General features: G+C 35.1%; 1 protein-coding gene and 1 long non-coding RNA gene across 2 annotated transcripts in view; one reads left to right on the top strand and one right to left on the bottom strand.

The window, feature by feature from the left end:
• The window catches only part of LOC114310145 (uncharacterized), a 4,883-nt gene extending 1,129 nt beyond the window's left edge, over window positions 1–3,754 (bottom strand). The window contains exon 1 of the mRNA XM_028256044.2: window positions 3,012–3,754. Coding sequence (XP_028111845.1) covers window positions 3,012–3,293 — 282 coding nt within the window. The 5' untranslated portion in view covers window positions 3,294–3,754. The remainder of the gene's footprint in view (window positions 1–3,011) is intronic.
• Window positions 3,755–48,168: 44,414 nt separating this feature from the next.
• Window positions 48,169–49,952, top strand: LOC114312179 (uncharacterized). Its single transcript, XR_014334670.1, has 2 exons — window positions 48,169–48,276; window positions 49,739–49,952. It is a non-coding gene; the product is annotated as an uncharacterized LOC114312179 (long non-coding RNA).
• The last annotated feature ends 22,137 nt before the right edge of the window (window positions 49,953–72,089 follow it).

Genomic DNA, 72,089 nt, shown 5'->3' with positions numbered 1-72,089 from the left:
TAATAGGATAAATTTATTATTTATATATATAAAATAATGTAAATAATAGCAAAAAAAATTATTGAGCTTCGACCCGAGCTTGAGCTAAATTTTCGAGCTCGATAAACAATCGAGTTGAGCTCATGCCCTGCAAAGCTCGGCTCGTTTGCAGCCCTAGTAACAAACAACAATGCTAAGTACCTAAAAAATACCAAAAAAACAATGTGTGATAGAGATTCATTTCAAGTGTAGGTCCCATTATACAAAAATTAAGGGGTTGTTTGGGATATTCTAAATAAGTGCACTTTTTGACATTTTATTAAATATGGGTTGAGTTTGAAGTGATATGGTAGAGATGTGATGTGACTTAAATAAGATGATGTGACTTAAATAAGATAGTGACTTTTTGACTTTTTTAGTATATGCCAAACAACGCCTAAATCTGAACCGCACATCACATTCACGGTACATTTCTTGGAAATTCTTTCAGGTTCCTATCTTTTCTTGGTTTAAAGTGCTCAGCTTTAATGCGATAAAAGTTTAATAAACTACAAATTATGGTTGTTTTGTTTATGTAATTTGGACAAGAACACATGGTTGGTGACCAAACATGTGACCCATTAGCCCAAACACACCATGGAAAGCAGACACACCCATTATACTAATGTCCCTCCAACTCATGTCACAGGTTGAACAAGTATATAAAAAGATTATTAAAACAATCACTAGAGCATACCATTGAAATTAATTACATATGCATTAATAGCTTATACTTTAAAAAACATTTCATTCATAAACCTTCTCAGACAACATTAAGCAAACATTACTGATATTATCCAAAATGTTCAATCTAAATAGATTGAAGTAATCCAGATGTTTATCGTGTATTTGTATCGCCACCTTGAGTTAACCCCCACTCTTATATGAACTTTGAAGAAAATGGCATAGACCTATGAATATTGTACCTTTTTTTTTTATTCTCGCTTTTTAATAAAAGTGATGCGTTGGGATTCTAGGGATTATTATTCCAAGATCTCAATCAAATAAGGTTGTGTTTTCGTGCAGTTGTAATACAATATTCAACTAAAATAATGCAGTATTTTCAAATGCATCCCACTATATATAGATATATACTCCAAAGCATCCTACTCATCCTCCATGGAGATGATGAAATTAATGGACTGTTAAAATAATCACCCTTCAATCAACAAGCTCAAATTTCGCAACGAAAACATTAATATATCTAACCATCAACAAACTGAACTTTTCTTAAAAATAAAATGGCCACATGTCATAATGGTTACCAATTGGATGAATTCAAACTTGGTGGGATGACTAAACCACTTTACCCGAAAATATTTGATGTCTAAGAAAGCTATCTTGGAAATATATTTTAGTTGCGATTGCGGAATGGAAACATCTGAGAGATGTCATTATATGTGGTTGACAATTTGGTAATTTAAACACTTTTTAATTTGTGTTCAAGCCAAATTTGGCTAGAAATTTAGCGCCTGCTTTGGCGTAGTTTCTCATAGTTCAAAGTCATATTAGTCAAGAATAGTAATCAAAAACCAAATTTGTCAAGCATGCCAACTTGGCTTGTCTAGTATGAGACCTATTAGTTGGATCATCTATGTGCAATGGAAATCAATAAATCTTCCATAATTTTTATACCATAAAAACCCATATATCATGATGTGACAATGCCAAATGATATACAAATACAATTTATTTACAAAAAAATTGTAACTTTATAACACTTCAGTTGATAATTATAAATAAAATAAAATAAAATAAAAAAATACTATCACATCATGTTCTATAGATTTTTTGTACAAAATTATGTTTGAGTAGAATTTTTATTGTCAATAATTGGATTGTATTAGTTTATATAGCTTTAGAGCATCTTCAATCTTTCACCAAATCCTTCATTAAATTTAAATTTGATAAAGTTTTTCGTGAACATAGGTTCAACCCATTCATCAAACTATGAAATCAAGTTTTCACAAAAAAATTTCATCAAATGAGGGATGAATCAAATCTTTTGTAAATTTCCAAACAACTATTTTTTCACTTAAATTCGATGAAATTGTTAAAAGATGAATGGATTTCAATATTTTAACCTAAATTGAGGTTTTTGGCATATGTTAGGTATTTTTTAGAAAAAATTGATGAAAATGTAATTCTCACCCTGGCCTGAGCTAATATATCAAATCAAATTTCCAATCTAATTTGTTGAACAAATTTAATGGAAAAAATGGTGAAGGGTGGAGAATGCTCTAACCGATATTAACCAAATCATATCATATGGGACCCTGCTAGCAACCTACTTGTCTCATTGTAGTTTTTTATTTTGACAAACAATGACATGAACAATAAAGACGAAAGTTTTTCCAACTTAAGGATCCACCAAAAGGGTAAAGCTAGCTTAAAAATGATTTTGAAAGAAAGGCAAACAATTTTCAAGTGGAAAATTATCACAAAATAACAAAAGAAGATCAATCAATGAAGGTAGTGTGTGAGGGCCAACAGGTTTACTGTGCCATTTCCTACAACCAACCAATGGTTAAAAAAAACAAACTTAAATCACCAAAACAAACTTTCCTCTAAGAGCTATAATTGTATCAAGGGCTCATCCATAATTAGCATTAATCACCAGTCAAATTTGCAAAGATTAGCCATAATTACACACAAAGAAATCAAGGGTGATTATCTATATATTGTGATTGATGAAAAAAAAGTAGGATTAGGATATTATGATTTTATATTAGGTGGTTAAAATATATGAAAACATGATGAATTATGATGATGAATCATGATTGGTAAGAGAATGATCACATACTAGTTGGGAAATGCCTAATAATTTTTCAGAAATCAAATAACTGTCACAGTAAAGTTTAGTTGGTCTACACATTGCATTTCATAAAAAACACAAAAACCCAGAAAATGCAGAGAGAGAGAACTTTGCATATCAAAGAACAAATAGCTTTATACACACGCGAACCCAGAAAATGTAGAGAGAGAGAGAGTACCTTGGGAGAAGGGTAATTGAGCTTTCCGCCAGCCATAATCTGGGCCTCGAGATCGGCAGGATTCCGGCCGCCGGCAGCGGCGGATCGGGGGCGGAGGAACCTCTCGAAGATGGCCATAACGAGGAACATTGAAATGAGAATGGCAGTGGCAACGAACCCAAACGACACCGCATCGACAGAGTTGTCGAAATGGCTCCAATGGTCTTCTCTATCTACTACACTACTACTCACCGGAGCTACACTCGGTGGCACTGTTCCCCACCCTCTATCTCCTCCTCTCATTGTCCTCCAAATTTAGCAGAAATTTTGATCTTCAATCTCTCTCGCATCAGCAATCAAACTGACGAATTGGGGTGAGAGACACACAGAGAGAGAGAGAGAGAGAGAGAGAGAGATGAAACGCAAGATGAAGAGAGAGACCCAGTTCGACTTTTCTTCATGTCATTGTAGTTCTGGCTTTGTTGATGAAAATGGCCATGGCAATGGCGAGCTAATTTCAAAAGGCTAATTAGAAGGAATTGTGAAGGGAGAGAGAGAGAGAGAGAGAGAGAGAGAGAGACTGATGGATTCGAAAGGCTAATTTCGAGGCTTTGGGGGTAATACCCAAATTGGCTAAAGCTATGGTCTGCTTTTCACGGGGAGAAGAGGAAGAGAGAGAGAGAGAGAGAGAGAGAGAGAGAGATGACCAGAGAGAGCGAGGTGTTGAAAACAGAGAGTATGCTTTGGATGGTTCGACGTGCTATAAAACGGTGGATCAAATTTTTATCAAATTTAAATAAAATTTTGAGTAAAAGTTTTATTTAGGCCTCGTGATGATTTTAGTTAAAAAAAAGTCATTAAATAAATTAAGAATAAATTATAAATATATTTATTGAGATTTACTTAAATTATAAATTACCTTTTATGGTTTGAAAAATTACAAATACCTCTTTATTAGAATTTTTTATTTAATAGAATTAATTAAAAAAGTAAAATTTCTAAATATTCACCTATATAATAATAATAAAATTATCTAAATTATTAATTGAAATAAAATTTTAACATTATTAAAAATTGTTAATTAACTTGATAATTTATTAATAAAAAAAACCTATTTGTTATGAAATTAAAAACCTTAGGGGGCATAATGTAATTTCTAGAATTACAGGGGTAATTTGTAATTTAAGAAACCTTAGGGGTGTGTTTGTAATTTACTCAAAAATCAAAAAGCCAACAAATTATACCAATAAATCAAAGATTCTATTTTCTCTCTACTTTTTGCACATCTTGTCGTAAAAAATCAAAAAGTTATCCCCAAACATATTAGTTTTTTTAATCATATTTTAGTTAAAAAGTTACTAAAAAAGCATGTTTCCAAGCGAGGCCTTAATATCAAGTGCTTTAACAGAGATTTTTGAAACTTCGTTAAAATATTGGTCAATCGAGTAGACGATCGAATAGATGTCTGGCCGGTCAACTGGTCAGTATAAATTTTTTATAAATTTTTGCCTTGACATGGTCATCCAGAGGGTCGACCGAGCAGACGACCGGAGAGTCGACCGATCAGTGTAATTTTTTCACAAATTTTTTCCTTGAGATGTTCAACCGAAGGGACATTCAAGGATATTCAGTGGTGAAAATTAAACGGCTATGAACATTGATTAGATGAAAGGCACATTGGTCCTCAATTTCCTGAAAGAAAAGTGAAATCCTGAATTTGATACCTATTTAATGAAACCGTTAGAGCAAAAAAATGAGTCATTCTTCACCAAATTCAAATATGATAATAGTTTGAGTAATCATTGAAGATGGTCTAAGTATGAGACTCACTCGCTTATTTAAATTAACTAGTTGTTGGTACGTGCGTTGCATGTGCTACATAATTTTTTACCAATTGTTAATATTGTAATTATGCGTGTCTCTTAGTTGTCCTTCAGCAATTGGCTTTTTTTTTTTTTTTTTTTGTGACTATTTTAGCTCAGGCTAAAAGGTTCATTTGGATTAGTTTTTTTTGGCTTTTTTGAGTTTTCTAAGAGAAAAAGTAAAATAATTATGTTTTAGATGTGACATTTTATCTTATTAACTTTTTAATCAATTTTGTCTTTTTATGATTAATTTTAGTCTCGGCTAAACTTGCCAAACGAAGTTGTATGTGATATGTATACAAAATATGAAAACTTGTATGAGTAAATTGATTTGTATTGAAATACAATTAAGCAAGAAATGAATACATACTTGGCTATATAATTTAAATGATAAATAAGAAATTTTACAAATATAAATATTAATTTATAATTAGATTGCTGAGATCATAATCTTATCTTAAATATAACCAATAAGTAGATACTTTAAATATATAGTATTATACAAATATTTTTTTTATCAACTTTTTCATTTCAATTTTTCATAATTCGAACATGTAATACAATTGAATGTATAAAATTAATTGCACAATTACATAATTTTGTTTAATAGTTTATCTCATAAAGCAAATTCATTGAAGTCACTATTGCATATTGTTTGCATATTATTGGTGTAAGAATGCATTAATATCAATATATAAATTATTTTTATATATCAAGAGTTGTTGAGTCTTATTTTCTGTGCCATGAATATCTTGCATGATAAAAAATATAACGTTAATTATTAGTATATTTTCATTTATGTAGAAAATGTGGAATATTTTTTTTTTAAGAAAATAGAATGATATTTCGATCGATATAGAAATTTCATAGGAGTAATTATTTTCACGATATTTATAGATTTATACTTATAAGTGTCTTCAGGGTCACTTTCATAAAACTATTAAGTTACATATAATTGTTATGGCATCTGTAAGTATCAACATATAACAAAAATTGATCAAAACTTTTTATTTGATGTAAATACTTTCTGCATCATTGAGTTGTTGTGACAATATTGTTTGGGCATCATTTGATTTTTTTTTTCTTTGTAATTTGACTAAAATGTTCGGTTGAGGTACATTATTTTTCTTAAACTTCACAACAGATAGGATAATTTATGCTTCATCTCGTCTAACTTTGCTTGGAATGCATATTGCAATAGATCTTCTGTTGTTTTTATTTCACAATCTTCTTGTTTTTCTTCTTAGAGCATCCGTATCAAACCAGCTAAAATTGTTTTTTAGCTAAATTAGTGATACTGTTCATAAAAAATGGACCTTCATCAGTCTCGCTACACCATGTCACTAATTTACGAGTGCTACAGTATCTCGCTACAACAAGCGAGGTACTGTTCATCGCTACAACATGGAGATTAATGTTACCATATGTTTGCCTAAAAGTCCGGCCTGTCAACCCACCAATGGCCATTTTTTTTTTGTTGCATTTTTTAAGAATTATTTGGCTGGTAACTCATCAATTTAATAAAAAAAGGAAAAATAATAAGAAAATAATATTTTAATAAGATTAAGTTAGAATAGATAGTTTAATACAGTAGGTATTAAAGAGGTGACTAGCTAAAATTGTAAAATAGCTTTTTCAGCTATAATTTGACTAAAATTTTGAAAAAGCTGGTGTGGATGCTCTTACTCACTATTATAACTCATTTTAATAAAAATATTTTGATGATTAAGAGTTTGAAGCGATATCACATTATTATGAATTTCAAAATCCATTTTCCTTCAATAATGTAATTTTTCTATGAGGGAAAAAAAGTATAATTATTGTCGTAACGGAGGTGTTTTGTAAAGTCTTAATTTGTTACAGAAAGTATTTTTTGTGGACACTTATTTGTATGACATGTATATATATATATATATATATTGAATATAAGTTGATAGGAGAACAATACACAATTTTACAGTTTTTTTCCTAACAAAATATAACTATATTACTAAAGCGATACATGTTAGAAACTTAAAAATATCTGATGGTAATATAACATTATATATTGACAATATATAAATACAGTAACATATTTAAATTTACATTTGTATTATATATATATATATATATTTATATATGTAGACGTTGACATATATAACATATTACAAAAGTAATATGTAAAATCTTTTGTAATAATACAATAAAGGTAACAATGAGAAATTAACTATTCATAATTAGATAGTTGGTAACAATGTAAATGTTTAGTATTACATTTTTATATGTATGCACTATTTTTTTAATTAGATTATTAAATTCACATAAAAATTGAAAGGAATTTGTGAATTATTTGTCTAAAATTAGAAATTGTGTATTTTTTTTTGGAAAAAAATATTAATAATAAAAAATCATTACATGTTTGAATTTATAAATTTTTTTACCAATAATTTTCTTTTTAATTCTATTTAGATTATTAAATATTAGATTTTCATGTAAAAGTATAATTTAAATATAAAATATGAAAAAAAATTAGTATCTTTAATCACCAAAATTGAAAAAATATGAAAAATCAAAAATTGAAAAATAGATTTAAAAAAAAAAAAACCAACAAAAGTAGTTATAATTTAGAATTTTGAGATCATACCTTGGTTATTAATATACCATATAAAATATTATAGTTCATAAAATATAATTTAAACAAAAATAAAAGTGTGTGAAGATAACCTACAAATTTTCGATGCAAAACAAATTTCTGTTTTAGAAACGCATACGCTTTCTTCTATCTAGATTCGAACAAATACATTCAACTTTAAAATTCAACCAAAATTATTCACAATGATTTGATCCATGATGGACAATTGTAAAAATTATGTATATTAGTATAGAAACAGACACAAGAAATAAGAGAAAGTATTTATTTTTAGTTTTTCAATCATCATTAATGTAAAAAATATGAAAACGATTTTTTTGTATTTTTTTTTTTATAAGAAGGGGGACAATTTATTTATATTTATATAGGACTCTTGAAAGTAGATATATCACTTTTGAATGTTCAACTCCAAAAATAAAGAGATAGTTGGTTTATATATCATGATTTTTAGAAAATATAATAAATTTGAGAGAATGAAATTGAGATATAAAAAATGTAAAATATATGATAGGCTCTTCACATTTTTATAATAGTAGTAGATAGTAGATTAATTAAGAGCAAATGTTAAGGAGAATTTTTTCGGAGCATTTTCATCCCATAAGTAAATAGTACTATAATTATAATAATTTAGGGACTATGCTTGACCTAAAAAAGCATATTTTTTTATCTTTTTATTTTATTTTGTCATATCATCTTTTTATTTTTTTATTTTACATATTATGAAAAGACATGCAAAAAATATAAATGTGTTGTGATCCAAATAAGACAAAAAGTCAATAAATTAACTTATAAGTCAGTTTCCGAAAAAAGCCTAAGGCATCGTTTGGGAACAGTTTATTTTAATAACTTTTTAATTTTTACGAAAAGATATGTAGAAAAGTAGAAAGAGTGACGTGACAACTTATAATGACTTTTTGACTTTTTAACTAAAACATGCAGTTGTCAAACAAAACCTAAGTCTAATTTTAAATTTTTTAGTCAACAACTTCAAACTCTATTCTTTTAGGAATAAAAGGTCAAAATAATTTGAAAAATTATATTTACTTTGCTTGGTTTGAGTTTTCAAAAAATACTTTTCAAAAAATTTTACTTTTTTGTTTTTCGTATTTTTTTTGTTTTTACTAATTTTTTTTAATATTTTAAGTAATTTTTAAAATTTTTAGACATACCTAACGTAAATACACTTAAAAAATATAATTTTTATGAAAAAAAATCTTTAAGAAATTCACTAAATACCAAAACTATATATAAAAAAAATTGAAAATTTAGTACATTTTTTTCCCCATATTTTTGTATATTTATTAATTTTTTAAAATATTTTTTATAAATATTTTACTTTTTAGATACATATAAGTAAGGTGCAACTAAAAATGTAAAAAAAAAAAGCTCAAAATTTTAAAAATATTCACTAAAAATAAAAAAACACAAAAAACGAAAAACAAAAAACTCAATTTTCAAAAAACTTAATTCAAAAAACTCAAACTAAATACACTGAATAATTTTACTTATCTATTTATATATTAATTGTGTTCAGCTATCTATCTATTGTCATCTCTTTGTCTATATCATCACCACTACCAATTGTCATCGCCGGTGACTTTCTAGCGATGTTTTTGGCCATTTTCGGTGTCAACAACGGTTTAGCTATGATTTAGTGACAATGGAATAAAAATAGAAAAAAATATATATTTTAAAATAATAATTTGTTATTCTCACCAACAATTTTATTAATCATATTCTTATCTCCCTAAAAGTTCTATTTTTTAATTAATGTTGTATATGTTCATAGAAATAAATTTATCACCAATAAATTTTTATTTTTATGACATTTATCAGCAAGATCTTTTATTATCTTTGACATGTGTAGGCCCATAAAGGCTACAGCCCACCATGAACAACTCAAGCCCACCACTTAGGGCCCAATACATAACCCAACTAATAAGGCCCAGCACCATCTGGAAGTCAACAGGGCATGAAGGACCAATGATATTCAGACACATGGCAGGTAAAGGGCAAGCCACATCAGTAGACAAAGATCTGCAAAGTTATTGTCATTGCACATCACAATTAATGCAGCCCCTCACTGCATTTATTATGACAACGCCTCTCCGTCGGGACAGCACACCCTCACCCTGAACAAGGTAAGCTACAGCATAGACTTTTGGCCAAGGTGACAGGTCGGAAGGGACAACGAAATGATTACCAAAGAATATAAGCAAACGTTGAAGACAAGAAGAAGGTTAAGCTTTTCTATCTCTAATCTATCTACATACTCCACTCTCTCTCTCTAACTTGTTCGTCGGAGGGTTGGCTGGGGGACTCCCCGTTCCCTGTTGAACTCTTGTGCAGGTTCTCTGGTGGGCTTGGTCATTCGGACATTAGGCTTGAAGAGCGTGGATCAGTCCAACCCGTCCTACCATCATTACTGTATCATCAGTTGGCGTCGTCTGTGGGAACGCTTTGCTCCTCGCCCCAGTTGTGTTCACTGTCGCCGGAGACCCTGTCCCAATAACCCTTTCTTGCTACCCATCAAAGTGTATGGTCACGACTAGATCCATGACTTCTCACCAAAATGCTGCCAACCACCAAGCCGACCCCCCCAATCCAAATAACCCACCACAGTATTTCATCGAGCTTACTAACAGCATCAACCGCATGGCCGAGCAAAACCAAGCCCTGATAAATGCTCTACTCCAAAGAAACCTTCCTATGCCCCCTTCACCACCCCCAGAAATTCCGCCAAACCAAGAACGAGCCCCGAGCCACACTATCCCGCAGCCCTATCCACCCAACTTGGAAGGCTTTCAACTTCCTCCTCCTAATATGAATCCACCACCCCGGCCCCCGCATCCATCGCTCCTGGCACCAGTCCCTGAAGGGGAGGCCAGTAGCGTCCAACCCCAGCTGCCTTCCGGTGGTGATAACATCTCTCTCTGGGATGCAGAACTCCGAGCCATGAAGCTCCAACTCCAAGGGGTCATGCAGAACATCCAGCATAAACCCTCTACCACAGCAAACTCACCATTTGTCGCCTCCATCCGGGACAAACCTCTACCCTCCAAGTTCAAAATGCCCACCATCGATTCTTTTGATGGTACGACGGACCCAGTCGACCATCTGGAGACCTACAGAACCCTCATGATCCTCCATGCATTCCCTGACGAGATCATGTGTCGAGCTTTCCCTGTGACACTGAAGGGGTCAGCTCGGCTGTGGTTTAGCCAGTTACTAGTAGACTCCGTCTCCACTTTCCAACATCTCAGCGACTTCTTCCTCAGCCATTTTATTGGAGCCCAACGCCAATGCCGTCCGGCAACCCAACTCCTCAACATCTGCCAGACCGAGGGGAGTCCCTGCACAGTTTCGTTACCCGCTTTAACACTGAAGCCCTGCAGGTGGCAGAAAACAATGATAAGGTCATCCTTACGGCTTTCATGGCCGGACTACGATCGCCTGATTTCCTCTTCTCCCTCTCTAAAAAGCCCCCACCTCCATGGCAGCCCTACTCTCCAAAGCCCAAAAATATATGAACGTAGAAGATTCCCTAGCCGCTCGCCAAGACCCTACAACAAAAAACCTGACCTCCGGCGAAAAGCGAAAAGACCCAGAAGCTAGAAATACCCAGTACAATAACCAAACACTGCATTATACAAACTAACCCCCCCGAGCCGACCGGTCGGCACCTGCCCGACCGCCCGGTCAGTTCGAGCGGTACACACCCCTCAACTCCCCCATGGAGCAAGTCCTCAACCAAATCCAGCGGGATTACCCCCGCAAATGGCCCCAACCATCACGAACCCCCGCCGGTCGGAAAGACTAGTTCAAATATTACCGTTTCCACCAAGACCATGGCCATAACACCGATGAGTGTGTCAACCTCAAAGATCAGGTCGAGACCTTCATACGTTAGGGACGTCTTAGCCGGTTCACGAACACCCACCCTCAGCAGAGGCAGAGGAATAAGCCCCCCAGAAATAACCACCGGCGCACCCCTCCCCGACAGCCAGCCCAACCTAATCAAGGCCACGATTGCCCCCCACAGCAACCTTGGCCACAAGGTAACCCCGCCCCACCTGTTGGAGAAATCAGAGTTATTTCTGGCAAACTTGCTTGTGGCGGACCATCTCGCTCGGCTTAACGGGCAGAACTCAGAAAAATAAGGCAAAGCTCAGATAAAGAAATTGCCACATTGGATCGAGCCCCCAAACAGCCCAGGCAGTGGACCGAGCCTATCATCTTTATAGACGCCGACTGCACAGACATTCGTTGCCCCCACGACGACCCCCTCGTCATTTCAGCCCTCCTCTCCAACTACAAGGTCAGAAGGGTTCTCATAGACAACGGTAGCTCTTCAGATATCATCTTCCTCAACTGCTTCCGTCAACTCAAGATCGGGGAAGAGAGTCTCTCCTCTCTCCAGACCCCTTTGGTCGGTTTCACTGGTGACCGGGTGACCTCCATCGACTCCATCGACCTCTCCATCACCATCGGCGAATACCCGCGGCAGACCACCAAGTTGCTCACCGTCCTTGTTGTCGATTGCCCATCTGCTTACAACATCATCCTTGGCCGAACCGCCCTCAACGCCTTCCAAGCCATCACCTCCACCTTCCATCTCGCCGTCAAGTTCCCAACCGACCTTGGGGTCGGCACAGTCAGGGGGGAACAGACCGTGGCCAGAGAATGCTATGTTGCCTCACTTAAAGAAGTTAAGCTTAAGGAGACCATGATCATTGAAGGACTTGACGTCCGAGATAAAGACGAGCTGGTCAGAGGGGAGCCTATGGAGGAGCTCATTGAGGTTCCCATCGACCCTACCAACTCGACGAAAACTGCCAAAATCGGCAGCCAACTATCCCCCAAGCAAAGGCCGACCTTACTGCCCTCTTGATCGAACACAACGATATATTCGCTTGGACCCACTCAGACATGTCGGGTATTGACCCCTCCTCAGCATTGAACCCCATTTCCGACCTTACCGCCAGAAGCAACGCATTTTTCATCCGGAGCGCAACACTCTCATTGCTGCAGAGGTCGACAAGCTCCTTGAGGCACAATTCATCAACAACGTGGACTACCCTAGATGGTTGTCAAACGTCGTCCTGGTCCGTAAGAACAATGGTAAATGGAGACTCTGTGTCGACTACTCCGACCTCAACCGAGCTTGCCCCAAAGACAGTTATCCTCTCCCCCGCATAGATTTGTTGGTTGACGCCACGGCCGATCATCAAATGCTCAGCTTTATGGATGCCTTCTCTGGGTACAACCAAATTCTGATGCACCCATCTGATTGTGAACACACCTCCTTCATTACCGACCGAGGTACTTACCATTACCGTGTGATGCCGTTTGGACTGAAAAATGCTGGGGCCACCTACCAACGTTTGGTCAATGCTGTTTTCCATCATCAGATAGGTCGGAATATGGAAGTATATGTCGACGACATGCTAGTCAAGAGCAAACTCTCCGCTGATCATCTGACCGACCTGCGAGAGACCTTCGCCACCCTGCGAAAGTACCAAATGAAGCTCAACCCGAAGAAGTGCGCCTTCGGTGTAGGATCTGGGAAGTTTTTGGGTTTCATGGTCAGTCAGCGGGGTATTGAAGCCAACCCTGAAAAGATCAAGGCCTTGGTTGAAATGCGGTCACCCCGAACGGTTAAGGAGGTTCAAAGACTCATTGGCCGAGTGGCAGCCCTCAACCGTTTCATTTCCCGCGCAACGGATAAGTGCCTCCCCTTCTTCAAAGTTCTTCGGCAAACTTTTGAATGGACGACCGAATCCAAAGAGGCTTTTCAGCAGTTGAAACAGTGCATGGCCAACTCCCCCTCCTCTCATAGGCAATCACGGGTGAACCCCTCTTCCTCTATTTAGCCGTGTCGAGCACCGCAGTCAGTGCTGCTCTTATCAGAGAAGATGGCTCTGTCCAACGGCCGGTCTACTACATCAGTCGGGCTCTCAGGGGAGCGGAGCAGAATTACCCACTGTTAGAAAAATTGTCCTTGGCCTTAGTCATCACCTCCAGACGACTCCGTCCTTACTTTCAAGCCCATTCCATAGTGGTCCTCACCGACCAACCCTTGAAGAAGGTAATGCAGCAACCAGAACTCTCCTGCAGACTCATGCAGTGGTCAGTGGAACTCAGCCAGTTTGACATCTCCTACCGACCTCGAACAGCGATTAAGGGGTAGACTGTCGCCGATTTCATTCTAGAATTCACTAATCCTACCCCAACCACGGCCCCTCCATCCCCACCAACTCCTACGGACCCAGAAGACCCTCACTCTTGGACTCTCAACGTCGACGGCTCATCCCGCAAGGAAGGCAGTGGGGCTGGTCTTATCCTCACCGCCCTTGAGGGTGGTTATTTCATATGTGCTCTCTGTTTCTTGTTCGAGGCCAGTAATAATGAGGCCGAATATGAGGCATTGATAGCAGGTCTCCGCCTAGCCCAGGATATTGGTGTCAGCCACATCCGGGTGTTCAGCGACTCCCAGCTCATTGTCGGACAAATTACAGAGAAATTCGATGCCAAGGAGGACACAATGCGGGCTTACAGGGACATAGCACTCCCCCTTGTTCGCCTTTTCAATACCTTCCACATCAAGCACATCCCTCGGGCAGAAAACTCTAAGGCGAACGAGATGGCTCAGTTGGCTTCTGCAGACCAGTCCGATCTCAGCCATGGTGTCCGCCTCGACTACCTAGCCCACCCTGCCATTTCCCCCAACCAGCCAGAAGTCCAGTTCCTCTAAAATGAACCCATCCCTTGGGCCGCAAACATCTTTCTGTATCTAACAACAGGGGCACTTCCAGACAACAAACAGCAGGCCGCCAAAATCAGAGCCCAGTCGGCTAATTACACTCTTGTCAGCGGACTCTTGTACAAAAGGGACTTCTCATGCCCATACCTGAGATGCCTCAATCCTGCTCAGGTGACCTACGTCATAAAAGAGGTCCATGAGGGTATATGTGGCAATCATTCGGGCGGCAGGTCCCTAGCCCACAAAATACTTCGCACTAGTTATTTCTGGCCCACTCTCAATCAAGACGCCACAGATTTTGTGCTCAAATGTGACAAGTGCCAACGTTTTGCCAACATCCCCCACGCCCCTCCCACAGAATTGATTACCCTCTGTAGTCCCTACCCCTTCGCCAAATGGGGGATCGACCTGGTTGGCCCACTGCCCACTAGACGAGGCCAAACCAAATTCGCCATTGTCGCCATCGATTACTTCACCAAATGGGTTGAAGCAGAACCCCTTGCCACCATTACCGAGCGGAACACAACCAGATTCATTTGGCAGTCAATCGTCTGCAGATTTGGCATCCCTCAAGCCATCGTCTCCGACAACGGCAAACAATTTGACAATGCCAAATTCAGAAAATTCTGTGCAGAGCTCCAAATCCAACCATGTGTCTCCTCCCCAGGCCATCCCCAAGCCAATGGCCAAGTTGAGGTCACCAACTGTTCTCTTCTCAAGATTATCAAAACTAAGCTGGAAACTGCTAAGGGACTCTGGGCTGAGGAGTTGCTGAATGTACTTTGGGCTTACCGCACTACTGCTCGGACTCCCACGGGGGAGACCCCTTTTCGTTTAACATACTGCGCAAAGGCGGTCATCCCAGTGGAGATCGGTCTTCCTACCTCAAGGGTTCTACATCCGAATTCAGAACTAACTGAAGAGCTGCGTTGGGTAGACCTAGACCTGATTGAAGAGCTCCGAGTAACAACTGTAGTTAGACGGGCCTCATACCAACAGAAAATGAGAACACATTACAACCGCAGAGTCCGACCGAGGGAGTTCGCCGTGGGGGACCTTGTTTTGCGAGAAGTAACTCTTGCCACCAAAAATCTAACTGAAGGCAAACTAGCAGCCAAATGGGAGGGACCTTACGTTGTGAAAGCCAGACCACGACCGGGCACTTACCGACTTCAGGACATAGAGGTCGAGACCTCCCCTACCCTTGGAACGCTGAACATTTGAAGCACTATTTTCAATAAACGTTGTATCTTTGTATTGTCCAAAATGTTGTATGTTCTTTTTGACAATCTATGTTCTCATTTTCTTCTCATATAGTGTAAATTTGTGACCCCACTGGCTACACTTTGTATAACAGCAAGCTTATATCTCAATTATCTGTGGTATTCCAATAACGCTTTGATTGCAGCCTCAGCCAGACTGGGCATGAAGAGCTCGGCCAGACCGAGTCACCTAAAGCCTCAGCCAGACTGAGCACAAGAAGCCTCAGCCAGACTGAGCATGAAGAGCTCGGTCAGACCGAGTCACCTAAAGCTTCAGCCAGACTGAGCACAAGAAGCCTCAGCCAAACTGAGCATGAAGAGCTCGGTCAGACCGAGTCACCTAAAGCCTCAGCTAGACTGAGCACAAAAAGCATCAGCTAGACTGAGCATGAAGAGCTCGGCCAGACCGAGTCACTTAAAGCCCCAGCCAGGCCGAAGCCACCATTGCGACTTCACGATCATAAGCACAGTGGCCATATTTTCTCACATTCACTCTGCATTGGATTTTTCTTACAAGTTAAAATTCACTCGGCATTGAGTTTTTCTAACACTCACTCTGTATTGAATTTTTCTTACAAGTTAAAATTCACTTTGCATTAAATTTTTCTCACGCTCACTCTGCATTGAATTTTTCTTACAAGTTAAAATTCACTCGGCATTGAGTTTTTCTCACACTCACTCTGCATTGAATTTTTCTTATAAGTTAAAATTCACTCTGCATTGAATTTTTCTCACGCTCACTCTGCATTGAATTTTTCTTACAAGTTAAAATTCACTCTGCATTGAGTTTTCCTCACACTCACTCTGCATTGAATTTTTTTTACAAGTTAAAATTCACTCTGCATTGAGTTAAACCTTTTTCTTACAAGTTAAACTTCACTTTACATTGAGTTTCCTTACATTCTACACTTCACAATAATTTATACATAAGCCTTATACAAGTCGCCATTCTCATTCATTTCAGATGCACAAGCAAAAACAATGGAATGAAAACACAACTCAAACTTTATTTATTCACAAACTTGTACATACGTTCTTTACAGCAATCCAAAAAAAAAAAAAAAAACAAAAAACTTGTGCAACTCACAACAATCACTCTTCCTCACTTGACACGAGGTCTTCTTCTTCAACACCCTCATCTACGGGGGTCTGGGCCACGTCATCTTCATCAATCCGTACCCCACTCAGGTCCAAGTTTGGGAACAAATCTTCTGCTTTCCGCTTGAACATCTTCCAGCCACTGTCCCAGAACTCAGCCATTCTGTGTTTGTAGAAGTTCGACCGCTGGAAGCTCTCAATAACTTTTGCTTCAGTCCTGCCCCCAGCGGTCGTTCCCGACTGGCCCGCCCCCTAGACACCTCCCTTGCCAAGTTGCTGGCGACCGCGACATCGACCGCCATCTAAAATTCAGCAGACCCTTTGAATTGCTCCGCTGCTGCAACATACAGATCGGGGTATGCTGCCCTTTCAGAGGTGGCCTTGGTTTTTTCCTCCTCTAACTCCTTCTCCAATCTCGCCTTCTCCTCCATGGCCTTGGCGCGTTCATCCTCCAACTCCTTCTGCAGCCTAGCAACCTTCACGTCTGCTTCATCCTTCTCTTTGATCTGTTGGGCGTGCAGTTCTTCATTGTTGATCATTGCCTCTTCAAACCGCTCGGTGGCGACCATGCAGGCATTTTGAGAATCCCCCAGCTTCTTCTGCTTGCCAGCCAGCTGGAACTCGAGCGACACTACCTTGCGGCGTTCGTCCTCTAGCTCCAATCCGACCACCAGCAACTCAACATGGGAATGATCGACAACATTGCCCTGCACGATCGCCAATACTTCCATCTTTTTTGCCTTTTCAGGCTCCTGCCAACCCCTGGCACACGCGCTTCGCGCAGCCTTCTTCCAGCATGCACTCTCCTTCTTGAAACTTGCAAGTTGGGCCTTAGCATCCTCCAACTTGACCTTCGTAGCCGTCGCCTTTCTCAGCAGAGCCCTTGCTAAGGTCGTTACCTCCATTTGGGCAAAGCACAACCCCCTTAGCAGCTCAGCCTCATTGAACCTGGCCACCAAGCGCACGGCTGCGTCATCCACAATCCCCACAAGGCGATCTGCAGCCGCCCTGGCTGGGTCTTCTTCTCCCTCCAGCCGTCCAGCCACTGCACGAGCGTGGTAGATAGCAGTCGTCAGCCTGGCCCCTTCTCCTTGGGGCGCAGGGCCCCCCTTTGGCTGCTGCTCCATCACTTCCTTAAGACCAACTGACCCACTCTCCACTGGCACTTTAGGCATGGCACTCAGGTGCTCTTCTTCCTCTTGGCCTCTTTGGTTTGGGACAACCACACTTTCTGGGGTCGCCTCCACTCCTTTCTCCCTTATTGCGGTCGACTCCTCCACCATGGGGGTAATCTCCTCTCCAACCCTCACCCTCTTCAACCCAGGCTCACCTGAGGCCCCCTCAGGGCAAACCCTCATTTTCTTCTTCTTCTTTTTCGAAGTCTCCGCCTCCCTGCTTGCCCTTTCCTTCACCGGATCCAAGAGGGGCGGTCTTGGCTCAAAACTACCAAAGTCTTTTTCCCCCAGTGGCTTGGGGCGCAGTCGGATTCTCTCCCTCGCGACCGGTTTTGGTGGTGGGCCTAACTGCACCTCCTTGAATTTTTGGGCTCTGGCAAAAATTGTCCGATCTTCCGCCTCCTGCGTCTTTCTTCTTGCCTTTAGTTCTTCCAGTGCCAGATCTTCACCGGTCGGCTGAGGGTCCAATCCTACGGCAAACAAAACGAACGGCTGGACGAGATCATCCCACTTGACGCCCTCTTTCTCCCTCCAGGCCTTCACATTTTTCACCCTCTCCTCCACTGCGGCCCCCAACTTTGGCTCCACAGACTTGGTAGGCATTCTCCACACCGTGCACACCCCCCCTCCCCCGTTCGTAGACACTTAGAACCACCGCGGCCTCCATCCTTTAATTGATGACGGCAACTCGCCACCAGACACCTCCCTGCCGCCGCCTGCAAAGTGACCCAAGTTTCTTGCTGGCCTGAGGCCTTGTAGCACGCAAAAAACTCGTCTACCGTCATAGCCGCCCCCTCGTTCACTTTCGGCCACGCACTTACACAGGCCAGTACAATCTTCTACGCATTGGGCATTAGTTGACCTGGCGCCACTTCCAATCTGTTTAAGACATCCACCACTACCTGCGGAAGCAGCAACCTCAACCCACCCTTCAACGCCTCCTCGTAGAGGGCAAACTCCCTCGGCCAGGCATCGGACGGCCTCTCCGTTGGTGTTGGTAGCATCAATTCTATTTCTGCGGGAACCTGGTATTTTTTGCGCATACCCTCCAACTCCTCCGCAGTAACAGTCGACCTATCGACCTTCGTATGCCAGTGATCTAGCTCAGCCTGGTTGATTGGCTTCGAAGCCGCCATCAATGTCAACGAACGCGGCGGTCCCGCCGGCCCCCCTGCTCTCTCCACTTGCCTCTCCATCCTATACTGTTTCGCCAACTCCACCCCATCATCGTCCCCTAGTGGATCAACCCTGGCAGTTCTAGCTTCTTCTAGGGCCATTTTTGTCGTGTGTCTGCGAATGGCTTCGGATACGGGCGCAAGAAAGTTCAAAAAATGTCGCAAGGGTGTATCACTTGCAACAAAGTAGTCCACACTTGGAATGTTTTGATTTTTTGAAAAAAGGTAGGTAAAACGTATAATCCCAAAAGCCCAAGGCTTGCCTGTATTCCAGGGGTCACAATTAATTGCTGCCAGTTTGAAAAATTTTCAACCATCCGCTAAAATTGTCTTTTCAACACCCATTATGACTTATCGTTTCACCTCTGGCCCAACGCCTAACCTCCCCCACCACAAGATAATGCCACGTGTACGACCACGATTCACTGCACCCTTCCCCTACCTTGTCTTTTCCACTTCAAGTCACCACGTGACCCGCCACCTCTCGAGCCCCGTCCCTGCCACTTCCCTCCTATCGGTCGGCCCTCCTCATGGTCGGCCACTCCACTCAGTTACCCTTCGCGGTTGGCCTTACTCAGGGTCGGCCACTCCACTCGGTTACCCTTCGCGGTCGGCCCTCCTCATGGTCGGCCACTCCACTCGGCTACCCTTCGTGATCGGCCCCCCTCGCGGTCGGTCACCCCATTCGGCTACCCTTCGCGGTCGGCCCCCCCTCATGGTCGATCTCTCCACTCGGCTACCCTTCGCCGTTGGCCCTCCTCGTGGTCAGTCCCTCCACTCGGCGACCCCCCGCGGTCGGCTCTCTTCCTGATCGGCCCCTACGCTCAATTCACTCCTATCGGTCGGCCCCCCTCCTGCAGATCTCTAACCACCCTCATTTTCTTCATTATTCTCTTCGTTGGACTAAAGCTGCACTCGGGAATGGGGGACTACTGACATGGGTAGGCCCATAAAGGCTACAGCCCACCACTTAGGGCCCAATACATAACCCAACTGATAAGGCCCAGCACCATCTAGAAGTCAACAGGGTATGAAGGACCAATGATATTCAGACACATAGCAGGTAAAGGGCAAGCCACATCAGCAGACAAAGATCTGCAAAGTTATTGCCATTGCACATCGCCATTAATGCAGCCCCTCACTGCATTTATTACGACAACGCCTCTCCGTTGGGACAGCACGCCCTCACCCTGAACAAGGTAAGCTACATCATAGACTTTTGGCCAATGTGATAGGTCGAAAGGGACAACGAAATGATTATCAAAGGATATAAGCAAACGTTAAAGACAATAAGAAGGTTAAGCTTTTCTATCTCTAATCTATCTACATACTCCACACTCTCTCTCTAACTTGTTCGTCGAAGGGTTGGCTGGGGGACTCCCCGTTCCCCGTTGAACTCTTGTACAGGTTCTCTGGTGGGCTTGGTCATTCGGACATTAGGCTTGAAGAGCGTGGATCAGTCCAACCCGTCCTACCATCATTACTATATCATCAATCTTGTTTAATTGAACATTGTCAATCATCCGTAGCAACTTCAAAGTTTTATACCTTCCGCATGTGGAAATCTAGAGATTTAGCAGTGAGAGAGCTGGACTTGAGTTTTGGGTCATATAATGGATTGGTTTATATTAGGGAAATGATTACCAAAGGATATAAGCAAACGTTGAAGACAAGAAGAAGGTTAAACTTTTCTATCTCTAATCTATCTACATATTCCACTCTCTCTCTAACTTGTTCGTCGGAGGGTTCGCTGGGGACTCCCCGTTCCCGTTAAACTCTTATGCAGGTTCTCTGGTGGGCTTGGTCATTCAGACATTAGGCTTGAAGAGCGTGGATCAGTCCAACTCGTCCTACCATCATTACTATATCATCAATCTTGTTTGATTGAACATTGTCAATCATCCGTAGCAACTTCAGAGTTTTATACCTTCCGCATGTGGAAATCTAGAGATTTAGCAGTGAGAGAGCTGGACTTGAGTTTTGGGTCATATAATGGATTGGTTTATATTAGGGGTAACTACTACACAGAAACCTAGGGGTGGGTGGCAACCTAGTAAGGGCCTGGGGTTTAAGCCCCTAGGTCCTGGGTTCGATTCCCCTCTGGGCCAATCTCCTGGGCGTAGCACAGTTGGTTAGGAGGTTGACCTCAGGATACCTAATCAGCAGCTTGGTGTGGGTTTAATGCTCCCCCGCTGTGCGAGTCTTGCCTTAAGCGGAACTTGTCTTGGGAGGTCGGGACAAGTTTCCAGATCATAGTCTCTTACTCGGAACGGACAACAGGACACCCTGGTGATCTCCTCAAGGGGCGCTGCCTTGGACCTGCGGGAGAGTGGGGGGATTTTCCTGTAACCAAAAAAAAATACCGCACAGTAATTTTTTTAAAAAATTAATTATTAATAAATTAAAAATTTATCACTTCACACTTTAATATTAATAAAATTTATTAGTAATTTATAATTTTTTTGAAATATACACTGCCATGGAATTTTTCCTTTATGTTATGTTAATTTTCGTTGTGTCTAAAAAAAAATCAAATGAATTGAATTTCTTAAATTAAAAAAAGAAAAAAAATTAGGACATCTCAACTATTTATCTGAGGGTAGTAAATAACTTTCCCACTTACGGATCCTCATTAGATAAACAATATAAATTATAAACTTTCGTGTAAAATAAATGGTAATATAATTTTTTTATTCATATGACTAACAAATAATTGATAAAAAATAAATTAAATATTATATGACTTAAAATCTTAAAAGAATTCATCAATTAATTTTACACTTGTGAGGTTTACTACAATTTATCTAAAATGTTTATATTATCTCAAATTAGTCACCTCAACTTAAGAGAACATTTAGACTTAATAAACTCATTTTGAGGTCGGCCTTAATAATTCGAACCATTCACTTTGTAAGATTCATTAAATAAAATATTCATGAAGAAAAATAAAATGATTAGACATCAATAGTTATATGTTTAAATCATATTTATGTTACAAAAAAATGAAGGGTGGTTTGTATTTATCATTTATTTTGTAAAAAAAATGTGATTAAAATATATAACTATTGATATTCGATAATCTTAAAATTTTACATGAATATTTTACTTAACGAGTCTTAAAAAAAACGATTTGAATCACCGAGATCGGCCTCAAAATGACCAAACCTGAACACTCTTTTAAGTTGGTCATCAAATTGAGAGAATCCAACTAATTTCAAAATATCAAGAAGGATTAATGTAATTTATTCAAAAAATAATTAAAAAGTGAATAATCAAACAATAATTACAAGTACATAAAAAAATGAAAATAATTACAAAAATGGATAATCAAACAATAATTCTTTATCTCTCATATCTTCTACTTCATCTCTTCTTTCTTTCCTCTCCCATGCAAAATCCTAACTACTATCACTCTGTTTGGTATGGGCTCTTTTAACTAATTTTTTTGTATTAAGACTTTTTTATCCTAACTTTTTTAATCTCGTTTGGTTTAGTTTGTTTTGCCTTTTTTAATTTTTATAAAAAAAATATATAATAATTATACTTTAAATGTGACATTTTACCTTATTAATTTATATAATTAATTTTATCTTTTTATACTTCTTTAGCCTCCGTTTGGGAAGTGGGTTGGCTTTTTGGCTTTTTGGCTATTTTAGCCTGGGCTATTTTAGCCTGGTTTGGGAAGGGCTTTTTGGCTTTCTGACTTTTTTGGCTTTTTTTGTGAGAGAAGATTGTAATGATTATGGGTTGGATTTGATGTTTTATTTTTTGTGGCTAAAATAGCCTATTTTATTTTTTGTGACTATTTTAGCCCCAAACCAAGTTCCCAAACAAAGGCTTAACCAAAAATCCAAAACCAAAGGAAGCTCAGTCAACCCTCCTTACCTTTTCCAGTGATGGCTAGTTCTTCTTGGTATTCGTTTCTCACATAGTCTCATTCCCACCATTCACTCTTCTTTTCTTGTTTTTTTATTAATAAATAAATTAAATTAAATTAACATATTTCTGTACAAAAATAATTAATATTTTTATAAATAAAAATAATAAATTATGAACGTCATTAAACGTGCCCTTAATAGTTGAAGGTCAAAATGAGGAAGTGAGTGAAAAATAGTGGCAAATCGGCAATTTTTATAGTTTGCATTTGCAATTTGTGAGATGCGGTGTTGGAAGGGATAAATTATCGGGTGCTCTTGCATTGTGGTGAGTATGTTTTGAATTGGTTGCTTGGAATAAAATCAAGATAAATTTATTATCTACCGTTCTAAAAAATTGACACTAGATCAATCATTTTAAATTATGGAATCAATCACAACCAAATCATTTAAATATGGTTCGACTTGGTTTGAAATAACAGTTTCACATAATTTGTTCATAAAAAAACTCATATAAAATTTTCAAAAATATTCAACTTAACATAAATTTTTAGAATAATAATAACATATGCCCACCAAACAAAAACATAGCATTAAGTAAATATTGTTCAACATTAATCTATTTATAATTTTTCGAAACATAACTTAAACAAATATAATATTTAGTAAATAAACATATTGTTCAACATGTAGTAGGCATAAAACTCTCATCTAACAAATATTTTGTCGTGACAACATCAATTACAAAACTAAAATTATGTTAAATAATTAAAAAAATTATATACGGTCCGGCTCGGTTCAGTTCTAATTCAAAATAGTGAACTTCTCTAATTTTTCAAATCAGAACCGAATGATGGATTCAAAAAATCAGTCCAAACAAATCAAATTGGACTGGATTGGTTCGGATTGCAGATTTTTCGATTTCCTTGCTTAGCCCTACTCTTGCATCATTGTTCAACTCTATTATTATGGGACAATTATCCAGATATCTTTCAAAAAGAATAAAAGGGTGATAAATTCTAGGACACTTAGGCCCCGTTTAGGGACTTACCTTTTTAGTCAAAAAGTTAAAAAGTTATATTTTTAGCCAAAAGCCAACAATTCATACAAAAAAGTCAAAGATTCTTTTTTTTCTCTACTTTTTGCACATCTTTTCGTAATTAGCCAAAAAGTCATCCCAAACATATAAGTTTTTTTTACCTACTTTTTTAACCAAATAGCCAAAAAGTTACTAAATTAGCTTGTTTCCAAACGAGGCCTTAATCCATAAATCTAAATTTGAATTTTGTTTGATCAAAAGCCTACACTTTAAAATACTTTGTCCATAAAGACATACTTCTACAAAATGACCAAAATATCCATGTACATATATTATTTCTCAAACCAAACCTAAAGAAACCATCTCTCTCTCTCCGTCTCTCCTTTTCATTTTCGTCGTCGATACCACCATCTCCCTCTGCTGATTTGGACGATATCTCTCTTTCTACTGATCTGTTTGGGATAAATTTTAATTTTTTTTAGTTAATTTGATGGTTGTGAGAGACAAAGTAAAATTATTTTGATTTGAAAGTTATACTTTATCTTATTCACTAAATTAACTTATTTTGTCTTTATTGACTAAGGTTTTGTTTGACATGTGCTAAAATAACACATTCTATTTTAGCGCATTATCTTATTTGGGTCACAATCATCTTATTTAGATCACATCACTTCTTATTTGACTTATATCACATTCCTATTACATCACTTCAAGTTCAACTCATATTTCATATTTTTTCATAAAAAGTTAAAAAGTATATTAATTTATTACTTTCCAAACAACTTCGAATTTAGCCATTTTAAACAAATTTTAAAGGTGCCAAAAAAAAAAAAATTTAAAGAATATATTTATAATTTATTTTAAGGATAAATTAAAAACACACTCTATGAGGTTTATTTAAATTACAAATTACTCCATGTGGTTCTAGAAATTACATTATATTCTCTAAGCTTTCTAATTTCATAACAAATAGGTCCTTTTATTAATAAATCATCAAATTAATTAACAGTTTTTAATAATGTTAAAATTTTATTTCAATTAATAATTCAGATAACTTTATTATTGTATAGGTGAACAGTTAGAAATTTCACTTTTTCAATTAATTCTGTTAAATAAAAAATTCTGACAAAGAGATATTTGTAATTCTTCAAATCACAAGAAGCACTTCGTATTTTAAACAAACTTCAAGGGTGTATTTGTAATTTATCTTTATTTTAAATAATTTTACATTGGGGGTGTTTGTTTCAGTTTTTCAAAGCTAACTTATAGTTTTTAGCTTTGAAAAAGTTATTTTGGACTGTTTGGTTAAACTTATTTCAAACAGCTTCTGATTCTAACAGCTTATTTTAATTCAAAAAAACTGATTCTAATAAGCTGTTCACCCCTTGCTTCTGATTATCAGTTTCTGCTGTGGACATGTTAATTTATGGTTACACTCTTAGATTTTTTTTATTTTTTATTTTTTTTAAAAATAGAAAAAGACGCAAATGGACTATAGATTATTATTATTATTTTTTATGAGAAATGTAAACAAGTAGTAAATAACAAAAAATAAAAATTAATTGAAAAAACTATTTCATAACTTATTTAACAAACACTACTTAGCAACATAAATCTATAATCCAACAGTTATATCAAATAGATTAACAACTTCTGATTAAAGTTATAATCTATAATATGTTAAGTTATAATCTATAAGATATTTTAACAGCTACACCAAACGGGGCCATTGAGAAGTGAATCAAGTGACTACCATACTATTCAGGTGGTCTTTGGTTTTTATTTTTGGCTAAATAATCACAAAAGGATAAAAAAAAATCACAAAAAGACAAAATTACAAAAAAGACAAAAAAAATCTATTAATTCAAAGTTAAAAAGCTAAAAAAGCCAATCAAAAATACTAAACGAACAAATAGTTTCAGATTAAAAAAGTTAAAAAAATTAATTAAAAAAATCATTGTCAAATGGCTCAGTGGTGTCATGACCACCGGATTCCAATTCTGAGGATTGTTTCTTGTAGGGGGACCACTTGGAACAAAGTGTAAACCAGATCACCAAGGATCCTCTAGAGTCAAATTTTTTTAAAGTTTCTTAGAGTGCTACATTGTGTGGTTGAGATTTACTGGCAAGTCACATCAATTTTTCTGATGTGACTTTCCAGTAAATCTCAACCACACAATGTAACACTCTAGAAAATTTTAGAAAAAAATCACTTTAGAGGATCCTTGCTCAGAGCAGATTGCAGCATCAAGCAGAATCAAGGGGGAGATAGAGGTGGGGCCCAAAGTAGTAAGAGAGAGAGTGAGAGACAATGTCAGATACGTTTGTCGGCTTTTCCAGGCTCCTAACTCGTCCATAAGACCACGCCAATCGTCTGAGACTCCATAATCCGCGGTCCAGATTCAACCCCAAGATCATCATATCGGGATCGCTCGTTTTCTCTCTACTGTGCAACCTCAGGCTCTCTCTCAGAGGAGGAGACCCATCACTGCATGGTTACCGTACACAGTCGTTTGGCTGTGGCTTCGTTTGAGAGTGGATTGATTTTTTGACTTTTTAATTTTTTTTGATTATTTTAATTTGAATTAAAAAGTTTGATTTGAGAAAGATTTTTTAATTTTTTGATTTTTTTAATTTTTTATGAGAAAAGAATGTAATGATTATAAATTAGATGTGATATTTTATTTGTTGTGATTAAAATAATTTATTTTATTTATTTATTTTTTTGACTAAAATAATAAAAAAATCCATAAATCATCTTTCCAAACGGAGCTAATGTCGTTGCGCGTGCGAAATATACACATATATCAATCACCTCATCGTACGTCCGTGTGGTTGCTTGACCGTGTTGTTCAACCACAAAACCCAATGTAAACTACATGGGTGCACGTGAATGGAAGGGTTGTTTGGAAATTAATTATTTTGGTGATTTTTTATTATTTTTTTATAAAAAAATATATGAAAAATAAAAATAGTGATGTAATAATTTGTAGTATTTTTTTTTTTGATATTTTGACAAGGCTTAAGGGTTATTTGAAATGATTTAAATAAATATTTTTTTGATTTTTTATGAAAAATGTGTAATGTGATAAAAATGTGATGTAATCAAAATAAGATAAAAAGATATGCTAACGTTGTGTTTGATTGAGTGATTTGAAAAAGGATTTGGAAAAAAAAAGAAGAAAAATTAGGTAAAATTTGAATAAAACCGGAGGGTATTGTTGGACCTATGGGAGCTCACCACGAGTCCTATTTCGATAATTAAAACCGTTCAATGTGTAGAACTCGTCGAGTACTATATGTTTGTGTAAAACCACATTGATCGCATATTAATAACTATGTGATCAAATCAATTTTGTATAAAAAAAAAATGGATGGTGAAAAAATAAAAGTTGACAAAATATGATCTGATGAGATAGCTATCAATATCCGATTAACATGATTTTTTACAAATATATAGTACTCGACAAGTTCTGCACATTGAACGAGTTAGATTATCGAAATGGAACCCGTGATGGGCCCCTATGGGCCCAACAGAGGAAAGCCCAACTCGAATAAAATATACTTACATTTCATATAATTTCACACATCTTTTTCCATTTACCTTTCTAAATTCCTTTCTAAATCTGTCAACCAAACACAACATAAAGTAGCACATGCCAAACAAACCCTAAGGCCTATTTTGGCAACTAGATAAAAATTTAGCTGACTTATTAGATTATTTGAGTCACACCACTTCTTTACTTTTTTTTTTTGTACATTGTTTTCCAAAAAAAAAAAAAAAAAAAAAGCCAATAAAAAAACCAAAGCACTTTCCAAAATAGGCCTAAATGTAAGCTTTTTATTTGGGTAAAACAAAGAAAAATGCTAGAGATCTAAAAATTTTATCAAAATTTCTACTAAATATCTTACATGGGTGTGAGATTCAGACGAGACACACATAGTGTAGGTCCGACATCTATATAAAACATTTAGTAAAGATTTTGATAAAACTTTTGGGATTTGTGCATTACTCTAAAACAAATGGCCTAGGCTTACTAAAACGTGTTGTTGGGCTCCGTGGGCCCACTACAGAGTCTATATCAATAATTCGAATAGTCAATATTTAGTATTCGTCAATTATTTCATTGTTGCAAAAAAAATTTATATTGATTGAATATCGATAGCCATTTAATCAAACATAATTTATGTCAACTGTAACTATGAATTTAAAAATAATTTATTAACACAATTGTGATTTAATCACGAGGCTATTGATAATGTGTGGGTGATTTTCCGACCACACTGCCCGCATAGTAATCAGCTGGAGAGCACTGGCAGAATAGATGGCACCTGACTGACCTGTAACAGAAATATAAGAATCCCGCGGTGGTTTCGACCACCCGGGGGCACTCCGACGATCAAGTCAGTATATCTTTCAAAGATAAATCAAATACTAAACTCACAAGCTTGAGTATCAAAAAACATCCCTTAGACCCATAGGGGTGCCTCTCTTTTATAGCCAATATAATCCTAGCCCCAATAGGAGCCTGGCCCTAATGGACTTAGGATTACTGCTAATTTGGGACTCCCAGTGGGATTAGAATAAACTCTCTAAGAGTCTTATCTTTACCCAAACTGAAGTCTTCTTCCAATCTAGGACTCTTGTCCATATCCAAGTTGAGTTCCCTCTTCATTCTAGGACTCTTGTCCCTTATCCGCTTATCTCGGATTCCGATATCTTCGGAGGCAACCTCGGCCTAGCCGAGATCACCTCGGCGTCACGACCAGGACACGTGGCACCTCGGCTGACACATCGGCGTTACCTTGCCACGTGTTGGTACTCAGAAAATATATCCCCACAACTGCCCCCTAGGTTCTATTACCTCGGCATTCTGAGGTGATGGAACCTACACTGTTCGTTCATCTGTGCCCCTCTGTCTGAGATCAAACTTGCCGACCTCAAAGTTCCCTGGACTTCGCTGTCCACTAGTGTCAAGAATCAAGTTTCATGCTTTCCAAACTGCTTGAAATCGCACCTCCTAGCCGAGATTCTGGTTCCTTTAATTCGTAAACTCCAAGAGCTTTGCAACTGCTCCACTCACACTCTCTGGTGAGTTCCCGATTTCCAGTCACCTATTTGACTCCGGCGATTTTCATATCGGCGTTCACTTCACTTTGTAGGTTCATAAACTCTTACTTTTTTATTAAGCTCAATCTTTCATAACTCTTCTGATTTACTTTGAATCTGTTTATTTGCCATCTGTGGCCTTTTGTTCTCATCTGTCTTCAATTTTTTGATTTCTTATTGCTAAAATGCCTGAAACTGTTCTTTGTCATATCCGCTTTCTGTTGCTGGCATCATGTCTGGTTCATTACTTTCTTGTTCTTCACATACTTACTTAGTGCCTGTGCACTCGGCTTTATTCTTTGAACTTTGTCGTCTTCTTGACTATTTTTTTCTTTTCTCATTTAATCCTCTGGCTTCTTCTCTTTCTAGCTCTTTTGCTTAAATCCGTCATTTGTTCCAAGCTTTCAAGCTTCTGCAACTGTCTTTGTTTCTCTCCTCCGGTGAAGCTTTACGTCATTCTGTCATTGTCGTCAGACTTCGGCAATTCTCATTTCGGCTTCTTTCTTTCTGGTAAGCCACTGTTCCTCCTGGTTTTATTTCTTGTTGCTTTCCAAGAAGCTCTGCTTTATTGTTAATCACCATTGCTTGTTTTACCCGTTATTTCCAAATCATTTTCTTGAATACACACTATTCACACATCCGTTGATTTCTACCACTGTTCTTGGCTTGACACACTTGTGCAATCTTTTTGTCTTGATTTCTTGATAGTTTCATCACCATTCTTGATTAAGAATTATATTCTTGTTTCTGTTTTCCGTGTCTTTTTCCAGATTCTTGCTTTCAATCTTTGCCTTCAAACTCCGAGGTGCCAATCGCCGAGAAGAGCTTTGATCAAACTCTTCAGGAGGTTGATGCTGAGCTCGTGGCTAAGAAGGCTGCTGAGAAGTTCTTTCCAACTGTCTTCTGGGGGTGAGACACAACCTACCGCTGATGCCGAGTAGTTTGCTTCCTTTTTGAAATTGATGCCAAGATAGCGGTAGAGAAGCTCCTCCAACTGACTGCCGAGGCTGAACCATTGTCGTCCGTCGAAACAGATTAGTCCGACGTTCTTGCTTTCTGTCCCTAGTTCTTTAAGGTCTTCATTTTTGTACTTGCCAACCTTCTCAGCTCTTAACAAGCTAATTGGTCATCTCGGTTGATCATATCTCGGAAATGTCTTTCAGTGTTTATCTCGGCTATACCAAACTTGTAAATTGCTACAAATTTCAACAAGTGGTAGACTTCATAATCTTTGGTTAACTCATTTTGTAATTTGCTCAAAAATTTCAACAAGTGTTAACATTCCTTGCTCCTTAATTATCATTCCTTCCCCCTACACCTTCTCCCTGGCCCCTAATGTGAACGCAAGTTGTACTTAGGATCACATTAGGGAAGTGGGCTTCATGCTGTAGTCACAGACCTGATGTGTTCTTCTTTCGCCGATGTACTAAAACTTCTGGTATTTAATTCACCCCCTTTAGACCCTCTTTCTCTTGGCATTTGCAAACTATCATCGCTATTTCTTGAAGCATTTATTCCTTTTCACAATTCTGGTCACCACTTCTGGCGTGCATTTAGTGGTTCTAATCAAAACGACGTTTGACTCTGGAGAATCTTTTGCCGACATTTAACTTTGTGCACTCTTTAGCTTGTAAATTCTCTCAGAATTTCAACAAGTGTTAAACATCATTTCGGTTTAACTTCGGTTAAGTATCATCTCAGTTTTTGAAGTTTTTCTTTTTTTTTTCGCTTGTACTCTTGTACCTTTTTGTTCTTTAGATAATGTAAGCTCTGCATATGGCCGATGTGCCTCCTTGTTCTTCAATGTCTAATTCAACTTTCCTTCTCTGAATGAAGCGCTCTTCGTCGCCCTCCCGGACGAGGATTTTCTTCAGTGTCTCTTCACTCTTTTTGGCTGGCTCCTTGCCGACATCATCTAGGACCTCCATGTCTTCGTCTTCAATCTCTGCCTTCCCTAGTTCCCGAATGTTGCAGGTAGTTTTCATTGCTGCCATGGAGCAATTCTCTGCCTACAGTTGATCCCCTCTGACTCTTTCAATCCCATGTTCTGTGGGGAACCGCAATAGTTGATGCAACGTTGAGGGAACTGCCCCCATTGTATGCAACCCTGGCCTTCCCAAGATGATGTTGTAAGGTGGAGGCGTGTCAATTACGACGAATTCTATTTTGATCTTCTTCTAACTGCTCTTGCATGATTCTATACTTAGAATATTTTGTATGCCTTTCATACTTTGCCTCCTTTGTGCAATCTTCTCGGGGTTACATACCTCGGGTATAATAACTACAAAACTTTTACTTCGGCAAGATACTGACCTGCAAACTTTTCATAAATTTTAACCAGTATGAAACATATACTACTCGATGTTAACTTTGCGATTTTTTCTCAATGTTTCAATCAAGTGCTTAGTGATCTTTGTAAATTACTGCAAATTTCAACAAGTGTTATCACATACTGTAAACTTTTCTCAAGTTATAACAAGTGTTTAAGCAATGATCTACTTGTAAATTGCTACGAATGTCAACAAGTGTTTAAACAATATACTTAGCTTTCTCCTTAACCTGTAAATTGCTGCAAATTTCAATAGATGATCACATGTCGGCTCAACATTATCTTGTAAATTGCTACAAATTTCAACAAGTGTTAAGCATCTTCTCTGGTTTAACCAACCTGTAGATTGCTACAAGTGTGCAGACTATAACCTCGGCTTCACTTCGACTTGTAAATTGCTACAAATTTCAACAAGTGAAGAGAAACAGTAATCTCGGCTTAACTTCAACTTGTAAATTGCTACAAATTTCAACAAGTGAAGATAAGGAATCAGCTTAACTCCAACTTGTAAATTGCTACAAATTTCAACAAGTGAAGATAAGGAATCAGCTTAATTCCAACTTGTAAATTGCTACAAATTTCAACAAGTGAATTAAGGAATCAGCTTGACTCCAACTTGTAAATTGCTACAAATTTCAACAAGTGAAGACAAGGAATCAGCTTGACTCCAACTTGTAAATTGCTACAAATTTCAACAAGTGGAGACAAGGAATCATCTCGGCTTAATTTCAATTAAGCATCATCTCAGCTTAACTTCGGTTAAGCATCGTCTCGGCTTAACTTCGGTTAAGCATTATCTCGGTTTAACTTCGGTTAAACATCATCTTCGGCTTAACTTCGGTTAAGCATTATCTCGGCTTAACTTCGGTTAAGCATTATCTCGGCTTAACTTCAGTTAAGTATCATATCGGCTTAACTTCGGCTAAGCATCATATTGGTTTAACCAACTTGTAAATTGCTACAAATTTCAACAAGTGGTAACCGCATTCTTCTTCTCTTTGCCCCAAATGTGAACTTAAAATCCACTTGGGTTCTCATCATGTAGCTTCGACCTTGTCGCCGAGGTTGAATTCAATCCGAGGTTGTCGGCCTTGGTTTCTCTATTGATCTTACTTGGCTCCAACCTGAGTTTGATTTTCGGCCTCGCATCGGCGAGCCGTTTCTCTTTTCTTGTTCCGATGCCTTTGTTCCTGGCATGTCTTCTTCGGCCCTAGCATACTTCTCAATTCTGGCCAACGTTAGTCTGATCTTGTGTGTTTCCTTTTTATCTTCTGGGATTTGAGATCTGCTTATTGTGCTCTTCTCTTCTCGGACTCAGGTCCTGAGATCTTATCTTCTGGAATCTTGGATCTACTCACTCAGGTTGAGCTCTTCTTTTCTCGGACCTACTCATCTAGGCCGAGATCATGTCTTCTGGGATCTGGGATCCGGGATTTGCTCACTCAGGTTGAGCTCTTCTATACTTGAATGTTATCTTCTTGGGAGCGCTTATGCCCCCTGTCTTTGCATCCCTTCTGGAAGGGTCTTCGTTCCTCCGCAGGTATCTATCCTTCCATACCTGGAGGTCATCTTCGTTGTAGTATCCGCTTCGATCTGTTGTCTTTGGTGCGTCACCTTCCTGGCCGGCTTCTTTCACTCCGTGACTCTGGTCACTAGTGTCTGTGTTGCTATTGTCCCCTTCAACGTCGAGATCAATAGGTCTTCCACTCCCAGCAGGAGCGTAGTCTCTAATCTAGTCATTCTGTTCGTCATTGGCCATCTATTCTTCTTTCTTTCCCACAGACGGCGCCAAATTGTGTGGGTGATTTTCCGACCACACTGCCCGCTTAGTAATCAGCTGGAGAGCACTGGCAGAATAGATGGCACCTGACTGACTTGTAACAGAAATATAAGAATCCCGCGGTGGTTTCGACCACCCGGGGGCACTCCGACGATCAAGTCAGTATATCTTTCAAAGATAAATCAAATACTAAACTCACAAGCTTGAGTATCAAAAAACATCCCTTAGACCCATGTGGGTGCCTCTCTTTTATAGACAATACAATCCTAGCCCCAATAGGAGCCTGGCCCTAATGGACTTAGGATTACTGCTAATCTGGGACTCCCAGTGGGATTAGGATAAACTCTCTAAGAGTCTTATCTTTACCCAAACTGAAGTCTTCTTCCAATCTAGGACTCTTGTCCATATCCAAGTTGAGTTCCCTCTTCATTCTAGGACTCTTGTCCCTTATCCGCTTATCTCGGATTCCGATATCTTCGGAGGCAACCTCGGCCTAGCCGAGATCACCTCGGCGTCACGACCAGGACACGTGGCACCTCGGCTGACACATCGGCGTCACCTTGCCACGTGTTGGTACTCAGAAAATATATCCCCACAGATAAGTACTCGATGATCCCCACACGTTAAACGGTTTGGATTATTGATATGGATTTCATAGTGGACCCATGGAGGCCCAACATGATACTTCAATGGACTAGAGAGAAACTTATCTGAAATAAATAAGATTTAGTTTTTCTCATATTCACATTTTTAACAATAGAAAAAAAGGTTTATAGGACTTATTAATAATCTGAACTATTCATTTTGTAAGGCTCTCAATATATATTATTCATTAAAAAAATTAATTCGATTTAATAATCGTAACCATGTATCGCATTTGACTCCAAAAAATGAACGATAAATATACTTTTGAAAATACATAATTTATTTTTTTAGAAACAAATATGATAAAATGAAAATGTTAAGGTTATCAGATTGACCTAATTTCTTTCATGGTTGATATACATTGAGAACCTTACAAAATGAATTGTTCAAATCATCGAAACATGATCTGTGGTGGGCTCTACGGGTCTCTCAAGTTCTCTCATGTGAAAATGTAAACATGAGAACTCCAACTCAAAAAAATAACTAACCCTTAGACATAGTGTATTATATGCACCTAATTATATATTTTCTTGATTTATGTTATGTATTTTTATGAAAAAATATTATAATTTTTTTGATAAAATTATGATAATTTGTGATTTAAAGATAAAATTATGCATATTACATATTTTAAGACAATGTTATACATTTTGTGGTTTTAAAAATATTTGATAAAAATATACTCCCTCCGTCCCAAAATATTAGTCCTTTATTCCATTTTTCATTGTCTCAAAATATTAGTCCCTCTTTATAATCAAGTACAAAATAATGTAAATTTCCTATTTTGCCCTTCTTTTAAATTAATAAACAATTTAAAAAGTACAATTATGACATTGATATTCCCAAAAAATGTACTATCAAAAGGGTAATTTTGGAAAATCAACTTTTTTCAAATCCAATAAGTGTACTACCAAAAAAAGTTGAATCCCCCAAAAGGGACCAATATTTTGAGACAGAGAGAGTATAATATTACCATAAAAATACGCAACATTATTACAAATGAGTAACTTTTTCTTTGAATAATAAATTGTCGGAAAGGATTGCATCCTCACAAGTTGACTGTTCTACTTGACAAAACTTTTGGACTCGGTGAGTCTATTTTGCGACTGATTTTTAGTGGTCTGAATCTTTTTTTTGTTATTTATGACTTATTAGTTGTTTGGAATGTCTTAAATAAATATATTTTTTTGTCTTTTTAGACTAAAAAGTTGAAGGAAAAAATATAGATGTTTGGGTTAATTTTTTGACTTTTTATGAAAAAATATGTCATAAAAAATTATAAAAATTAGTTTGTAGAGAAAAATTAGGATTGGGAGTTATGTAGCTATAATTGTTGACTTTTGGTGAATAGTGTTAACTTTTTAACTTTTTGAGTAACTTTTTAGTTTTTTAAATTTTTTCATACTACCCAAACTTGGCCTAATTTATTTACTACTTACTATTTTTAAAAGGATTCTACATACTATTTTTGATGTTTTATAAGCTCTTGGTTGTTATTAAGAAGTATAAAATGACAAAAAAAAAATATATAATAATTTTGAATTTGGAATAAATTATAAATATACCTTTTGAGATTTGTTTAAAACATAGATTGTCTTTTATAGTTTGAAAAATTACAAATATCCTATTGTTATCTTTTTTATTTAACATAATTAACTGAAAAAATAAAATTCCTAAGCGATCTCCGATACAATTACAAAATTATCTAAATTATTTGTTAAAATAAATTTTGGACATCATTAAAAAATATTAATTGATTTGATAATTTACTAGTAAAATGGGAACAGACGAGATATAGTTTTCAGAACTACATGGGACAAATCAAATTTTAAGCAAATATTAGAGGGTATATTTGTAATTTATCCTAAAATTTAATATAATTTTTACACATTTTAGCATAATTTTATATCTTTTATATATATTTTTAACATTAACGAAAATCTTTTTATATAGAAAAAAGTTAATGATAACCCAAACATTGTGATTAATATTGGTAAACATATAAAAAAAATGATTAATTGATAAAACGTTGATTTTCATGAGGTTATATGTTATTTAGATCTCTTTTGGTGATAAATACACGCGTTGAAAAATTGTCAAAACATTCACCTGAAAAAGTCTTCAAAAAGTCACCACCAGTCGGCCATGGTAGCCGTCGACTGGTGGCAATTAGATAAACAGATAGAAGACATTGAACAAATGGGTGAATAAATATTTAACATATGTACAAATAAGTAAGATTTAAATAAATAGTGTGAGATTTGAACAAATAATTTGACAAATAGGCAACACGTGTATAGATAAGTGACATTTAGATAAATAAATAAATTTTGAACAGATAAATATCCATTTTGGACAAATATTTTTCTCAAAGGACAAATAAAATATTTAAGTTTGAGTTTATTAATTCAAAAAAATAAAAAATAGACCTCTAGGATGAGTGCCTTACACAAATTGTATTTAAAAATGTATAAAATTGTGACTCTTTTACATGCATGACGCTTTGTATTTTTTTTTTTTGGGCAAATTACAAACACCCTCTTGAGGTTTGGTAAAAATATAGATTTCCTCTTGAGGTTTGAAAAATTATAAATTACCTCATGAGGGTCAAATTTTCATAACAAATTAGGAAAAATTATGGAGAATCTGTATGAAAAAAAAACCTCAAGAGACAATTTGTTATGAAAATATAAACCTTAGGAGGCGGGATGTAATTTCTCAAACCTTAGGGAGGAATCTGTATTTTCACCAAATCTCGAGGGGAGTGCTTGTAATTTGCCTTTTTTTTTTGATCTCGCAGGACGCTTTGTAGTTTGCAAAAAAATAAAATAAAAAATAAAATAATGCATAATGCTTTTACATGTGATACTTCAATTGGTTATTTTACTCAAAAATAAAAAATAAGAAATTCTTTCTTATTCCGTCTATAAAATTTAAAATTTCTTTCTATTGATATTACTTCTTTGCATATTGTTATGTAAAAATGAATAAAATTAAAATTTTCATCTCATATAGTAATTAAAAAATTAAAAATCTACTAAAAACACTTTTCAAATGGATCAAAAAGTCACATTTTTTAAAAATAAAAGTTAAATTGAGAGAACTTGAGGGATTTGTAAGGTTTATAACAAGTATCATTTCAATGATTCAAATAGTTTATTTTATAGGACTCTCAATTTATATTATTTATGAAAAAAAATTAGGTCAATTCAATAATTATAATATATTTTTTTTATTTTATCGCATTTGTTTATGAAAAATTGACAAATACGCTTTTGAAAATAGATTAATTTTTTTTTTTTGTAGACAAACGCTAAAATGAAAAAAATTATAATTATCTAATCATCTTAATTTTTTAATAAAAAATATACATGAAAATTTCACAAAAATAAATGATTCGAATCACAAAAATAAATTCCAAAAACTACTCAAATTTTCTTATGTTCACATTTATGGTTGTTTTGAGAACTAATTATTTTAATTGACTTTTTAATACTCTCATCGTCCCAAACTTTGGGGAATCAAATTTTTTTCGGTAGCACAATTATTATGCTTTAAAAATATTAATTTTTCAAAATTATTTTTTGACTTTTTTTGAAAACATCAATTATCATAATTAATAAATTTAAAAAAGAACAAAACAGGAAATTTATATCATTTCAGTCCTTAATTTTTGAAAATAAACTAATATTTTAAGATAATAAAAAATAAAATAAGAGACTAATAATTTGAGATTGATAAAATAAAACTTTATGAGTTTTTAACTATTTCAAGAAATTCCAAACTTGGACTTAAATTTCAAAGAAGCCATTCTATAATCGGTGGTATCACATATATTAAAATTAAGGGCAAATTACATATACCCCTCGAGGTTTGGCTAAATTACAAATACCCCCTGAGGTTTGAGAAATTACAAATTCACCCCTGAATGCTATATTTGCATAACAAATTAGGGGGTAATTTGTTATGAAATTTAAACCTCAGGGGGCAAATTGTTATGAAAATACAAACCTTAGGGGGCGGGATGTAATTTCCGAAACCTCAGGGGTATCTGTAATTTAGTCAAACCTCAAGGGAGGTATATGTAATTTGCCCATTGATTTATTAATGTATATATTATTATATCAATTAGTATTATGTCATTATTATTAACTCTACTTATTAAACAAATTATAAACATTTAAAATTTTTAAAATTATGTCATATTATCTGTTAATATATTAATTGATATATATAACATTATTTTTTTTGATAATAATTAGACCGTCAACGTGAATGTGAAAGTGAGAGTTGAGGCAGTCAGTCACATGCGGGGTTGAGATGTGGGTTCCACAGGAGACCCGTGCGAGTTTGGCCTCACTCACGTGAAAGGATCTTTTGCTTAACTTTTTGTTTTTATCACTCTCATCTTTCTTCGCTTTTGACCCCTTGTTTAATTACTTTTTTCCCTCTTAAATTAATTTAATTAAATAGAGGCTCATTTAAAATAGGAAATTTATTAAAAAATTCCTTTTTAAGGGTTTGCATTTCAATTAATTCATAAAATATTTTTATATTTCAATAAATTCTATTATTTAAATATTTGATCTATCAAATTCTAATTATCATATTTAAGGTATTTTATAGACATTTCTATCCTTACAAATATTTTTTAAACGGTTAATAATTTGGTGATGTAAACATTCATATTTTGCAATGTGAATATTCACATTGACGTGTAAATGTTCACATTGACAATATGAATATTTACATTGACATGTTAACATTCACATTAATGGTGTGACCATTCATATTGACGGTGTGAACATTCGCATCACGGAACATTTTCACTGTAAATGTGAATATTATTAGAGGTATTTTGGTAACTATGTCATTCATATGACTTATTGGAATATAAAAAAATAATGTACACTAAATAAAATATAAGTAGGTGAAAAAGAATTTATGAAAAAATATTCTTTAAAATATAAAACGAAAAATTATAAGAAAGTAATATCAATATAAAATAATTAAAATACTAAAAGTACGAGATTTACTTGCACAATTTAATGTGTAAATTACTATACTTCTACCACTTTTATAAATATTTTGCATTGGTACTATTTTTTTTTAATACAAATAACCCAATTTTAAATAGAGTTAATTACTTAAAAGTCATATTTACAAATGTTAGGTAACTCAAGTCCTTTCTAAATTTTTTTGTATTGATAACTCATATTTAGTAAAATTGAGAATATTATCAGTTTTTTCTAATTTTTAAAACTAAGGGGTGGTTTGTGATGATATAAATAAGTGTATTTTTTGACTTTTTATAAAATATGGGTTGAGAATGAGTTGAGTTTGAAGTGATGTGTTAGAGAGGTGATGTGACTTAAATAAGATGATATAACTTAAATAGGATAGTGATTTTTTGACTTTTTGATTTTTTTAAATCATGCCAAACAAGGCCTAAGAATATTATCAATTCTGCATAATAATATTTCAGATAATTATTTCACTTAATTATTTCACTGACTGACGAACAAAAGCAGAACATGAGATTCAACGTTTTTTCCTTCTATTTATTGGTTTAATTCAACTATCCAATAAAATCGATAACATTATCAGTTTTTTCCCAATTTTAAAACTGAAAACATTATCAATTTTTCCATTTTAAAAAGTTTTTATTTATTTTTATTTCAATTTTGCACATCAATGTTTTATCGTCATGCTTCTTTATAGACACAAACAAAAAAATAATTCAATTTTTTCAAAATAAAAGAAGAAGTTAGTTTCTGTTTTTGAGCGCATGCGCGCACATATATATATATATATATATATATTTTTAAGTTTTTTTCAATTTGAAAGTTGATATTTAAAAATTTTGAAAATCAAAATAAATGTCAAATTATCATATTTCTTTATAGATAACCATAAATGATGAAGAGTCATTATTTGAAGGGTAATTCTAACTATTAAAAATTTAATGGGACTTGAAGATTTAAAAAATCTTAATTAAAGGACTTATGTGTAAATATCCTTTTTAAATATCACTTAAATAATTATTAGTAACCAAGGTAAGTGTGTGAAAAATTTATTAATATATAAATAATTTATAAAAAATATTTTAACATGTTTAAAAAGTGTCTTCAAATTTTATTTTATAGTCTTTTTTTAAATGATAGTCCATGAAATTGTTATTAACATAAATGGGATCACTGTCATGCTCAATCAGTTTGTTGTGCGATTTATGTACAACGGTGATTTTAGAAAATTTTATAAATAGGGTTACTTACAAAATTTAAGCTCTACAAATTTTATTTAAAAAAAAGCTAATTAACATTTAAATTTTACCATTTTCAAGTAAAATAAATTTTTAATAAAATACTACCATCTTAATAAAACAAAAAAAATATATAACATTTTATAATTGTATTCAACGATGTGTCATTTTTTTGAATTATTACATGATAATCTCACTCTCAATAATGTCAAACACTTTATTTTTATTTTTTTTATATATGTGATCAAGTAACCATTCAATTATTGATCTCATATTTGATTTGTGTGTTGAGAAGAGAAACGTAATAAAAAATAACTTAGATTTTAATAGGTTTTGATTTCTATGGGATGGGGTCTTTTGTTTTTTTAGGATAAATTATATTGACACCCCCTGAAATTTATGTTTATTGCAATTCTCTCCTCACCTTTTGAAAATTACATCTCTTTCTTGAGATTTAAAGTTTTATTACAGATTGCTCAATCAGTTAGTTGACTGTTAAGTCAACTAACAGATTTTGTTGATGCCAGCAATTTAATTTTTTTAAATAACAATTTTGCCCTTATCGAGTAAGTTACATTGACACCCCTCATAGTTTAGAAATTACAATCCCCTCACCAAGGTTTAAAGTAGCATTACCAATTACCCCCTTGGTTAGTATTAGTTGAAAAAAAAAATTTAATTGGAAAAAAATTTATTTGAAAAAAAATTAATTGAAAATTTTTTTTGTTAGTCAAATTTTTAAATTTTTATTTAAAAACTAACGTAAACTCATTTTTTGAATTTATGTTTTTTTCTCAAATTTACAAACTGAGACAACCATTTATAAATCAAAAAAATTATCAAACAAGTTTTTATGACAATTTTTAAAAGTTTTGTAAATATAAATTGAAAACTGAAAACGAAATGATTACCAAACAGACCTCAGATGGTAAAAATGTCATAAAATTAACAAATAATTAAATAAGTTACCAACGTAAGAAATGACTTATCAAAAAATTCTTAAGTTATGTATGGTTTGATTTTTAGAAATTTTTTTTTCTAAAAATTAAAAATTAATTTGGTTAAGAAATAAAAAATAAAAAATAATTATCATTTTTATATAATTTTTATCTTACGAGTGGTTAGAAATAATTTTTTACAAATTAAATATATTTCTTCATATTTATTTTTATTAAATTAGTTTTTTTTTTTAAATGTCAGGGGGGAATTCGTATTAAATTGAAACCTCAGGAGGTGTCAATATAATTTATCCTTTAAAGTATATGTAAAGGTTAAGTATAAATATATCATTTTAACTTAAAAGTTAACACCGCCAAATAATTATATTGACAAAGGGTCAGTGTAATTTTTCAAATGTGAAAAAAAAATTATAATAAACATAAACTTTAGGGGTATCAGTATAATTTACTCTTTTTTTAATAGGATCAATTAGTTATCAAATAAATTTTTCAACAATGATTCATCCCCCTTTTCCTCCCACCCCTTTGACCCCCTCTCTCTCTCATTGGTTACATTTTTTTTTTTTTTTTTTTCTGCTCCTCCAATCACCACCTGTCACATGACAAAGGGGGGTAAGGGGGTGACCCCCAAAAGGGGGTCCCAAGCATTATTCTAAATTTTTTATCATAAAAAACACTAAAAAATTCAACGCTTTTTAGAAGGGTGATGGCCCCTCAATGGCGTCGCCTATGGGATTGACTGCAGATTTTATTTTGATAATTTTAATCATTTAATTTTTAAGAAATACCGAGTAATATACATGTGTAAAAAATTAAGTTGATTGAATATTAATAATCCCTTTATCAAATCATATACTCAAAAAAATTAAATATTTAAGTATCAAGTTGATCGGATATCGATAATTCTTCATTAATTTTTTTTTTGGCAAAAATCAATTTACTTCTTTGTGGTACGACTTGATAACATTCTATACCTGTACCTTTTAAAAATAGCCATATGCCCCTAACGTGGTTTTGGATTAAAATGTAACAATTAATATCGTTAACTATAAATATGAAATGACTATAACAACCTCAAACTCTATATTTTTGTTATTTTCTTTCTCTTTCATCTCTCATACACATAATTTATAATATCTAGTATTAACTCAATTAAATAACAATTAATTATAAATTCTTAATTATTATTGTAATTCTTAATTTTTTTTTATTATAATTATAATTATAATTTTATTATATTTTAAATCACAATTAATCCTAAATATTTGTATATATTTATTGTAATTATTAACTTTTTAATCTAATTTTAATTTAATTATGTTTTAGATCACAATTAATCCTAAATTATTAATTATTTATTATAATTCTATGATGATAATATATTTTAATTTAATTAAAGTTTAGAAAATTCTTAATTATTGTTTATTTTATATTTTAAATCAATTCTTAATTATATTTTATATTTTAGATCAATTTTTAATTTTATTTTATTTTAATCAACATATTAATCTAATTTTAGATTTGGAGATAATGAGGGTAAAATTGTCCTTTTGTTGTATTAATTTCATTATAATTTTGTAGAAAACAAAAACCACTCTAAAAAATGGTGTGTATAATATAACGTCCCTTAGTTTAGATGGAAAAACTAATAGTAGCACTTTAAACCAGCCCCTCATGGGGGGTTTTCTGCCTATATTGTAACGATAGGGGATAAAGTGTTCTAGCCCCAAATCCACATGGGACCAACTACCAATAAATCATAATAGTTGAACTTAATTCTTATTAAGTCCTATTAAAACTAAGTCATAAATTTCTAAAAAGATCGTCACTAAAAATAATTTTTTGTGACGATTTTTTATATGTCGCTAAAAATTAGTAATTAGTGATTTTTTTGTCACGATTTTTATAAATTATTGCTAAAACTTATAATTAGTAACGTTTTTTTGTAACGAATTTTTAAACTATTGCTGAAAGTTGAAAATTAGTGACTTATTTTATGATAATTTTTTTAAACTGTTGCTTCAACTTGTATTAGTAACATTTTTCGTGACAATTTTTAAACTGTCGTTGAAAATTAACAATCAGTGACTTTTTTTAATAATGTTTGATGAAAAATACTATTAATTATCATAGGACCTATTGAATAATAAGTTCACCTATTAGAACTTACACGCAAGTTTCCCTATCACAAGGAGCTAAAATGAATTTAACCCTTATTTTTTTAATATATGCAAATGTGATTTGATGAAGAGACTATCGATATTCGATCAACTTAATTTGTTGTATGTATGTTCTATTCCATATTTTCTTAAAAATTGAATGATGTAGATTATAAAAATAAGACCCAAAGTGGGTCTAATAAGCCGTACAACCATCACTGTTTTGCGCAAAGCACAATAGTCACCCCCAATCCTATTAAGATAAACCTGATAAAAATATTACTAAGTTTCAATATATATATACTATCAGCAATCCGTCCTATGCAAGGGATAAAAATAATAACGTAATTATACAAAATTTCATAAGAACCTAAGGCCATGTTTGTTTGGGTGGACATGAGTTTGGGATTGGACTAATAGTCCAATAAAATTATTAATCCAATGTTTGGTTAAACAATTCAAGTACGGATTAATTATTTTACACTTACTATTAGTTAAGATAGGATACATAATCCAACGGATTGGTTGTCCTAGGATTATTAGTCATGGGAATGCTAATCCAGTCCGCCCAAACAAACATGGCCTAAGTGTGTTATTATTTACATGTAAATGTTTCCTAACATAGTAATTCATGCATGATTATAGTAATTTATATGTTGTTAATCAAAATTTTAAAATTTTATTAATGTAATAAAAAATATTATTTTGTAAAATGTAATATTATATTTTAATATAAACATTTGAAAGTTGAGCTAGTGTGCTTATATCTTGCTAACATATTTAAAATTATCTAACTTATTAACTTGTTGACTTATTTGAATCAAATCACATATTTACTTTTTACATTTTTTTCGTAATAAACCAAAAAACAATTTATAAGCCACTTTCTAAAATAACCCTAAATGTTTTATATACTTTTACTTGAATGTGAATTTTATGTCTCAATAAAATAAAAAAATCCTTTTTTATTTAATAATAAAGAAATTAAGTACTACTAATTATGAATTATATATAAAAAAAATTAGCACTATAAATTCATTACTTGAATTTTATTTATTTATTTTTATAAAATATCCAATTAACTTTAAACAATTTGTGAGTTCAATTACAAAAAAGGTTCATATCTAACTTAAAAAATAAAAAAATAAAAAAATCCGAAAATGTAATGAACCATATGTTCAGTGTTGAATTTTGTTAAAACATTTTCTCATTATCATTACGAGTATAATACCCGTGCTATGCACATGCATAAATAAATAATAAAAAAATATTTCTTAAAATTAAATAATAATACAAAACTTATCTAAAATATTTAGTAAAATTGATTTAAAATCAATTAAATTTTATTCATTTTTATCAAAGGTATACATATGAGAAGTTTTTTTTTTTTATATTATTTGTATGTCATTAATTGTGTGTTCTAATAAATTATAAAATTATAGTTATAATAAAATATAAGTACATTTCGACTTATGATTTTTGGAATTTTTATTTATCATATGATAATTGTAAATCACATTTGTTAATATACTCATTTATTAATGTTTTGTAAAGCCTAGATATTTATCTACTCATGGTTTTATGTTGTTATAATTTGTCTTATATCACAACTCTTGCGTAAGAATAGATTAGTATTGAGTTGTGTTAGAGTTGGACTAATCATTAGAAGTGACATAAAAGCTAGTCGATTCAATATTTACGCCAACTTGACATGGACCTAATTATTAGAAATTGTCTTGATTTATACTTAACTTATGAATAAGTAAATTTTTTTATATATTTATGTTTAAAACTATTAATTCAATAAAAATTATCTAAAATAGAGCGGTCCTAAATTAGAGGTCATATTCTAGCCCAATATTACACTTAATCTAAAAAATTGATCAGTTAATTAACAAAAATATTTGATAATAATAAATTTAAACTTTATGTTTAAATTTTATCATAATTTATTAGTTCGTGACCGATATGAAGTTTGGAAGTTTCAATATTATATTTGTACAAGCACAAAATATTTGCCGCTAGTATAATCCTGGTAATCAAGCTTGTGATTCTTTAAACGTCGTCTCAAGCCTTGAAATCACAAAAACGTGAGCTGACCGGCGGATATTTGCTGCAAAATCCCTTTGACGCTTAAGTTAGCACTCAAAATCAATATGGGAATAAGCTTGTGAATCTTGTGAATAGAATTGCGTTACTTTGTTTTAGGTTATCTCTGAGCTTTTATGATTTTTACATGGTAGAATCCTTGTAGGACTCTAATTCCTCTTCCTAGAGTCCCACTAGGAATCACATTTCCTAATGGATAATGCTTATCCATCCACACCCTTTCTACTAGAGATAAAGTGAAATAGCATAACATTTTAGCCGGTTATCGAGCAAACCTATAGCTCGATTGCTCGCCCATTGCATAACAAAACCAGCTCCAATGCACACTGAGCTAGGTCAACGTGCTGCTTCGGCGTGCCGACTGAGTTTGGATCTCAAACTTTTCGGTTGGCTTAACTTTGCTCGACCAAACACACGAGAGGGATTGCCCAGTCAAGGCGACATCGGTTGCCTGCTTGCTCAAATGCTGATAGCCCAACCACGACCTTGCAACTTGTAGCCCGGTCTAAAACATGGGCCAAATTTAGCTCGGTTCATATATCTCAATATAAATTTCCCTCTCAATTGCCCCTTAATTCTATCTAATTTAGCATTATTGGGATTACTCTTAGTAACTGAGCTAAATTCCAACCCGGTCTCACTATTTGAGCGGTTTAAATCATTATGGCACTTCATACCACCTACTCCTTTGGCACCACACGTCCTGTCCAAGACACGTGGTGCCTTCGCATTGGTTCTTTGCACATGCAACAACCATCGCGCATCTCTCTACCTTTTATATATAAAATCAATACATTGTTCATTTTCCTTTTCGACTAAAAATCCTAAAACCAAAGCACTACTTCTTCAACTTTGTGCTTTTCGCACAAGGATCTGAGCATTTCTCTTACAACACTTGCGTCATCACCATTGGAACATTTTCACCGATTGAAAAACAGTGTTCAGCCCTAAATTAGGACTTCTTCGTATCCTAATCCTTTTTTCATTAAAAGTCTTCGAGTTGTTGATGTTATGAGCTCTAATTCCCTAATCATGCATTAAGCTTGATTTAAATCCCAAATAACAAGCAAAAACTGAATAACTTGGAAGTTAAGTCCACCAGGGACTAAACAACCCGTAATCTTCACTTTGATCCATAAAGCTCAGATTCAAATAAGAATGTTGAAGAATCTTGGCAAAAATGAGCAAAAACCTTAATTTTGGTTTGAAAATACAAGTAATCGAGTAAACTTCATGTTTTTCTTCGAGCTAATAAACGTTCGATTGAGCTAAAAACCTAGCTCAATTAATCATCCGAGCAAAAATCTAACTCATACACTTAATAAATATGAATTTTCTACCGTGTAGAATCCTAGGCTTAATTAGGCACACCAACATGCTGAGCGGTTTGGAGAAATTAAGCAAACGCCACACAACTAGACTGCTACGTGCTGTCGAGCTAAACGCGCACAACTCAACTTTTATTTTTTAACTTATTAAATTAAACCATGCTCCATGGGATATGGAAGCTACATTGGAGCGAGAGACGAATTTCGTAAGGATTACAGCATTTCGGCTGATGTCCATTTTGAGTTAGTCGAAGAGGGAATTCTACCCTGGGGTGTACAAGGTGTTTACCCTTTCACCGTGCTATCTATTGTAGAAGGGGGGCTCTGCTTCCCAGTGCAACCCCTAATTTGTGAATTCTTAAGGCAAAACAGATTTTGCCACACACAAGTTTCCACTCATACCTACAGAATAATAAATGGAGTAGCTGAGCTTAATCGTAAGTTGAATTTGAACCTTAGTCTTGTCGAGATATTTCGCCAGTACACCCTTAGCCATACAGACAATAGGTTCTGCAGGTACTTGAAAATCAAGACGAGTCATGAACACCTGGTGATAGGCACGCCAGACAAGGATTTGCATGATCATGACTTCTTTTCGGTGTCTAGCAACTATGAGACTGTTAATGTGCCCAGTTGGTATATAAACCAAAATAAGGGCTCAGCAGGTAAAAAGAATAGTCCGGCCAAACATCTACTCAAAATCATTGTACTGAGATAAATGTTGTCACTTTTTTGCAAATTTGAATCGGTTCCAAGCTTATTATTCTCGCCTAAACAAAGATGCGATTAGGGCTATGCTGAGGTGTAAAGGATGCAGCTGCTAGGACCTCTTAAATTACGAGCTGACCTACTATTCGCACCCCGTAAAAGCAAAGTAACAGACTTCTTGTCTGAACCTTTTCTTCCTCCAGACCCAACTCTTCTAGATGTCCCCTTGATATGCTTAGCTGAGGAAGAAGACATGGTAAAATGCAGAGGAATCAAGAATTTCATGATCGCCTCTTCTAAGGACAAAGCCACCACTTCCACCACTTCTTCATCTCAGACAACCGAGCTAATGGCAGGAACCATGCTAGACTTGGCTTTGACTGTGGTTCTAGAGGTTAGCACGGATTCACATCGGGCTTCTAAAAGGGCATGCGTCCTTGATCTATTTGTGTAGAGATCCTAAATTTTTTTTATTACACTTGAAAACCCTGAGCCTTAGGTTAATAGCATTTTAACCCTAGTTCCGTAAAAATCTGTGTAAGGGCCCAAGTAAAGAATAATTTCTCCTTGTGTTACCATAATTAAATCATAGAACACCACTTTATGATTGGAACTATCCTAAAACTTGGTTTTATTTATTTACCTCATAATTTCTAAATTAATTCACACATTTATTCTTATTTCTAATTTTTTTTATTATTGTTCTTTCATTAATTATTTATTTGAATGGAATATTATTGTGTACTTGAATATATACATAGTTTATATATATATAATATTGGTGGAAGAGTGGGTTGATAACAACAAAGAAGTAAATAAAATAAATAAATAAATATCTAGATATTTAGTCCCTTAGCCATTAAGCTACCTATATTATATAAATTGAGAGTTGGTCCCAATCCACACCCACGTTTTTCATCAGCTCAAGGAGAGGGTGAGAGAGGGAGAGTTTGCTCAAGGGAAGTCAAGGGGAGTAGAGAAGTGAGAAGAAAAAAAAAAAAAAAGACTTCTTGAAGGTAAAAATACACCTCTCCCTTGTCTTCTCAAATTTTTTTTTCTTTACCCATCTCATCCTATTGTCCAGATGCTGCCTTGGGTTATGTATTAATGGTAAATTGAGTTTTTGGTGTGTATGCATGTGTGGGTGTGAATTGGTGACATTGTCTTACCATTTTATTCAAAATATGCACTGCTGCAATTTCTAATATTTAAAAGAAATATCAAACCTGTCTATTTCTCAAATCTGAATTTATTGTAAGATAATTGGTGTGTTTAGAGCTTGTGACAATTTTAGTAGCCCCTAATTGTGTGTTTTTAGGGCTTGGATAATTTGTTGAAAAATCTGGTCCTGAATCTCTGAAAAACAGTCCACTTTTAGTAATTTTATAAAATTCTAGAAAAATAATCTCGTGTTGGTTCTTTTGTCAAAATTTAGAAATCTGAGTCCTCTTTCCAACAGATTTTATTTGAGTGAAAACCATCGGGTAGATTGAGAGAAACGCTAGTTTTCCCAATGGGTGACAAATCTGGACAGGTTTTTGAATATAGCTTGTGGATGAATTTTTGGAGGTGCTATGCACATTCTGTGAATTGGAATTGAAACTAGACAGGTTAATTATTATTTCTGTGCAATTTCAGCCCCTAATTTGACCTAGAAGTATTTTTACCAAAGCGTTCTTGTTAGCCCTGCAGAACCGACCGGTGCTGGAAATTGTGTTCTACTATGTGACTTGTCTCTAAGTGTTTCAGGCCTTTTTAATGTTATTTCTTGCTTAACTATACTTGTGTACTTATGTATGATGATCATGGACTATATTTCCTCTAGTATGTTTTTCCCATACTCGTTTAATTGACCAAATTACCGAATGTGACTAAATAACCTAGCAAAAGATCTAATAAACGGGAAATGATAAGGGGTTGGCAATGGGTGACGTTTATCTTAGTGTTTTAGAACAATTTTATACATATGCATGACATGAATTATGATGGGGTTAATACCAAATGAGTTAAGTCTTGTGTAAGCAGTTTAAGCGAGTCCCTAGGTTGACCTGGATGTATTCAGACTCTATGCGGCGGTTTCAGGGTGTAAGCGAACCCTTTGGTATGGTATGCGCAGGGTGTAAGCGAGCCCTTTGGTATGGTATGTGCAGGGTGTAAGCGAGCCCGAGGCACGATTTGGGTGTAAGCGATCCATCAATGCCACTGAAAGGTAAATAATCGGAAGGTGGGCATAGGTGGTAAGGTCTGCAAAGCAGCAAAAGGGGGAGTTCTGAATAGTCTGGTGTTCAATCCTTGTGGTTGGGTGGAAGGATCTCTTTGGGGGGGTCCTAAATGCCTAGTCTAACTACTGATTTATAAAACCTTAATGTAAGTATGTTATGTTACTTGATTTGTTTTGTGTATGATTGATTGATAGAAGATATGGGGGTGTGTGTGTGTTTTTACTGGACATTCCAAGCTCATGGCGTGTCATGCCAGGTGAAGAAGCAGCTTACGACGGGGAAGGTTATCCCGAAGACAATCAAGATGAAGTTTTAGAGCCGTGGTTCACTTGAAAATTAGACTAGTAGTTGTTTTTGTGTTCTCTCTTCTTTTACCTTTTGGTTTGACAACATTTGTAAACCTCTAGTGGAACTCAAATCAGTTATCCATGTTATAACTCCGCTTGTATGTGTATATTAACGTATTGTGGTTATCTATTTTGTTTGAGTTGTACTTTATATATTTCTCTTGCGGTCTCAAATTTTGGGGCGTGACAATTTGTGGAACTGACGACCGAGTAGTCCATTGAAGAGGCCACTCCTCCCCAGCCTGGAATCCATCGTTAACCCACTAGGGCAAAGTCATTACAGTAACAAACTCCATTGTTGCGGACAAGAAGCATCTGCTCAGTTATAACCTTTCAAAGGTCTTGTTCTTGCTTGTAGACAGAGAAAAATGCAGCCACTTTCATGATATCCGAGTTATTAAATCTACGGTCAAATCACTTATTTCTGCTCAGTAACAATTGCTAATTTCTCCTCGGTTTAGTTGCACTTTCAGCTTGGGCACGTTTGCTAACTCTTGCATTCTTGATAGGCCATCCCAAAATCCTATCTTGCCATGGAGAGGCTGGTCAAATTAAGATAGAATCTGAAGGATAAAACTAACCACGTTGCTCAAGTTGAGATTGAGCTGAGTCAGTCTTAGACTTCACTGGAGATGGCCAATGTTGACAATGTTTAGTTTCTCGGTCAAGTTGCTGCTACCGAGAAGACGATGGATGACGCTCTAGCCGAGCTGAAAAAGTTGAAAGAAGAGGTTGTCGCTCGACAAACTGCCCTTGATACCGGCTAAAGGCTGTTGAGACAAGGGCTTCAATGAAGTGGAAGAGAGTTGTGGCAAGCAAGTTGATACCACAAAAGATGTATTCTTTCAATCCGGCTAGAAGGCGACTTGTGAAAAACTTGGTCATGGCCTTGATACCGAGGTATTCACCACTCCTCCCCCTACTTTCTATCGGATTACATTGAGGCTTATGCTCCTGGGGTGTTCAAAGCTCTAGTACTGGACGAAGAGGAAGAAGGTGATGATGATGATGGCATTGAGTAAATTCCTTCCGGTGTAAACACTGAAATTGGGGGCCAGTTGTAACTAAGCAAACAACCCCTCTCTTTGTAAGTTGTTTTGAAAATGAATAGAAACTTTAATTTTTTTGCAAGCAATGCCTCGATAATTATTCACTTGTTAACAAACCTATAAAACAAGACTTCCTTCTCTGTCAAGCAAAATCAGCTTGGCAAGTAATCCCTAGAAACTGCCAGTTTATTCTGCTGAGCAAAAACAGCTCGATGAACGCTTTCAAAGTTGGAAACATCCTCTAACCTACACCTCTGAGCTAAAAATCAACTCGGTCAAGATTTTCAAAGTTGGAAACATCTCCTCCAACCTACTTTGCCAAGCTAAAAATCAGTTCGGTAAAGATTTTCAATTAAGTGAAGGGCATTCAAATCTGTTACCCCTTAGTTGAGCTAACTCAGTTATAACCAAAGAATAATAAGAAGACAATAAACATTGCAAAGTGGTAAAACGAAAAGACTATCTACTTATTTTATTAATGATATTTTTTTTTTGGAATAGTACAAGAATAAAAGCTAGAAATAAAACAACTTTAAATTGGCAATGTTTCATGGCTTGGGAACAACACAGCCATCCAAATCTTCTAATTGTATGCCCTTTTTCTAGGCAAGCCCACAATCTTATAAGGTCCTTTCTAGTTGGGACCCAGCTTGCCATCACCAGGTACCAGAGTGTTGTCCATGACTTTGCATAGAAACCAATCTTCCATCTTAAATTGTCTTGGGTGCATGATTTTGTTGTATATCTTGGATAACTCTTATTGATATACAACGATGTGAATCAATGCCTTCTCTCTTCTTTCTTCAACAAGGTCGAGTTCCAAGACTATTGTTTCACTATTTTAGCCAGGATCAAAATTTTCACTTCTGATGGTGGGTACACCAATCTCTAAGGGGATAACAACCTCCATGCCATAAGCTAAAGTGAAGGGTGTCTCTCCGGTCGACCGTTTTGGGGTTGTTCGGTATGCCCACAAGACATAGGGTAATTTTTCAACTCATTTTCCCTTAGCTTTCTCAAGTATTTTCTTCAGTCCATCAATGATGACTTTGTTTGAAGCTTCTTCTTGGCCATTTAACTGAGGATATGTCAATGTGGAGTTGTTGAATTCAATTTTTAATTCTTCGCAGAATCCCTTAAAAAGCTTTTTGTCGAATTGAGTGCTGTTATCTTTTTGCTAGACAAACTTCTTTACATATATTTTCTCTGATGGATGTAAGTGCTTCTACTTCAACCCATTTGGTGAAGTAGTCTGTTGTCGCAATGAAGAATTTCATATTACTCGGTATTGTCGGAAGAGGTTCCACAATATCCAAACCCTATAAAGCAAAATGCCACAAACTTATCAAAGATAGAAGTTCACTAGTCAGTTGGTGGATTTGTTGTACAAACTTCTGGCACTTCTTATATTTTATGGCTTACTTTTGTGCTTCGGCTTACATATAGCCATGAGAGATAGCTCAATAGGCAAGTGATCTCCCTGTAATATAACTTCCACACATCCCGTCATGTATTTCAAACAAAAAGGCTTTAACCTTGCTAGGATGCACACATTTCAAAAATGGACTTGTGAAAGACTTCTTGTACAGCGCTCCTGATGGAAATAGCTAGAGCTGCTTCGATTTTGCTCTAATTTTATTTACTTCTTTCTTGTCAGTGGGCAAAATATTGTCTTTCAAAAAGATGATAATAGGATCCATTCAAGATGGTCCTAGCTCAGCACATAAACTTCTACTGCTTCTGGCTCTTCAATGCTTGGCCTTAACAAGAATTCAATTAATAGAGGGTTGGGCATTATTGTGTCAGACATGGCTGGGAAACTGGCCAATTCATTGGCTTTAGTGTTTTCATCCCTATCAATCTGTTATACCTTTATTGCGTCAAACTTCTTGATTTATTCTTTAACTAGCATTTGGTACTTTGTCATTCTATCATCCTTTGCTTCATATTTGCCAGAGACTTGGTTGACCACCAGTTTGGAGTCACCATACACTATTAGCTCGGTTACAGTGCTGATTTCAGAACGGCTAAAAGCGCTTTATACTTCATTTCATTATTGGAGACTGGAAATCCAAGTCTAACTGCTTGCTCAATGGTTAAGCCATATGGCGAAATAAGAACAACTCCTAGCCCGACTCTATGCTTATTGGAAGCTCCATCAATGAATAACTTCTAACATTCAAATGTATCTGAAAATTTCTTTGGATCAGGGATGGCTATTATTTCTTCAATTGCGTCATCTGGTTGTGCTGGAGTTCCACTTGATTGTTCAAGATTTCTTTGCTCGGTTGCCCCACCATTTCCTCTTCAGGCACTTCAGGGAAAGTTGTTTCCTTTGTTGCTTAGATTACCTTTTCACCCATTTTGCAGTACGTCATCGGGGTCTAGTAGATAGGCTACTATTGCTAAACTCAATGGTGCGTTATAAGGTACATTTGTAGACACCCCATTTTTTACCCTCCCCAAGACTTGGATGTCATTGCTTGTGCACTCAATGATTGTGACTATTCGTGCTTGTTTTAATGCCCGAAGTCCTCGGCGGAATGCCCGATCTTTGAGCCTTCAAACCCCATCCATTTTGTGCCCTGTTTTGGACTAAAACCTTCAAGCTTGCAACTCCTGGTGGCTGCTGGCCACCAATTGAGGCTGCTGGCCACCCAAGTGGCTTGCCGGCCATCACTGGTGGCCGACAAGCCACCAGTGTCTTTTTTCAGATATTTTGTTGACAGCTGTTCCAACTGTTGGCATAATGGGTCTCATCTCCATACATGTGTATGGATGGATTTCTTTCAGCCAAATGCTTGTTTATCTATATATATGGGGTCTCCTCCCTCATTTTTGAGGGTTAGAAAATTTTGGAACAAAATTCTCTCTGTCTTTCTACATTTCTCTCTCTCTCTTGAAATTTTGTGCTTAGTTGCTTAGATACACTATACTTTTACATTTTAACCCTTAACCGAAGTGGTTTGTCTTGGAGCTGAGGTTGCTTGAAGCTATCTTGGAGCTTCTTAAGTGGGTTTTGGCTTGGTTTGTTGCCTAGAATTACTCTTCCCTTCAAGAGGTGTAACACTTGTTTTGTACACTTTGTTTTGCATACTCATTTTGCTATCTTTTCCCACTATTTTTGGACTGCTTTTGAACTGTAAAAAAACCTATTTTGGTGGACTAAAAGGGATGGTTTGAGAACATTTTAAGTGAGGGGGTGCTTCACCATTATTTCTTTCTTATTTGAAAGGTTTTGCACCTTTGTTTTCCACTTTCAAACCAACTTTTTTTAGGCCTTTAACCACGGAATTTTAGATTATTTTCAGTGGCAAAAAACATGTTTTGAAGTCCAAAATTGGAGGGGTTAGCCTCCCCTCCTTGTGTCTTGTTTGCTAGCCTAGTTAGTTCTATATGTTAGCATGATTTTCTAACTTTTTGTAACTATATTTCAGCATGTTTTTGCCTTTATTTTTAGTGCCTTTTTCTAACTCATATTTTCTTAGCTTGGAGTACTAGGTGAGTTTTTAGTGCTTTAGCATACTTGCATGTATGTGAATGTTGCCATGATTAGCATGCTTGCTATGAGGCTAAATGCTTATTTGATAAACTACTTGAATGCCTGTGGATGAATGCTTGTTGTTTGAATTGGAACAATTCAATAAATGTACGTTTAAGCCCACTTTGTTGAGTGGCAAATTTGCAAACTTTAAGCCCACTTGAGGTGGAAAATTCAAACTCATTTTCGGAAAACAAACATGAAATTGAGTTATTCCAATTTGGGCAAACTAGTCTATACTTGCTTGTGTGCATCACATAGTAATGCTAGCCTAATAACTGGATCAAGAATACATAATGGTGCTGTTTGGTGTAGCTATTTAAACAGATTATAGATTATAACTTAACAGATTATAGATTATGACTTTAATCAGAAGCTGTTAATCTGTTTGGTATAGCTGTTGGATTATAGATTTAAGTTGCTGAGTAGTGTTTGTTAAATAAACTGTGAAGTAGCTTTTTCAATTAATTTTTATTTTTTATTATTCACTATTTGTCTACATTTTTCATTAAAAAATAATAATAATTTATAGTCAATTTGGGTCTTTTTCTATTTTTAAAAAAATAAAAAATAAAAAAATCTAAGAGTATAACTGTGAATTAATATGTCCATAGCAGAAGCTGATAATCAGAAGCAAGGGGTGAGCAGCTTCTCAGAATGAGCTTTTTTTGACTTAAAATAAATTGTTAGAATCAGAAGCTGTTTGAAATAAGTTTAACCAAACAGTTCAAAATAACTTTTTAAAAGCCAAAAGCCATAAGCTGGCTCAAAAAAGCCCCACCAAACACTCTCAATGTTGATAAAAAATCATATCATGATTAGTAGAGGCCGATCTTTGATTGGGAGCGAGCGGGGTGCTCAATTCATGACCTTCCCCTCTCGTACCTAAGTTCCTGAGCCGAGGCAACTTTGGTGATGACGGACACATAGCCTTTCGCACGAGTCATGGGTTTCTTAAATTTTTTCAAAATAAAATATTTAGACGGCGACTCTGTATCTGGCAAAGCAGTCCAATTTTGTCATTTTTTATTCCAAATCAATTTTCCAAATGATTTGCCGGATTTGGACTCTTTGGTGTTTATCAATTTCACATTGCACTTGTGAGATTAGATTTAGAACCGCGGGAGTCTGAACTGTAAGGCTTCTTTCAAACCTCCAAGAGGGGGTGCAAAAAAGCCAAGCTACAACATCTATTTGAGGTTAAGCTTTAACTTGTTGCAAGGTTGCTGAAGGCTGTGCAATTTCCGCAATGTCTACCCTTCTTGCTCAATTTTTACAGTCAGGTCAATTGGGCAAACAAAATGGATTTCTAGAGAGAACTCAACAACGAAGTCTGCCAAGGGTTGCACCTTTATCGCGGTTCTAGGTTGGAACTTAACATCAAATTGTCCCAACTCCATTGCCCACTTCAAAATTCTCCAAGAAAAATCTGCCCTTTCAAACAAGGCCTTTAACAGGAACTCTGTTAGCACCATGATTGTATGCGCGTGAAAGTAGTGCGCTAACTTCCCAGATGCCATCATCAAGGCTAAGGCAAGTTTTTCCAATGGTAGGAACCTTATCTCATTGATGAGCAAAGTTTTGCTTACATAGAAAATTGGCAAATACTATATTCTCTTTGCATGAACAAGTATTGCACTAGTAGCATGCTGAGAAATTGCAAAGTACAAATAAAGTTCTTCCCCAGGCAATGAAAACACTAAGAGTGAAGGTGAGGACAAATATTGTTTTGATTCTTCTAGAGCGCAGTCACACTCTTCAACCCAGCTGAACTTTGATTTCAATGCTTGGAAGAATAATCTACAATGATTTGAAGACCGGCTTATAAATTTGTTTAGTACAGCTGCTAATCCCACTGCATGTTGCACTTCTTTTGTAGTATTTGGTCTCTTAAACTCTTGAATTGCTTTAATTTGCAAAGGATCTACTTATATTCCACGGTTAGTCACCAAGAAGACTAAAAATTTATCCAATCCTACACCAAACGTGTACTTAGATGTATTCAACTGCAACTTGTAAGTCTTCAAAATTTTGAACATCTCGGCTTGGCAATCCTTCAAACGTTGTCAATTCTTTTGCTATCAATTCTTGGTTTAAGCCTAGTCCTTTAGTTCATGTCCAATCCATGAAGTAGTTGTCCCACTTATTTATTTAATTTTTAATTTGTAAATAAATTTTTTATAACAAAAATATATCTAATGTATATATTTGTTTGGTATATTTATTAACAATTTTATGCTTTATGGTAAATATTTTTGAGTGTGTGATTTATTAATTATTATTATTATTATTATTAATTGGAAAACTTATTTGTTTGATTGTAAGGAAGGAATGTTTGGGGAATACTTTTAGAAATGAGAAACGCCTTCTTTGTTTAATTTGTAGAATTGGAAAAACTGTAAAATCATATATGAAATTGAGTGTGTGATTTATTAATTAATTTTTTAAATTGAAAAAAAAAGAAAGAAAAAGAAATTGAGATTAAACATGTGGAGTTCTCACATTCCTTCTCATTAGAAACCTTATTTTTCTTAATATATAGTAAAGATGCTTGTTTTAAGTAAAATTTATTCATGATTTATATATATATATATATATATAACCTGAGACATGACCCATTTCAAGTTAGATTAGACATTTATGGCATTTCCACTTAGTTAGATTAGATACCCAAATATGAGACTAATGACATGTACCACTTCTCATGTAACGCTGCCAAAATAATGAAACTTGATTCATCGGATATAACCCATATTTCCAATCCATTCTTACTATTCAACATAATTAGTCATGTGGAAGCAAACGACAATTTCTAGAATAGATTGATATAAGATGATAGAATAACTCTCTTCACTATGTTTCATTCCAATTGGTCATAGTGATTACAAAAGTGGATCACATGGATTGACATATTCACAACCCTAGAGCTTGAATCTATAGCATGTGATATGATAATTACCAAAGTGAATACATTCAAATATATGCCCTAACGGCTTACAAGTCTTTAAAGGGTCTTACCCTATTACAACTGCCCTATTACAACAAAAGTGGGTCTCAAATCCCAATACTTATAAGCCATTGGCTATACAAAAAGAAGAAACAAAACAAGCTTTGAGCTCCAAAATCCTCCCTAGCCATCATCTCGGCGGAGGTACACCGTCAATACTTGAAAATGGTTTTCCACATAGGAATGAGTATAAAACTAGCAAAGACAATCTTAATGAAGTGTATGAGTTTTAACAATATCATGATTATGGGATGCAAATGATGTGTTGTGCTTAAAATATAGGTTTTCTTTCCAAATTCATGTCGTGCACTTTTCAAAAATCATAAGTCAATCAAAAGCTTTCATTTCAATAGAATACAGGGTTGTAAATATGACTTTGGCAATCCCTAGGTACATGTCACTAGTAGTCTCATAGAGCACTATCAAAAACACTTTATCGGCTCTTAATGAGAAGGAAATTGGGACTTACTCAGCGTGTTTTAGGACTTTCACTATGGACCTCAACTCAATTTAATTCTCAATAAATTGCACCCCCTAATTGGATTCACCAAGGTATTTACCTCATTTCTCGACACATTTCAAAATGTTCTCAATAAAACAATCATAATACATTTCTCAAAATGCGATACAAAGTTAAACCATAAAAACATGAGATGTTCAATGATATGCATGTCTTTGCAAATGTTTCAATCTCTCTAGTTCGCATTCAATTTCTATAACAAGTCAATGTAATCATCTATTGATTGCTAAAACAATTATCTCTATCTCAATATTCTAAAATAGGCAATACATAGAGCATAATTCCGTATTTTTTAACAATTCCCATATAGGATGTGATTTTCCAAAATCTTATCATTTTCAATATATACTCAATATTCATAATTCTTCAAGAATTCCATGAATTTCATCAACACACTATCATTCTCAAATCTCTACACTTTCTAGGGTTTAGAAAAAATTGGGAATTTCCCTCCTAAGGAATATTTTTTTCAATTTCATAGTCATAGATCCATCACCAGGAAATCAATTTGAAGGTTTAACAAAATTTGAGAGTTCCCCTTAGTTGATGGATTAATATTCATATAATCAAAATCCTAATTTCTCAAATTTATTCAACTATCAAAATAGCACATAACAAAGCTAAAACACATGTACAACATTAAGAAAATCCCTACCTCAAAGATTAGAAGAGCAAAAGAAGAAAAGCCCTAAAATTTGACCTTGCTAGATTTTCGATTTGTTTGGTCAAAACGTAACCCACAACATGTTCATCGTTTTAATGTAAAGAACTAGTATCTGAATATGTGTTGATTTTGTTGGATTGAAGAAAATGTAAGGTTTGGGTGTATTTTAGAGAGAAAAAAGAGAGAACTGAATTTAGAGAGAGAGAGAGAGAGAGAGAGAGATAGAGTAGGGAAAAGTGAGGGAAAAGAGGGAATTGAATTAGATTTAGAGTAGCTGCCTCTCTCTTTATCTCTTTAGGAACCAGAGCCTCTCTCTCTACAAACTCTAGAGTTTTCTCTTATTGCTATGAAAGGGGTGAAGGGGGCAGTGACATCTGATCCCCTTTCCCCTTTCTTTTCCATTTGGTCTACGTGGGCTTCCTATGTTTCCCGACTTGTTTTTTCTTCTCAGAACTGGTCTTTTTGCCCTAAGATCTGAGGCTTTCTACCATTCAGGCTTCCATCATCTCTGTGAGTTGCGAACTTGAGGTCGATACCAGTGTCGTTTGCCGGTCCTGCGCTACGAATTGTACGGATCTAGTTTACTGATTTTTTTTGGTGTGTTTTTTTGTATTTTGTTTTAGAGTATTTTCCCCCATTTACGGAGGCTTTTCTTCTCCTCCATGGAGGGTTGAGTTTGTCTATGTTGGTTTGGCTGCAGTATGTTGCGGGTTATGGTTGTTGGTTAGTGGCCTCAGTATATTGCGGGCTATGGTTATTGGTTGTTCGAGTGTTCATGTTTAGAACACTGAATCTTGGCTGTTTTTCTTCTAGAGAAGGAGGATAACTACTTTTGATATATCTATTTTTGTCTATCAATGAAGTCTAACTTTGAAAAAAAAAATAAATATCAAATTCAAAGTGTTTTGATACAAAAATTAAGACAAAAACACAGAAAGTCGCATGTGCGGTGCCTCTGGTCGCATGTGCAGAGACCCTCACCACATGACCTAGTCAACGACCATTCCTAATTTGTACTCGATATTTTTGATCGACCTATTTATAATTGGCTGTGTCATATATTAACTTCTTAGATCATTTTCATAAACAAATAAATAATAACTTTTAAGGGAATTCTAATATACACCCCTTTAAAAAGGGTGTATTATATGCATGTTTAATTATGTCATTTTTCTTCTTAGTTATGACTAATTTTTTTTTTAGTTGTGACATTATTTTAGCTATGAGTTCTTTAGTTATGCCTCATGTTGTGTTTAGTTATGAATTTTTTTTTTTAAAGTTAGTTATGACTCAGGAAATAAAAGTTATCCTATTTCTCTTTTTAATTATAAGGTGCATATGGTGCACGCTCTTTGAAAAGTGTGCACCATAGTGTTTCCCTAACTTTGTATATGAATGATAGACTTAAATATTGGATAAATTAGAAATATACCCCTTGAGATTTGTTTAAAATATGGACTACCTGCTATAGTTTTAGAAAATATCTCCTTATCAAAATTTTTTATTTAACAGAATTAATAAAAAAAATAAAATTTCTAGTTGCTCTCCAATACAACAATAAAATTATCTGATTAATTGAAATATATTTATGACATCATTAGAAATTGTTAATTGACTTAATGATTGATTAATAAAAGGGATTATTTGTTATGTAATTATAAACTTGAAATGGCATGGTGTAATTTTTAAAATTATATAAAACAATTCGTATTTTAAACAAATCTCAAAGGGGTTATAATTTATCTAATTATTTTTAGAATAAACAATTTAAATCATGAAAAGAAGACTATAATGAACACAGGCCCAACAACAAGATCACGCTATTACTTCTATGCTAATTAATTTGCGTTTGTCATGATATACCCATTTTCATAATATGTCTTTTTCTCTGCTAATTCAACCCAGACAGTTGTTGTCTTTTCAATATGACCTATTGTTGTGTGTTGGTTATGAATTTGTTGATTGTGATTCATTGTGTGTTTAGTTATAATTTATGTGATGTTTAGTTATGACTTAAGCTAAAAAAGATTTAGTTATGATATTTGTGGCGATCATAACTTTAATACGGTACATACCCTTTTAAGGGTCTATATTCTTGCATGACTGTACTTATATATGTATATATATCTATATGGGGTAAGCAAATTCTATATTAATTACACTAAGAAGAGCTAAATGATCCCAAAACCATATGAAAAAGAGAGTTTTCATATCGTTCATTTTGTTGAATCGCTTCCATTAACTGTTGGTACTTTATAGAAAGTTTGAGTTTAGTGATATGGTTTCTGATTGTTGCATTTGACTACAAATTTGATATAATTTCTTTTTTGATATATACAGTAGATTGGTACATGGTAACTATGATTTCATAGTGAAATGTCATAGGGTTTAAGAAAATCCAAACTACATTTTGTTGTTGTTATTGTTTTTTTTTTTTTTTTTTTTTTTTTTTTTTTTTTTGGGATAAGGAAATTTCCTTTTTTTTGTGACTTGGTCATATACTAAGAATTCTAAGCCATTGGGAACATTTGATTCCTCACCAATGGGATATGGCATGTTGCGAGCCAATTTTAATTTTTTTTTGTTTTTTTATTTTTATTATTTTGTTTTTATCTTCGAGTTCAATAAAAATTAACATGAGATAAATTCATTTTATGTTGTTTGACGATTTGCAAAATAGGCAAATTAATGGATGGAGAAGTTATTTGATTCAAGTTGGAGATGGCAATAAGGACAAGAGGATGGTCAAAAAGAACATGAATTGCTGTGCTTTTAATCAGTAAATATAGGTCTACAACTGGGGATGAGGGATACATGTAGTTGATATCAAGTAGTTAGGACTAAGGTTTGAAATGAGTTAAGTTGAGTTGAGCATGCCTTTGAGCTTCACCTATAGAACAAAATCCTATACCATAATCAAGGAGCAAATGCCTTTGCTCCTATAGAGGCGAGACATCCCATATTTGAATTATCGTCTATTATGTTGTTAACACAAAGGAAAACCTTAGGCGGTTGCTGCATAGCAAAACCACTCAACTATGTAGCGGTAAGTCACGAACTCGTACACATGTGGAGATTCGAACCCACATTCCTGACACTGGGTACAAATCGCCCAAGTCTGGAAGGCTCGTCGTACCAACCATATGTGTTGTCGCCTGAGTGACTAGCCATGGGAATAATAGAACCTGAAACCTCTAGAATTATGCGCCAAAGTCTTACCAAAGTGCCACACCCCCTTGGCTTAAAAGAAAGAACCTAAATGTTCACTTTAATATTCCCATAATCTCTTGGTCGAATTAAAGTTCACAACAATCTTATTTTGCTTATGCTAGTGAATTCGAATCTATAGGAACTAATTCTTCTTTTTGGATTTTTGCCGTAATCCAAAACATTAGCTTTCATTATAAAACCTCACGGGGGTGAATCATTCTTGGTTATATTCTAGAAAATTCTAGGAAATCTCTTTTGAGCATATTGTTACCTAGAAAGGCTATACATTCTTAGCTGTGTTTAGTAAGTTTATTAGGTTATTTTAATATGGGTTCCAAAGAGGCATTGCTCTAACTCTTTTCATCACCATTACCTTTTGAGTGGTGCAAGATAGGACATTAATGGGGTGGCATATGCTTAGGCTATAATCTGGAATGCTAATTCCTATGTAGTGGAAGTTATCATCCATCATTTTGACAGTTAAAATTCCAACAATACATAGATGTCACATAATACATATTTAAGAGTAATGGAAATTCTAGAACCATTTCCTACTCTGGCTAATTCCAACAATACATAAATGTCTCATAATGCATATTTAGGAGTAATGGCAACTCTTGAACCATTTTCCCCTCTAGCTTTTGTTGAATAGTAGATTTTAGTAATGTTATTGGAGAAACTCCAAAACTACACTTTTGGTGATGGAGAACATTGGTTTCGCTTTTCGATTGCACTTGTACTAATGTAGACACCCCATTTTTGACCGCCCTTAAGACTTGGGCACCTTAGGTTGATCACTCAATGATGAAAAGCTACGCTGTACAATTGTTCAAATTCCTCAGTAAAAGGGCTTCGGTTTTCCAACTCCAGAGCCTAGAACCTTGCACCTTCTTTGGGCTAAAACCTAATTTTTCTAAACTTGACCACCAAGAGGCATGTTGGCCAATAGGTGGCCAGCTGGCCAGAAATCAGTGGTCAGCCGTCCCCTACCTAGCCAGCTGGCCGGCCAGGATTCCCAGCAGAACAGATATTTGTTGCCAGCTGTCCCTCCATGTGCATGCACTGCACCAGTTAGCTCAATATAGATATTTCCGAGATAGTAACCAGTTTTTCTATATACACTTGTGGGTTTGTGAATCAAAGAGTAACCTCTCTTCAAGGTGTAGCTTCTACCTTCTTTACACTACTTCTTCCCACTCTTTCCTTGCTGTTTTTATACTATTTTTGGACTATTTTTATGGGCTGAAACTTGTGACTTAAAGTTACCAAAGGTGGAGGGATTAACCACCCTTCTTTGAACCTTGTTCTCTAAGCTTTTATCCTTGTGTTTCCCACTTCTTTCTCAACTTTTGACCACTAATTTTCAGAGTTTTAAAAGGCTAAGATATGTGGTTTTGAGGTTCAAAAGGTGGAGGGGTTAGCCATCCCTCCTTTGGCTTGTTTACTAGCTTTAATTTCCTCTCATTTTTGCTTACTTTTTTGGCTTTTTCAAGGTCTTTCCAGCACTGTTTTCACTCATATTAGGACTATTTTAATGTGTTTATTTCATTTATGGTTTGCATAGTATGCTTGTAGGGTTGTAGTCCTCATAGGTTTGCTGGTTTAGGCTTTAGACACCAATCTATTTGAGTTGATAACTTTTATTTTCATAGCTTTCATACATGTGTGCACACTTGCAATAACCATCTTTGTACCCTCCCTCATTTCTTGATTTTCTTTCTTTTTGTTTAAGAGTTCTTTCAAATGAGTGTTGTTTAAGGCATCCGAAAGAGACCCTTCCATGCTTAATGGTTTAATCTCTTCGGAGGTTCATTACCAAGACATTACATCCTTCTCATGCCAGGAAGAACTTCTTGTTTGACACTTCTCTTCATTAGTGGACATAACTCTCATTTTTGGACTAAAATGATTAAAGAATGGAAGGGAAATTAAAAAGGTCTAATAAAATGGGTTAAAAGAGGTGAAACAAGATAATAAAATCAAGTTGGGTTCAATCGGATGTTAATTGAACCCATTGAGTCTTGAATCATTACATACTCTTAGTGATGATAATGGTTCAAGAGTCAATGTCTACCACTTCCCTTGAAGTAACTCTATGATAGAGAGGAGGTCTTGTTGGTCTTTTCTTTTCATTTATTGAGCCTTTGTCCCATCAAGCCATGGATCATCATGCAATAACCTTGCGACAATTGATGATTTGTGGATCGATTCTACTCTTCCCTTGATTTGTTTCATGATAGGGTGGTGCAGAGAGGAAAAACATCCCTTGGAAACACTCTGTTTGTGCTCTATTTCCTTTTTGTTGTAACAAGGTAGACCCTCAAAACAGTGGCCGGTCGGCCACCTGTCCATCCAATTGACCACTTTTGAAGGCCGGCTGGCCACCTTATTTTATGCAGACAGTACCATTTTCATGGCAGAACATAGTAGAGGTTGGGTTGAAAACAGATTATTTTTTTGACTGCAAAACAGAGGTGTTTTCGGGTAGATATTGTCGTCCATGCATACGTGATTCTCTACTTCCCATGGCTCATGAAGTTAGGGCTAATTAATAGATTTAATTTCGTATTGTGATTCATTAATTAGATTCCTTCAATTTGTAATAATTAGTTAATTTAACTTGTTAATTCATTTGGATTTGTAATAAGTAGTTAAAATTCAAACGCTTGGACATTCGGACCCTCCTGAGTGAGGACAAATATGTAATAATTTGTGTATGGCTTCCAACCCTTATTTTTTTCTCTCTTTTATTTATCTGCTTATGATGGATATCATATAGCATCATGTTTTCCTTAGCATTTTCTATGACTTGCATCCATTTGTCTTACATGCATAAGGGTTCGGCTCATCATACTAATCAATGTCAATTTCAATTTCAAATTCCTTACTCGAATATTTGCTTTCTTGCATGCTTTGAATTGACTCACATGCCATGGTAGTAGCCGAGCTTATTATTTGCATATTGTATGCATTGCATTAGTCATATTGCATTGTTTAGGAACATGCATTTCTTCTAATTATTTTATCTTCTTTGCCTCACCACGGAGTACTAGGTGAGCATTTCTTGCTTTAGCATATTGCATGCGTGTGAGTGCTACCATATTAAGCATGATTATCATAAGGCTAAGTGCTTAGTTGATATACTTGTTTGAATGCTTGTGGATGAAGGTTTTTTTCGCTTAAGTTGGGATAATTTGATTAATGCACATATGAGATCACTTTTTCAAGTGGCACATATTCAAACAATTTTAAAAATAAACATGAAATCAAAACGTTCCAAATTAGGCGAATTAGTTTATACTTGTGTGCATCACATAGTAAAGATAGCATAATAATCGAAACAAGAGCATATACTGGACATAAGAATCACATCATGATTAATAGAGGCCGACTTCGATTCTGGACTTGAAATTTTTATAGTAGACTTCTGCTATGTAATCTTATATACTGGTATGATTTTTTATTTTTATTTTTTCAGATTCTCTAATATTTATTTCTGATTTTCTGTGTAATTATTAATTACTTGTAATTCTAGAAAATTTTAGAAAATTACAGAATTATAAAAATATGTTATGGCATTATTTAAATATTATATACAACATATTAAGTTCTTTTAAATGATTAGAACTTGTAGTATGTTGTTATTTTAAATAACATGATTTATTATATTGGTGAATTTTAATTTCATGATTAAATATTCTAGCATGTTTTCTTTTATGAATTACATTGAGATGTTATCACATAGAGTTAAATATTTTATGATGCCTTAGACATGCCATAGTTAGTGTGAGGTTGTTTGGTTAAGAGAAATCTTTGTAGATTTACTCCCGAAAACTAATATTTTGTGCATGAATTAAATTAAATTTTGGATAATTGTCACTTGTGGTGAAGAGATAATTATGAGCATAGCAATTTTTCAATCTTTTGACTTGTGTAATATTGTCACTATTTAATTTAGATTTTTGCAGCAAAATTATATTGTGATATGCCAATCAAATTAATCTCAATACGCATTTTGACTTAGCTTATGGAAGTTAATTTGGTTGACCTAGACATAGTTGAGATGTTCAAATGTAAACAATGTAATCCTATTCTTTAGATGAGCAGAAAGTCTTGGAAACTTTAGGTCAGACCTTAATTGAGCCAAAGTAAGGAAACATAACTCAACGTCGTCATGGTTTTGTTGCCTTATTTGGTGCAATAAAAATTGATGAGTGTGTTATGATTAGCAGCATGCTAAGCAGTTTTGTTTGGCAAGTTTGGAGTTGTGGGATTCGTAAGCCCTCAATAGATCTAGATGTGATCCTGACTATTGAGCTACACGGATTGACTTTGTAATTTGACTTTTACAAATGTTGCATCATTGGATGAAGCAATATCCAAGAATTACATCATCCAAGATATGCGAACTTAAAGAAGTTAGTTATTGAGTGTAAGATGAGTAGTCAGTATGAGCAGTGTTTTGCTTTCTACCCGACTGATGGGAGTGGATGGAGCAAAATTTAACGCACTATAATAGTGTGCATTGAAGTATCACCTAAAGTTAAGAGATTAGCGCTTAAAAGCTGCAAAATCTATTAACACTAAGTGAGAAGATTAGTGACTGTGGCTACAAAATCTAATAGCATTGTCAACTTGTCTAAGTTTAGATACTTCTTGTCTCCACACTTGAGTGTCAGACATGATGAGGTGTTTCTTTGTATGATTCCTTAGCTAGTCTAACGCTTTTGAATGACGTTTACCACTAAGCACAAAAGTTGTAGGATAGTAATGAAAAGGTCAAGGCCGACAAGGTTGTTATGACTCAAAGAATTTGATGCATCACTCGTGAGAGCATTGTGTTGAATTAGACTCTTTAGCCTAATTTGCGCTTAAGTTGCTTTAGGAGCTCTCATAGATTGATAGCTTATTCTCTCATTCTTATGAATAGTAGAATTAATTGCAACTAAGTTGCTTTAGGAGCTGTCATAGATTGATAGCTTATTCTCTTCTTCTTATGGATAGTAGAATTAATTGCAACTAAGTTACTTTAGGAGCTGTCATAGATTGATAGCTTATTCTTCTCTTCTTGTGGATAGTAGAATTAACTGCAACTAAGTTGCTTTAGGAGCTTTCATAGATTGATAACTTATTCTCTCTTTCTTGTGGATAGTAGAATTAATTGCAACTAACTATGAAGCGAGAAACAGAGATGGCAAGAGGAGTGTCGTTATGTTTTAATTAGGTGTAGTAAAGTGTATAGAGAACAAAACTGACTCAAAAGGTGCATGGGATAAGCACCTACTAGTTAAATTTGTGACTTAGGCGCACTTGATATCTCTATGACATCTTTTTATGATCTAGCGAACATTAGTTAGTCATGAATCATTACCTAGTTGGGCCTAAACCTTTACACTTGTCTTCGAGAACTCACACATTAGGCTGATTGGAATTAATTTATGACATTGGTCATAAATTGGTGACTTGTTATACTTAATCACATTAATGAAAAGATGACATGGATGGTTTGAGTAGGCCCTCTCGAGCCCACTCGCTCATGGCATCTTGTTCTCATATGAATGTGTAACTTTGTTCGTAATGGTTGTGCACAAGTAAGTAAGAAAGTTGCAGAAGGGCATCTGTATTAGCGCATTTAGTCCAGTATGATATTTGTGACTAGATATGTGTAATGGTATGATAGCTAGCCCTAATCTCGACACATTTATAGATTACAATACGCATCTTAGTCAAGACTATTTGATCTCCCATAAGTCAAAAGTTTTGAGATGATTTTTGATATTGCACATATGAGGTCGAGATCAATTAGATAAGAACTTTCATGCTTTTAGTTTTGACCGAGGTGGTGAGTATCTATTTGAGCTATTTTTTAGAAAACTCTGTGAAGAGAAAGGGATGCTTAGAAAATTAATTATTCATAGTACTCAGCAACACAATGGTGTAGTAAAGATAGGGAATTAAGTATTGTTTATGTTAGGTGGATGATGGCGCAATATGTTTTCCAATTGGGAATTGCACTTTAGTTTGTTGCCTATGTCCCTAACTAAGTGCCATGCATATCAGATTTTACACTCCATTTGAGTAATGGGTTAGCGGAGAGCCATTTGCAGGCAATCTGTAACCATCAAGCAGCTTATCTTTATGTTACTTCTCATATGGTTGCGAAGTTAAGACCTAGAGTTATATGGTGCATTATTATATGCTGTCTTGTAAATGCTTAGGGTCATGTGGCGCATTATTATATGCTATCTTGTAAACCCTCCGGGTCATGTGTTTATAGGTGAATAGCTTTGTGGGAGTGTAACTAAACCACATAAAGTTTTCTTAGTAAAAGTGACGTGAATAGAGTTTTGGAACTCTATAAGATAGAAAATGCTAAGTATGGCGCTTTATGTAGCCTAATTGAGAATGGAAAGAAATTTCCAATATCGTAGGGATAGTGAGAGCAATATGCCTACTAGTGGATTACTCCATTAGAGAAGAATACTCTACATTCTTAGTTGCGTGGTAGCGAATGTGAAAACTTTCCACGTCATCACTAGGTGATTAAGAGGGAAACATTCATGAGTACTTCGCAAGATGATAAAGAGCCTACGATAATGCCAAAGGCTCTCTAGCCCCCTATTTTTGGAAAGTGGATCAAAGTTGCACATTTTAAGACAAAGTATTTGAGGATTAACCATTTCTAGGATTTGTTTGACTTTCCATTATGACGCAAAACTAGTCTAAAGTTATGCGCGATTTGGATAGTCACTTTTTGAGGCATAAGGTTCGTTAGATACTGAAAAATCGCACCATTGAGGAAGGTGTAGACCATGACAAGACTTCCTCCTGGGAAGTGAGGTTACTTCGACTTAGGCCATGATTGACATGAGTTTGGAACTTTGATTTGTGGACGTTGTGACCTAGCTTCTTGTTGGAGAATTGGATAAATAGATCCGTAGGGATTTACCTTATGCTTTTATGGTGAAAAGTTAGGAGCGCAAAAAGAATACTAGTTCCAATAAATCTTGTATGACCTAAAACAGTTATCCAAATAATGGTTTTTAGTTTTCATTGAGCCATGATAGGCCAACGATGATCGATGAAGACCACTGAGACATGATCAATGGTTTAAAAGAAGTTTTTTCTTACTTAGTCATTATGAGCTAGGAATTTATAAGGTTGTCGCCACGCAGGGTTGGCAGTCCTCTGTTTTAGACATGGTGGACATAAGTGATGTAATTTATATGCTCGGATATACGATCCTTAGAGATTGTTCTGGGAGAATTCTCAATATGTCTTTGATAACTTACATAAGGAATATCTTAGAATGATTTTAGATGCGAAATTACAAACCCATTGACTTACCTATCGGTAAAAGCTAGAGCCTTAACTATTGAGTGAATCCTCGAATTGCCTTTGGGAGAAACAAATGACCCATATTTCTTGATCTTTTGTTGTGGGACCCTGAAGTACGCTATGTGGGCATATTGGGCATGATGAATGCTATCTTTTGTAAATGGTCAACCGAGTAGTTTAGACCTTGACCTTTCTCATTAGATTGTGGATGGGATGCTTTACTGGTAATGTGTAAATTTACCGTTTGTAGGATTCAATATGCTTGTTGGGCGCATCTTGAATGAACATAAATTGGTCATCAAAATATATTAAGAGAGGTAATTGCGCAAGACGTAGTGATCATAAACCATTTCATGTGAAGCGCATATGGTGGATTTTATTGTATATGCTTATCGCAAGAGGCACTAATAGGGCTTATGTTTGTAATCTAGAATTACGCAAACTATGGTTATGTTTTTTCAATCGATCATTTATTTTTTTATGAGATTATGGGATATTGATACTATTATGGTTTGTGTCATAATGATTAGCAAATGATGATATCAACAGGAAAGATTGGCTCACTCACACGAGCAATTGCCCTTGGCACTTAGGAGTGAGCAAGAATGAGACTAGTGGTTTATTTTATTTGAAGCTAAGAGAGGCTTAAATTATCCACTATGTATGTCGCCTTGGTTGCAACCAAGATGAGTTCGTGTTCAAGACCAAACATGGATGTTAGTACCCACTTTCCATGTTCTGCTTGTTATGATTAGCCACATACGAGATCTCATGCGGTGCTTGCAAGGCGAGCAAATAGAGAATTTCGGTTAGGCGCTAGAAAGCGACTAGACTAAGATCTGTATAGTGTATCGAGTATGATGTTACTCTTCGGAAGAGTTACTCCATTGTAGCATCTATTCATACTACATGTGCTTGGCGACCGAGTAATGAGGTAAGAGAATGGATCCTTGTTTCCTTACTGTGTGAGTCTTACGTGTCATTATTTATATGACTTTTACTTATGTACCTTTTTGTGACCTTTGACTATGTCATAAGGTAAGGAGTTAATGTTCTGCTACTTTGGTATATTGCCTGCGATCATGTATGATTCGGCCTTAAGGGACATCACTGGGAAAACGGTCAATCCTAAACTAAATGGCATGAGGGCAAAATGAAGATCATCTAGTATTACACGACTATTGTATATTCACTGCCAGTAACTCACATCGCTCTTTATGAGAGGCAGATTGAGTGTGAATATATTGCAAGAATTGAGAGGGTCAAACATGCTCTTTTGAGGGATTAGAAATGTTTTTTGGACTGGTGTAATTAGATGGGTTTGGGGTATATGAGACACTATTTTTATTTTCGGGTTGATGCCTCTATGCTGGCTCTTTTTGATTTTCTAGTGTAGAGCTCCCACATGTAGGTGTTCTCGGTGGTTGCACGGTCCATTGGCTATTATGATTGCGTTTATTGGGTAGATTGAGATACAAAAGGCATAGTGTTATGCCAGCGCATGTTCGAGTAGAAGATGTTGGAAATTAGGTCGGGTTTAGAATTCGGACCCAATTGGGTCACCCATGGTGGCATGACCCGATTAGGAGAGATCCAAATAATCTTAGTAGATTATATTTCAAGATATGAGATAATTTTGATATGGATAATTGTCAATATATTAGATGATAATTATTAATTAGATATTGTTGATATGAGATAGATATTATCTGGGATAATACATCTTTCTCATGGGTCTCCTAACTCTCCTACATAAACAGAACTTGGGTTCTGTATTTGACACAACAAAAATTATACGTTCTCTCTTTCCATAAACCATTTTGCCTTTGTATTGTGAATAGTGTGGGTAGTTCTCTAGTAGTTCTACTCCACTATTGGGAATTATTTGAAGACATCAATGGAGGTACGTGATTCACCCATATGATCGATGGATTCAGTTTGAGCGTTAAAAGTATGCCCGAATTCGTTTATTTCCGCTGTGTATATAGTATACTAATTTCTACACAAAGTGAGCCTCTACTATTTTCACTTCACCCACATACTATGAATGTCATATATACTGCAGAAATCTCTTGCTAAATCTTTGATTTGAAACCTTCAGTATCTTTTGTGGAATTCTTATATTCAAGTTTCGGATTCAATTCGAAGCTTCTTAGGAAATTATATATATATTTTTTCCTTTGCATAATCAAATTTAGATTTTGTATTTGCAATTGATACCATTGGAATTGATATTGACTTCATTTTTTTCCCCCTCCATTCATAAGCCACTATGGTAGTAGTAATTTGTAGTTGGAAGTTGTTTTTTCCGTCAATGTCATATGTGTGATGGCCTCTATTATGTTAATGAACTAATACCTGATCTAGCCCTAATATTGCCTTCTTAACATCAATTGTTGAAATTTGTGGCATTCTAAAACCTATCCAAGAAATGTAGAAAATTCATTGCTAAAAGCTTAAAATACTATATTAAATTTCTAACGCCATGTTTGAATTGAGTGATTTGGAGAGAGAAGAAAAAAAATGGAGAGATATGTATTTCTCTTACTTGTTTGGATAACTTAAGTGGAGAAAAATGGAGAGAAACAGGGAGAAACCCATTTCTCTCATAATCCTCATTTTCAATCTTCCCAAAAATGGAGAGATTAGGAGAGAAAAGAAACCAACAGATGCTTATATTTTCACAATACTAATTTTGTCCTTGTAAAATAAAATAATTGACACCTATGTCCTCAAGGCTTTTCATATCCAGCATAACTTTTTGACTCTCCACTTCTCCAGCTCTCTCTACACTTCTCCAACTCTGTCTTCGCTTTCTTCTTCTTTGCCATGCAGGTAATCATCCTTTTTATTTCATTCTTTGATTCTGTTATGTATATATTTATGCATAATATATATTCTATTGTTATGTATAAGAACATAACATATATA

Source organism: Camellia sinensis, chromosome 7 (assembly GCF_055761805.1).
Source record: "Camellia sinensis isolate YWXY chromosome 7, ASM5576180v1, whole genome shotgun sequence".
NCBI lineage: Eukaryota > Viridiplantae > Streptophyta > Magnoliopsida > Ericales > Theaceae > Camellia > Camellia sinensis.
This window is presented reverse-complemented; position numbering and strand designations above follow the sequence as displayed.